General features: G+C 38.8%; 1 protein-coding gene across 1 annotated transcript; it reads right to left on the reverse strand.

Annotated features, from left to right (window-relative positions):
* Nucleotides 1-31,988: 31,988 nt before the first annotated feature.
* LOC105929560 (transforming growth factor beta-3 proprotein) lies at nucleotides 31,989-52,652 on the reverse strand. The gene is made up of 7 exons (XM_012867402.3): nucleotides 52,307-52,652; nucleotides 37,556-37,719; nucleotides 35,915-36,044; nucleotides 35,709-35,816; nucleotides 35,341-35,506; nucleotides 35,094-35,247; nucleotides 31,989-33,503 (listed from the first exon to the last, which is right to left on the reverse strand). Exons 1-7 carry the CDS (start codon nucleotides 52,650-52,652, stop codon nucleotides 33,345-33,347), a joined length of 1,227 nt encoding a protein of 408 aa, XP_012722856.2. The 3' UTR covers nucleotides 31,989-33,344.
* Between the last annotated feature and the right edge of the window lie 8,296 nt (nucleotides 52,653-60,948).

Consider the following 60,948-nt stretch of genomic DNA (forward strand, 5'->3'; position numbering starts at 1 on the left):
AGGAGAAAACCGCATCTCTCCGCAAAGAATTTTGGAAGCACAACTCCGGGTTGAAAAGTTGTATCTAAGAGAACCACAAGACTTCTGGAGCAATGTCCGCTGAACAAATGAAACAGAAATAGAGATGTTTGGTCATAATGCCTAAACGATCCAGAGGTCTGCAGATTGACTCTTATTATTGTCCTTCTGGATGAAACAAGTGTGAGTCATTGCACAGATCATCAGATTGCTGCCTCAGCTGCTGCTCTCTCTTGCTATCCCCTCTGGCTGAAAATCATTTAAATTAGTGATGTAGAAAAAACTTCCTCTGGAAAACATGCATTTGGAAATCAAAAGGTCAACTATTAATATAAATGGTGAGAGTTATTAAGAAATGTAATTGCTGCAATATGTCGACTTTGAGAATTATGATAAAGTGTTGTTGAAGTCCAGTGAATGTGTTGCAACAGCACAGCAGCTTGACTTTGAACTCGGATAAAGCAGCTGCCAGAAAGCTGTGTGGGTCATAAACGGTGCTGGAAACAAAAATGCAACTTTTTTTTTTTGGAGTCACATAATCCTTTACCACTGTTATAAATTCCCACACAGCTATCTCTTATCGTATCAAAAAGTTGGTCATCACCCTAACATCTGTGTTGATGTAACATATATGTTTTTTAGAGCAATCCAGGCTGATGATGCACTGCCTAAGCTTGGGTTTGTTCTTGGGGTTTTCCCACAGTTTGCTGAGTTTGCTGCAAGTGAAACTAAACAGAAGCTAATATGAAGCTTTAATGGTCCATGAGGGGAACTTTGGTTGCTCCATCAGCAAATAGCAAAAGGATATGGGGAGTGGAAGATGTGGACTTTTACTCGTGTAGCACTTTTTATAAAGTTAAACCCTTTCAAGGTGCCCCTAATGCAACCACTCACTTTGCAGTAGGAGTACAGCTACAGTGGCAAATGTAATTTGGAGTTCTTGCTTAGAAAGACTGTGGCTAAAAGTTATAGGGATCAAACGTGAAATTGATTAATTAACAAATGACCTGCTTTACATCTGGAGCTCATGCCACACAACCCATAATACATTTCACAGAACCAGATACAGTATTTAAAATAGAAGAGGGATGAAGCAAATACAGCTCATTTAGTGTAGGACGTTTTGAAAGTAGGACCTGAGCTTGACTTAACCTGACCAGCCACTTTGATAATGTGTAGCACTCTCCGTTCTGCACATTATCAATCTGGGACTCCTCCCATTGAATCTGTTTGGGGAAAGGCAGGAATTTCTGCAGAACTCTCTGAGCTGATTGGGCAAAGTGCCTACCACAGGTAGGATTTAACCAATCATGGTATCAAACAAAAATGTAAGCAGCAGCTGCTATGAGAAACCACAACAAGATAAGCTAGTCGAGGCACTTCTTGCTGTTCTTTTTTCAAACAGAAAATGGAACGAAACAGATGTGATAGCTGTAGCTACGCGCAGGCTCTCCTGTGCTGCTGCCATATTTCTGTTGGATAAAGCGGGTCAGAAAATGGATGGATGAATGGATGGCTGTGGGCTCAGCCGCTCATGCTTGCGTCCCGCCTTAATCCCTAATACTGCAACGTGATTGGCCCAGACCGTTTTTGGTTTTGGACACAGCGGTTGAAGCTAGAGCGGTACAAGATGGATTCTCGTGTGCTTGTGAATGCGCAAATCCCGCGAGAATTCATCTTGCAGACAAGGTTAGGTTGGACTCCGGGATCTTTGGTTGAGTAAAATTAGTGACTTCCTCAGTTTTCCTTTACACAGATGTAGGTTCTTGAAACTTCTCATTAATGTAAATCAAGAATTCTTCTATTAATGATGTTAAAATCTAAATGGGGAAACTATACATTGACACGTCAGTTGGTTTTAAGCCGATAAATACTGCATTTGATCAAGTTGGATCAAACATTTAATGAAATAAAATGCTTTTTTTGCTCTTTTAACATCTTGGATGTCATAGTGAATTGAAAAAGGTCAACTGTTTACAATGAACTATCTTTTTTTGAGTGGTTCTGGTATTTCCTGGCAATCAGGTTAAATGTATTTGATTGATGCTGTGCTTTGGACCTTACCTTGTATGTGTGTCTTATTCTATCATGTATTTGGTTAGTTCATGTTCACCTCTAATAAAATACAGTCATGGTTAAAGATAATAACCCCTTTCACTAAATTCTTTAAATTGCACTTTCCTGACACAAACCGAGCCTTTGGTGTTATCCCCCTTGTAAAAGAGAATCACTTACTATAAATACACTGCTCAAAAGAATTAGAGGAACCCAAGACCCACTGGACAAGTGAAGGGTCTAAACATGGATCTAAGGAGTTATTCCTGATACGTAATGATGTTCACAGCCTAATTCAGAACCTTTCACGTCTGTCACATTAGCTCAGAGTGACCCTGCTCTCATCTGTGAAAAGAACAGGAAACCATTGTCAAACCTGCCAAATACCAGTCCAGCTCCATGGTGCCGGCCAGTGAGCACAGGGCCTACTGGAAGACATCAGGCTCTCAGGCCACCCTAATGAAGTCTGTTTCTAATGGCTTGGTCAGAGACATTTCCACATATGACCCCCTGGAGATCACTTTGTAAATAAATAAATTGAACATGTTGATCTCACAATGGAGAAATTCACTTCTGCATCTTAATCCATCACCCTTGGGAAGCAGTGGGCTGCCACTGTGCCACACCTGGGGAGCAATCTGGGGTTAAGGGTCTTGCTCAGGGACCCAGAGTGCAGATCAAACCGGGTAGTTGCAACCTTCTCAGATCACAAGCGCGCTGCTCTAACCACTAAGCCACCACTCCCAGGTAGGGATCTGGCTACCAATCCTGTTGGTTGGTTAAGGACCTCTGCTCTCCTAGAGCTGCTATTCGCCTTTTTGTGTGTGATCTGACCCGTTTTTCCCATTTTTAGATTCCCAGTTTGCCTTGCAAATGTTGCACACCTTATCGGCTTTCTGACTCTGGACATGACCTTGGACTGTTTTATTTACCAGGATTTCTGCCCTGCCTTCTGGAGCAGTCGGCTAGCTTGCCTCCTGCTTTTTTGTTCATGACCAAATTTGTTTCTCAGACCTGCTCCCTGTTTCCAGGCCAGTCTGTTCCCTGCTTTCTCTGGACATTATTTCTGTCTGCATCTAGTTCTGTTCATTATTTCTTCTTTTATAAGTAAACCTTTAAAGCGTAACACATTAACTGGCTGAATGATCGGGTTCTTTAATTTACCGGGCATTACAATGACATTTATCTGTCGTGTTTTGAGGAGATGGACCCACATACAGAGGACAGTTGTCTGAAATTGAAAATTAAGATTAATAAATGACAGACAGTACAGTATGTAAGAGATATGAAGGGAACAGAAAACCAAATGGCAAGATGGGTGAGACAACAGGGGGAGAGGCAAAACATAAATAGTAGGTAGGAGACAGCAGAAGGATCCAACAAGCCGGTACTAAAACTTTCTGGATTTCAACGGCTGGGGAGGTGATTGAGTGACACAAGAACATGGTGAAACTAATCAGTGGAGTGCAGTGGGGCTGAGTGAGGAACTGAGATGAAGAAGCTGAAAATGATTGATTGGCAGATAATTGAACACATAAGAAGCCAAACAGGACACAGAAGTATTTGACTTAACCAAAACAACGGACTATAACACTAAAGTAAAACCAATGTACAAAGAACAGAAAGACTAAACCAGGCTTGGAGGCTGAACATAACCCAAAAATTATCAAGACCCCAAAATGATCTAATTAGCTAAAACAATTATACTATCTATTAAAAAAGAATTACAAGTTAACTTCTAAGGTGCTGGGATTGTAGAGAACCACTGTGAGAGCATTCTCTACAAATGGACAAAACATAGCTGGACTACAAAGATTACCCCAGAGGCACATTACCAACTCTTCCACAAGATTACAAAAACAAAGAACATCTGAAGCATACAGCATACCTTACTTGACTCAGGTAAGGTCAACATATAAGATTTAACAATAGGAAAGAAACAGTGCAAAAACTTCATCCAGGGGAGAGCTTCAAGGTGACAACAACTGCTCACCAACAAAACAAAATAAAAATAAAAAATCACAAAGGCCATTTTCACATTTGCCCAAAAATTCTTGATTATCCCCAATGCTTTTTGGAATATATTCTGTGGACTGATGAGACTAAAGTTGAACTTTTCAGACCTTGTACATCCCGCTGTATCTTGTGGCATACTAAGAAAGCTTTTGGGACAAAAAAGAAAATTATACCTTCTGCTCTCTGCCAAAGGAATCCTGAAGGAGATTGTCCATCCACTAGTTACTAACAATTAAACTCAAATGCACTTAGGTTGTGCAGAACTGCAGAGATCCAAAACTCACCAGCAAGCCCACATCTGAATGGGTCAATCATTAAGTTTTTTTCTCTAGTGCCTTATTCAAAATCTGGACTCAAATGCATTTGAGATGCTTTAAAACAACCTTAAACAAGGCTCATTGTAAGTTATCACAGTAACTTGGTTGTTATTGATTCAGTTGTTGGCATCAAAATTATCAAGAACAGCTATCAGGTCAAGAAAGCAAATTTTTACACAAGGGCCACATTGCTTTGGATAGAATTTTTCCTTTATTGAATTAAATGACTGTATGTCTACCACTACATGAATATTAGACCAAGGAAAACCTTAAATAAAATCATACAACAATGAAAAACAGCACTTCTCCAAATATAAAGTCTCCATTCTTTTTCTTTTATGCTTGAAGTTATAACAGTAAACTCCAGTTCAGAGCTGTGTGTCATATTATATTCTTGAAAAGTTTCTCAGCACAAAAAAATCCCCCAGAAAAAAACAGAAAAGGTTTTTTAGTGCAGTGAGTTCATACAAGTTTCAGTCAAAAAAAATTGAATTCGCTCCGGGACTTAATTCACTCTGGTTATATCATACTATCAGTCTCCTGAGATGATGTAAAATGCTTTCCTAGTTTAAAACTAATATTGACATTTGGGATTTGCAAGGAAATTAGAGTTTTGTTGAAGCCTCCAGGGCACTTTGGCACACTGTTCCCAATGAAAGACAATCTAATGAGGTCCGACCATTTTTAATTCGGCTGTAATTAGCTCGTCACCATAGTGAGGAGATTCCTTGGTTTAAAAAAAAAAAAGACCATTCCTGCAGAGTGAGGTATTAGAGCACCAGTTAAAACGACATTTCTTCAAAACGTAATGATAACTTGAATAACACTGTAAAGATTGCTGCTTCTTCTTAACATTGATACATGGTGACTCCGTTCAGAGTCGCTTGTGGTTATAGTTCTTGCTCGCTTCCAAAACCACACATTACAGAGTGGCAGCTACTTGTGCACGAGCGATTATGTCTGCTTTTGCAGCAGAGCTAGAAAAAACATTGCGCTGCCACGATCTCTCACTTGGCCCTCCCTCATCAATCCCTGGTGTGGGCTGCTGGAGTACTTTTCTCACCATATGACTTTTATTAGCTTGATATGAAAACCCAGAATCGTCTTTTGAGTCATGGTTGAGAGTCTTTCTCGCTGAGATTTTCTACCTCAAATCAACCCTGAATGAACACACTACAAAAAAAAAAAAAAAAAAAACGGTGTTAGGTTTGCGAAACACTAACCGCGGGGTAACACAGTTGATTAAAGCTGTTGATTGCCTAGGGAGAGACCTGCGTTTTATTTTTGGGCCTGAATTGAACCACTGCCTTTTACCTCTGCAGGTCAGAATTACGATCCCATTATCCCCGAGATCAGTGGAGGAATTACATCATGTGCCTCCGCCGAAATGAATGACTGGTGTTTTTGCATCGCACTGCTGCTCAGGGAGCCGCTGGGACGGAGGGTTCTGGATAAGGTGTCCTTGCGCTGTCAACACTATAAGAAATCAAAGCGTTCCTTTCCCTTCCTGTGTGAAAACGCCCTCATGTTTTCAATTTTCTGAACGTGGTGGACTTTTGACTCTGTCACCCAATGGTTTTCGCACTAAGAAATAATCTAATGTGAGAACCTTAGGCAGTATGATGAAATATTTGCAGCTGCTGACAATGGTGAACTTTAGCTCCTAGAACTGACATGGTTATGATTAAAAGTGACGTTACATATATCTTATAGAGGGAACATGTTTTAAAGAAAGTTTGACTGAATCAGTACTCCTCCCCTTTAGACTACATACTACTGTATCTTTAATACTGTTTTGTTGCTCTGTTTCTTCCTTGTCCTGTCTTCTGTTTTCTACCTTATCTCTCCAAGGCTACTCATCCTGTTTCTCTCACATCTTTCCCTCTTAATTTCTGTAAGACTCACAGTAACTTTTCAAATAATTTCTTGTAGTGATATCATAACCTACTCACAATGCATTAAAGAATGCTGAGTGCATAAATATGTGGTTTCCTATTTATGGTCTCTTTTCACCAGCAGCCAACAGCAGCTTGCGCTTCATTCATTTCTCATAGTCAAATCGCCTCTTGAGGATAATCTCCACAGTGAGTTGAGGGTCTTCCCTCCCACTGGGATGTTTACTAAATCCCTCATGGGATCTTCTAATCAGATCCTAAAAGCAGTTTATCTGGCATGGACATTTTTCTATGTCTTACTGGTTCATTTATTTAAATGTCATAGCTACAGCATTTTCATCAAAACGATACATTTTTCAAAAATAATACATCCACAGAACGTCTAGACTGGTGAAGAACAAGCATATTAATTTTACTGAAAAAGAAATATATAGTGTATAAATAAGTCTTTTATCAATTTACACAGGTCCAAAATATATAAATTTTTACTTCTGGTTATGATGCCAACGTCAACAAGAAAGGATTTTGCACCTACAGGAATAGTATGTTGAAGCCAGGCGTTGCCAGATAGTAGCTCTATGAGTAATGGCTTCTTCTCAGTGTTACATTTCTCAGATTCAAGCGGACCAAAAAAGAAGTAAAACGAGGGTGAACACCGGTCAAGCCTTTAAGTGTTGATGCCGACTTAAGGAAGCAAAGGGGCTCAGAAGCCACGCAGAGGTTGCTCCTTTCCTTCTGGACAGGTAAGTTGAATGTTTGCTAATGCTAATAAAAGGACCTGGCAACCGCCTGGCAAACAATACAACTGAAGGTTGGCAAGGAGGAGTTCAACTTTTAGCTATTTCCTGTAAAGATTTAGTTTTTAATCTCTTTTCCAACTCTCTACACTGGAATCACTCTGGTTGTTGGCCAATGCCAGATGGACAGCGACTGCTCATAAAAGCTCCACCCAACCTCACTCAAAAAAAGCTAAAACAACAGTAAACTATTTACCAATGGTTTTTTAGGAGACAAGTCTTCCATTAGAATTTATTGAACACATAAACTTGAGTATCCTTAGTTGTCAGTGGTCAGTTTATGGGCTGAATGCTGTTTCAACAACTGTCTTAAACTTATGTGAAAAGTTTTGAAATATACTCCCAGCCTGCAATCTCATTAAAGCAATTATTATTTTGGCCTTTGTTATTTTGTTTTTAAAATCTTCTAGTTATTTCTATGTTTAGCAGTATAAACTGGGCTCTGATTAGTTTGGATGATCCAGTGTTATTTGTGATTCATAGATGTCAAGCTTTCTGTCAGTAAATAGATTGATAACCACTGATTAGTATTGTCTTAAAAAAAACTCCCAAAAAGGTCATGTCGGTATACATGAATTGGTTCCCTCCAATTAATTTAAATTAATTAACCCTTATTTAAATTAACACATGCTGGACCGCTCACTGATGAGAACGGCCGTCACTCTTGGATTGTGACTGGATAGAAACAGAAAACATTGTTGGTTATGTCAGTTACATGATGTAGCTTAATTGCATCCTTTACTACAGTACAAAAATATCCATAGACTGATTTAAGATTGTATGCAGAATTACTTTAGTCATTTACACTCTTAACTTTGTTTTGGCATATCTTCATTCTGGCATAAAAATCAACAAAGGCCAGCATCTAAGTATGTATTATCGTAAAGGCAGTTGAGCCAAATCAGAACTAAAGCCCACAGACCATGACAGCTTCAAAGTTTCTATATCATTCAACAATTCCCTTTTTCTCCCAGACTGCAGCCTCATTTGTGGTTTTTAAAATAACAGGGGACAGAGCTTTTAGTTACAAAGCTCCTCTGGGTTTTGTGTACTTTCAGTATCTGGCTTAAAATCATCTTTTTGATAAAACCTCTGTTAAAAACAGCTTGAACTATGTATTCCATACTTTTGTCTTTCATGAAGAAATCCCATGATCGCTTCTTCCTAATCTCTTGTTTTTGTTATCTAATCTGCAGTGTGAACACAGATTCAATGCATGTACTTTAACAGGTTCTAATTTAATTGAACTGAAAAGTAGTTATTTTGTAGAACTTAGATATCATTTTATTTTGATGTGATAGTGGAGTTAAATTAATTTACACCAAAGCTTCTTTCTTGAGCCCACTCAAACACAGAAAAACTAATAAAACATCATCTTCTTGCGGCTTCTTGCGACTCATCCAAAACCTCAAATTATTAGCAGCAGGTTCCTGTCTATTTGCCTGATCCTCTGTCCGAAGTGGACTTCTTTCTTTTTTGCACCCTTTGGAGTCTGCAAACATCTACCATACACTGTAATATCCTACTTCACGAGGTCCATGTGGCTGCAGGAATGAAGCTGACCATCTGAAATTGTCTGAATATGAATACCAGATGGGGATGAGACAGGCAGTCCATACATCATGGCTGTCAAATTTACGGACATGCAATTTGCAAGTAAGACCTTTCAGAATGAAAATGATGGATGAGTTTTTCTTGCTGATGATTTACAAGCGAGAACTCCTCTCAACCGAAGCTCAATAAAGCCACGGTGTCGAGCAGAAGTGTGATCACTTTTGGATTTGTGTGAGAATAATCTCAGTGTAAATCTAGCTGTTCTGTGATGTATTCAGAGGTTTGCTTAAAATCAGTAGTGAACAAGCAGCATCATGGACACCAAGGAAGTTGTGGAGAAATTAAAGAAACTATATCCCAAGCTTTTAACATCACACAGAGCAACGTACACTTAAACTTACAGGTCGAGTAAGGAAAGGATTTATCATAGAAGCACCCAAGAGGCTGATGGTAGCTCTGGAGGAGCCAATTGATCGGCAGCTCAAGTGGGACAAAGTATTGTCAGGAAAACTAACACTCCAGAAATCTGGTCTTCATGGACAAGTTGCAAAAAGGTTGTTGTTGATAGAAAGCTATGAGAAATCCTGTTAAAAGTGTCCCACATGCTATATGGGGGACATAGCAAACATGTGGGAAAATGCTCTTTTCAGATTAAACCAAAATTCCCCTTTATGGCCCACATACAAATCTCAACTGATGCTGCACATCCCCCTGAATTCACCTTTCCCGTTGTGAACCCAGGTGGTGGCAGCGTCATGCTGTAGCGGTATTATTCTTCAGCGAGTGCAAGTCAAAAGCTAGCTGATTCTACATACAGGACCATCCTGGAAAAAAAAAAAACTGCTAGAAGTGCAAAAGACTTGAAAAATTGTCCTCAAACATTCAGCCAGGATTGTGATGGCAAAAAAACAACAACCATATTTCAGACATAAATCCAATTGAAAACCTGTTGCAGCCATTGAAAATATGATGTTCACAGATGTCCCCCATGCAATTTTACTGCACTTGATTTAATTAGCAAAAAATGGACAAAGGTTTCCAGAGCAGACAGAGACATACCTATCAGCTTTTCAGACCTGCAAGATAACTGCAGCAAAGGTTGTTTCTGCAAAGTCTTGACTTATAGTGCTGCAATCACACACTTTTAAATTTTTCATTTGTAAAAAACAAAAAAATCCTTTAAAAAAAATTCTGACAGTTTCCTACCAATTCACCATTATGTGTTGCTTTGTGTTGGTCTATCACAAAACATCCCAATAAAATGCACTGAGTTTTTTTTTTTTCATTGTAACCTGATAAAATTAGAAAGAAACTGTATCCTTGATGCTTTCGCAAGACCCTCTGGGACAGATAGAGAGAAAACATCTGTCCTTTGTTTGCAAACCTGTATTGTTACCTCGTCACTATATTAGGGACAGAGAAGGATGTATAGAGAAAATGGAAAGTCAGAGGGAGTAAGTTAAGTGTTGCTAAAAGGTGACCCCATGTGTGTGGTCCCACTGTATCAGATGCACAGAAGAGAGACATGCGCGGAGCATGTTGATGTTCCGAAGACTTGCATGTTTGTTTAAAGAGAGTAATTGACACTTGCCACTGGAAGAACCCCCCACCACCACCAGTTTGGCTCAGAGTGTGAGAAAAAACGGAAAGAGCAGTTTGCCATGTCTTCTTGCTGCTGGCATGTGTCATGCTATGATGGGAAATACGCTGGCCCAGCTTCTTGCGCTTCTTTGGTGTTCTAGGCAAAAGCAACATTAGACCACACATACTGCTACTTTTATGGTCTTTCAGCTGAGAATCACTTCTGTTGTTGCCAAGTTTCTTATTACTGACGCTCTCAATAAACAACTAAAGAAAGGTAAGGCTGCCTTTATGGTAGTTCGTTAAAGAATAAACTGTTGGACTAGGTCTTCTGCATCTTAAATTAAAACCTACAGTCTGGAAAAAGTTCAAGAAGATGAGTCACACTCCGATAAAACTATGAAAAACAAGAACGTGTTTCCCCCTGTTCTCGGTCGTGTCTTTGTTTAAAGACGTGCTTTGATCAACATCTGTTTAACACCTTAAAACATGACAAAAAGAAACATACTAAGAAGGCTTAGTCAGAGCAGGACTCAGCTGCAGATGTTATCTTTGCCAGCATGTTGCTATCTCGGAAGCAAGGAGGATCTCTACACTTTGTTTTAATTGCCAGTATTTACACCCCCCAGCATCTCCGCTCATGTGCAAAACGGTGCTTGAATATGATTTTGATCACCTCATTCCTCGCCTTTCACCCAGCCCTCATTCATGTGTCAGTACAAAGTGTGGGCCCTAATCCCCAGATGAATGCCTGTTTTTGAGCTTCACGTGGCAGCACATTCCTGCCCCTGGGACGGTGAACAGCTGGCTGGCTGCAGCGCAGGTTGTTTTATGTAATCCTGCATTGTTCAGATCTCAAGTTTGAAAAGCACACATCAGGAATGTACTTGAACTGGAAGGAATGGAGGCTCATTTTTTTTTTTTTTTACCAGATTTGGCTCAAAGTTCAGTGCATGCTCAGAAATATATATTTTTAAATGTTCATGTCAAATACACAAGATACATTTGGGTACTTTTTTCATAGACCAATCTGAAAGAAAGGTTCTTTTTTTTCAGATGCAATAAAATTTAAGTCCAACCTTTAACTAGGCAGCTCCAAATACTAATTTTTCTTCTTTTTTTTGCCAATCCGAGGTGGACATGCTGGTGTGCTTTTAATGCAATCCAAAGTGATTCACAAAATGCTTTATAGATGGGATGTTGACCAACCTTCACGCTGAACTGCCACTTAATGCTGCTCAGAAAGTGCTAAAGATTTAGTTATTTCACAACATTAACACAAAGAATGTTTGGGTGGGTATAGTGAAGGTCTCAAACCACCGAATACTGTCCAAGTACGTATTCAGCCAATGATGCTGGTGCTATCATGTTGAGTGTTTGTTTCATTAACATTGTGCATTGCACAATAGCTGTGTTATCATGAACAAGAAGGAGTACTCACAAATGCTTCAATTCACCTCAAATCAACTGCTAGTTGGCTTGAAGTTTGCCACAACTTAGAGTTTTTCCACATGGCAATGACTTCATAGTGTACATACAGTGAACATACACATAAACTGGTTATAGAATGGATAAAACAGGCTAATAAAACAAGATTTGTAAATGGACCCAACCTCATTATTGAATATTTCTGGTTTCTATTTAAGGTGGGACTATTGCCTGGAAAGAAGATATAAGAAAAGTTGGTCCAATGTCTGGCCAAAATCATACCTGCAGCTTGTTGAATGACAACAAGAAGTGTGTGGTCAAAATACAACTTGCTAAGGGACATTTAACAAATTTCACTCATGTGGCTATATCTGCAATTCAGATGTTTAAAAATCATACAAGTTCTAGTCTCAGTCCCCGCTCAACAAAGAAAGGCAAGGCCCTATGATATCAGTGATGCAGAAAACAAAAACTAAATCATGGATCTTGACTGATTACATGAAATGTAAGATTAAAAGTAAAAATCAAAGCGAAGTGTAAATTCAATACAAAGCGTCACCTTTTGGAACAAGGGGAAGAATATTTTCCATATGGCTTTTCCTCACACAAATGACAGGAATGTCTGCTGAAAACACAACAGTAATCGGCCTCAACCGGGTGGGTGATGCCAGTTATTTATCCATAATTCTCTATTTCAGAGTTGTTAATTTTTACTCACACTTTGTTCATGTATATTTTTATGTGTATGTGCACCTCCAGCTTGTGCACCTTCAACATGTACACCTCCTTTGCACTCTCCTCATTGCACCATTGCATTATCGTCTCGACTTGTCCACTTGTTTTCATACGCATTTTCTACACTGCAGACTGTGTTTGATTTCTGTTTATGCATTATTGTGTTAATGTATTATTTTATAAGTAAGCCCACTGTGAGCGTTGTACAACCCAGAGTCAAATCCCTTTTATGTGAACACATGCCTGGCAAATACAGCAGATTCTGATATTCTGAGTTTCCATTAGTGATTTTTGTTGCTGAAATAAATCCGGTTTTGAATCATATTCTAATTTACTGAATGGGTCTGTGCAAGAAAATATGACTTGAAAAAAATATCAACTTGTAATATCAAAACAGACAGGAAGCAAGCTAGCATTAGCCTTCCAGGTCAGCAAACTACTCCAAATAAAAACACCAACAGCCGAAGTCACAGGTTCCTACTGAGATGTCCTATAAGGAATAAGACATAAAGCTATCAGCACAGACCCAACTTTAATCAGGAAAGTCCCTGTATTTGGGCTTTATTTCAACTTATTAGTGAATAAATGTGTAAGTCTCGTTAAGGTCTTATTTATAAAAAAAAAAAAACATTTTTAATGTAATTTTTTAGCCTTTGTTTTAGAATATGGTACACACAAATGCTTAACCTGCTACAAAATGAATGGACACTCAAACCTGTCAGTCAGCATGTCTGAACTCTTTAAAACCTTTTATTTTTTTCCTCCTACACATAAACAGTGTGTGTTTTTCATGAAATGATAATGGGGAGAACAGAAGTGCAAGCTTTGTCTCTTCCATTGTCAGTCTTTCATGCACCTCTCATTGCCCTCCAGTAAAACCAAGCCTTTACAAGTCAGCAATGTACTCATTCTTTCCTCTTGTGAATTATTGCCTTACATTCACTATGTGCTTCTGAGAGAGAGTGAGGCACTGATGTCTCGTGGAAAACTGTTGCAGGAGCCAACTCAGAAAATGAAAGAGACAGAGAGACGATTTTTACAGGTTGTCAGAGTGGATGACCTGTTTTGAGAAATTTCAAGAACCATGTTTTCTGATTTTATAACGCCACTTCGTAATATACATCGCTTTCCCACAATACAACATATGTTCTTTAGATTATTATATGGGGTATAAAGTTTTCTCCACAGAATATCTATGAAATACAAACTTTTGGTTGCAAATGTTATTACGATGCCTAAATATAAAATCGCTTTCTCTGTCTGTACTAAATATACTGGACCACTGTTTAACATGGCGTGCGCTGAGGCTGAAATGTACTCAAACAGGCACATTGCAATTGCTGATGTAATGTTACTGAAAATATATCTTCTCTCCTTTCTCAGCCTGTCCTGAAACTTCACTTGTGCCAATGTTTTTTTTTTTTCTTGCCTCTCCGGCACACAGCCAGTATATTGTAGCTTGATGCATGTCGTTTTGTAGGCAATCATCTGGAGCTTTCTCTGTAATAATAATAATTCTAAAAAAAATGAGCTTCAGAAATACATTATCCTCTTATGTTTTCTCCATGTGGGGTAAAGTTCAACATTTTTTGTTGTGTTGTGTTGGTGGTTATATAGTTATAACCCTCTTTTCCCTGGAGTGAAACCATATCTTGAAAAACCAAGGCTCAATGGCCTCTCCTGATGAGTTTTTCTTGAGATCTCAATACTCCCATAGAGATTCCAAAATTTTACTGGAAAATGAACAATGCACAGATCTGCTTTCATTACGATTTATTTAAATGGCATTTTCATGTGCTCTCACTTTTAGTTGCAGTTTGTACAACCTAAAAGTGAATGTAATAGTCTCTGAGGGGTCTTTAGCAGAAAACCAATATGATCTATAGACCTAAAATGTTTTGTTATGCATATTCCTGCAGAACAACATTTCTAAATCTTGGCGGTGCCTACTATATCTACATTTTAAATTTAATTTGTGTGAAAAAACGTAGAATCTTACATTCAATGGTTATTGCTATAGTCATATGGCATTTTATCAAAACTAGCAGCATCTATGCCAGACAGAAATCAAAGTTTTTTGTTCAAGGACTGTGGACCTAAGACATTTTCCTTTTCTAACCTTCACATTGTTTTGCGCTCTATCTACTTTACTTCTTTTTCAGGTTAGGTTTATTCTTTCAAATCAGGCAATGAAATCTAATAGAGGATCGTACACAAATTGCTTTACAAAAAATTTAAATACATGGGCAGGCTTAAAACCATTCTAGAAATTGCAAACTAGGTAGATAAAGAACAATCAAATTAAACAGCTATAGAGCACAAGAAACAAAGGTGTGAGGGAAGATTTGGAGAGCCAGTCAGTGAGGAGTCAGCAAAAGAGCTGTCTTTGTGTGTTTTGTCATCTTATAGATGATTACAAGTTCCAACGATGTCTAACCTCTGTTGAAGTTGTAACAATGGCAGTTTCCACCAGACATTTCATACAACTGAAGCATTTACCAGCTTGTATTACCACATTAAGCCAACCACAGTGGATCGATTTCTAAGCCGTGCACGTGTCAAACACAAGTGTCAGACTACAGGGTGATACTATGCTCATGAAATATCACATATTTAATCTCATAAAGCATGGGTGTCCAAAGTGTGGCCCATGAATAACAAACCTAAACATAAATAAATAAATATCAAAATGTCATTAGTTATGAGGCTATAACGGGACCAAAGTGCAGGCAGGAACTCTGAAGCAGGATGGTGATTGAAGGCATGAGGAAAAGAGGAAAAGGAGCACAAACAGTGAAAGGGCAAATAAACAGCAATGAGCAATGAAAACCAAGAAGCTTATATTTTGAGGGAGCAGTGGGCAATGACACTGGGTGCAGGTGAGTAAATCAGGGGATAATGTGGATAACATTGTTATGCTGATGACATTCAGCTATATTTACCCATAAATCCTGATGAATCCAGTCTATAACTTAAACTACAGATATGTATTGATGACATCAAAACCTGGATAACTATAAACTTTTAGCCTTTAAATTCTGACAAGACAGACGTTGTCATCTTTCGACCAGAGTCTTTAAAAATAAACTCCCCAATCAATCACTTAATCTGGATTGCATTGTTTTGGCCTCTGGCAATAAAAAAAAAAACGTTCTTATTTATGAACAGGCCATGCTATTTAAATTCCATATTAAATTTTATTTTTAGGATTTCCTTTTTTTCAAGTCCAGAATTACTCTAAAATTAGAAATATTCTGTTCAGGAATTATGCTGAAAAACTAGTCCATCCATTTGTTACTTCAAGGCTGGACTATTGTAATTCTTTCCATCAGGAAGTCCACAAAATACAGTTCAAAGTCTTCAGCTGATCCAAAATGCTGCAGCAAGAGTGCTGATGTAAATTAAAAAGAGAAGATCTTATTTGTGCCATTTTAGCTTCCCTTCACTGACTTCTTGTTAAATTTCCTTAGGAACATTTTTGATCAACCTTTCTGAATGATTTGATTGAATTTGATGTTGTAAAGTGCCTTGAGATGACGTGTTGTGAATTGATGCCAATTAAATAAAATTTAATGAAATTGATTTGAATTGAAAAGCTGAGGGAGAAGGAAAGCAAGGAGATTGAGAAAGGGATCTAATGAACATGAATGGATCTGAACTTAGACAAAAAGAAACTACTACACAAAGAACAGAAAGCAGGAATTAACTAAGAAACTAAACACAAAATAATTAACTAATATGTCATAACCTGAGTGACAAAAGCACAAAAATAACAGGTTGTGGCAACACTTTTAGAACATATTAAAATGGGGGAAATGAATGAAATACAAACACAACAGAAAACCTAAACATATGCGGAATTTACCAGGATGCCCCCAAAAAGGGCAGATCCAAGGTGCCCTGCTACTAGGGCTGTTTCATATATCCCCTGATTGACACAAAGTATTGTATGTTGTTACCCACACCTCCCTCAATATATAGGCTCGTTGATTTTCTTAGTTCTTCCCTGGTTTCTTTCCTTAACTTCATAGTCCTCATTGCTCTGTTCCTCTGTTTTCTTCATACTGACATTGCAAGTTCAGTTTTTTTCTCTTATTGCAAGTGCATCACTTCACTGCTCTACCTCTGGTTCTGCCTGCAGTCGGGCCCTTCCTAAAACCGAATCATGACAATATTGGCACATCATAATGATTGTCAACCATGGTGGTGCAGAGGTGATAATTTGAGTTTGTTTTCACAGAGTAGACCAAAAATATTTTGGCAGAAACCTTCGTACAATCTGTTTGAAAGATAAAACTTGGCCTTTTCTGGGTCATGCATAAGCAGAATGATACCAAACATTGCAGCAAATCTACAAGCAAAATGGCTGCAAAATCAAATATTCAAGGTGCATTGGCAGAGTGAAATTCCAGAGCTGACTGAAATGCTTTGCATTATCAAACATCTGCAAACCTCAACAAACTGAAGGCTTGTCGTTAAGAATCTGATAAAGTAGGCGATTACCCCACATAGTTGCTGTAAAGGGTGTTTCAATCAGCCATTGAATCATGCAGTGCGCTTATCTTGTCCCAACCCTGTGAGTTGGGATGTCTGATTTTTTTGTTTTTTTAACTTTACTTCTTGCTAGATGGGAACAATATACCCAGTCGATTTGAGAACACAGCCCCGTCATACCAAGCAGTGATTAATCCCATCATCCACAATCACTGTAAAGTGGGGTCACAGTTGCTCTCTACGCATGCATTTTATCCTTTCGCTCTGACACAGGCAGCTGTAATTCAGTCTTATTTGGTTTAACGTTGCAAATCTTCATGTGGACTAAACTGCTACTTATTTGAATAGCTGTGACTGATTAAAAGCGTATAGGCTTTGATTATGTAAGGCTGTTTTGATTTCTTTGATATTTGTACTAGTTTTGCACGATGACACATTTTTGACTCTGGTACATCAGTAAAACCACAGAACAGTTTCTGTTTTTTTTTTAACATGCTCCAAACACAGCAGAGTTTGTGTGAGGCCTGATTCCAGGGTGGATTAATACATAAAACAAAACTGATAAATGTGGTCCGACAGTAAACTATTGGTAAACCAGTAGACGCCTGACTGTCAGAGTTATTTAAGTGATGGAAGATTTACTACAGATAACTTCTGATTACACTTGTAAGAAAAAGCCTGGATGGCTATTGATCTTACAAAACACATTCTAAAGTAAGATACCACTCTCATTTACTCTGGCGCTCATAATTTTCTTGCCTTTTGATGGTTGACCTGCTGGCTAAATTGTTCACTTAAAATATTGGTGAATTTTCTCAGAGTGCATTAGTTCCTCTTGAACGGGCCGCTCTTGAACCCCACGTTGCAACATTATGTCATTAAAGGACAAAAATGATAGCAGATGTTCTCGTAACCTCCATGCCCACCCACCCCAACCCATGTAACTCAGGGTGGTTGAATGGTTTAAACACATAACTTTAATTGATTTGAAGCTATTTTTTAAACATAGAAGTATACTATAGGACAAGTTAAAGTGGAGATTCCAGATATTATGTACCAGAAACTCATTTTTCACTGTATCTGGAACAGAGAAATGCTATGTGACTCCCATATGCTTGTTGAGAAGCCACTAACTCTCATCAGATAGAAGCTAAAGCTAAATCTAAGCATAAACTAGATATTTTAGCTGTTGCTGTTTTTTCAAACAACCAACTGAAGCGTGAAAGATGGTCAGCTATGAAGGAGCAAGTGTGTCAAATGCCAAAGAACAAAAAAATAAAAAAACAACAGCTGAACTGTTATGGAATGATAAGAAGAGGTATCTTATAAAAGAGTACATGAAACTGTTTCCTTGTGGCGGTCTTAAGAATTCAAACAATCCAGAGACAATATAAAAGAGGGAGCCTTGGGTGACCTTAATTGCAGGTGTATGCTGGCATGAAACAAACCAGTAAAAAAGCCCCAAGAAAGGTTTGTTGGGTAATGGAAGGTTAGGCGTTGTTACGGAGTCTCATCCAGAACTACAACAGGCTTTTTGTCTTGGTGAATAAACTCACAACCTGGAGATTTGGAAATCTTTTTAAACATCCTTTGGTTATTACGAAAAAAAAAACAACAACAATAATGACATGAAGTTTATTATTGTAACCTTAAAGGGACAGTGTGTAACTAATTTGGCTTTAAATTACCAAAAATCAAGAATTGCTTTTATAAATACGTATTCTGGCAAAGTCTAATAAAATCACATCAAAAATGAAAGCATTCTCATAGCTTAGAATTAGTTGTTTATTAACACATAGGTGGCGGTACACCTGCTGAGAGACGCCATGTTGCGTGGCCATTTCTGTTTTCAGTTGCAAGAGTACAGCCTTACCCATGTTCCCTATCTGTTTTCTATAAGAAGACGTGCTGTTGGTGGAGGAGGAGTATAAAACAAGCTGAGGGCCATAGCTCATTATATTTGACGTTTTCTGTTGAAATGGAGGACCATACTTACTCTTTGCCCAGCGACAGGGAAGAGAAAGTAACCAAGAAAAGAAAAAAGAAGTAATAACCTGAAAATGGAGAAAATTCATGAAGGAGTGGGGATTCAAAATGGATGCGGAGGTTTCAGGCTTTCTGCTGGACAGTTAGGTTAATTTGATATACCAGGGAAGTTATTTTGGTGTTTTGTTAGAAACAGGACATTGTAGTCCAGCAGCTGCTCTGTCTTCACAGCAGAGATGGCTAGTTTGTCCGTCTTGGTCAACCCTCTCCCTCTCTGGGAGTATGTGTGTACGTGGAGGGGCAGAGTGATGTTTCAAGCGGTTGACGCTGTCTGTAGCACGGCAGCACGAGCAGCTCTCTTTATAACTCCTGTTTATAGTCGCTTATTTTAGAGCCCAAACAAACAACTACATTTTCAGAAACGAGCCCAAAAAAATGTGACTCAGAAACAAGCCCAAAGTCGCTTATAATAATTCTTTGTGGTCTGACTATGGTATCAAGACATTAAGGGAATTGTATATTGCTGGAACGTTTGCATACTTCCAGCAACTCTCCGAGAAATTCCTTTGGCCTAGACACCTTTTTTTTTTTTTATATATCTTCAAGGTCGCAGTTTCATCAACAATCTCAGCCCCAATTTCCCATGTCACTCAGTGGCGCCAACAGAAATGTTTCATAGGGGTGGCCAGTTGGGGCCACTTAAACTCTTGGGGTGACATACTGAAACTAAAAGCCATAATTTCAGGATTTTATTCTGCAGTTGTAGAAAACTGTAGAAAACTATCTTAAAGACTTAAGTAAATGCCTACTAATATCTTTTGGTTGTTTGTTCAATTTTTAATGTTACTAATGATTTAATTGTGCATAGACCAATAACAGTACAGTTAACATTATGAGTTGAACAACAATTCCTGTTTATTGTGTAATTATATTAGGAATAAGGTGTACATTTAATATTTTATTGAAAAACAATGTAAAATGTTCCATAGAACCGTCCAAGATTATTGGCACCCATGGTAGAGAAATGCGCAAAAGTCTTAAACAAAATGACCTGGTATTTTTAAAAGTTAATGTTGCCATGCACTGGGTTCCATTATTAGGACTTTTTATTAGATGCTGCTTTATTAGTTTATTTATTTAGTACATAGTCCATCCATCCATTTTCTAACCATTCTCTGTGGGGTCACGAGGGGTGTTGGTGCCTATCTCCAGCTGTCAATGGGCAAGAGGCGGGGTACACCCTGAACAGGTCGCCAGTCTATCGCAGGGCAACACAGAGACAAACAGGACAAGCACACACTCACACCTAAGGACAATTTAGAGAGGCCGATTAACCTAACAGTCATGTTTTTGGACTGTGGGATGAAGCTGGAGTACCCAGAGGGAACCCACGCATGCACAGGGAGAACATGCAAACTCCAAGCAGAAAGATCCAGGACTTGAACCCAGGACCTTCTTGCTGGATGACAACAGCGCCACATAGTCTTCTAGTTTATTCTTTTGGTTGTGCTCTAATTATTCTTGTTTATCTCTTCTCTTTGTTTTGCCCTATTTCCATGTTCGTTGCTCTGGTGCTTGTTCCTGTGCCTGGTTTCTACTATGTAAATTTAATTGAATTGAAAAAAAAACAAAAAAAACACAACACCGAAACACTACAGGTCGGTAACTAAAGAATTTTTTTCAGTTTAAGATTATGTAACTGCATGCAAAAAAAAATATTTACTGTACATTATCTGTCTTACATAACAAGTGCTCTGCTCACACGACACAGAGCTCAGTTCTCTCACAGATATTCTGTCAAATGCAAAAAAACTACTACCGAACAATTTGAGCTTACCTGATGTTAATGTTTGTCAACCACAAGCTGCTGATATGAAGAACACATCCAAAAATAAAGTTTGAGATTTGCCAAGAAAACGGAAAATGGCACAAATGAATTTAGCTACTTAACAACAAGGTCTTTAAAAAGTTCTTAAAAACTTTGTATCCCACTTGAACTTAATTTATGTTTATTACAAAATTGGATTGGATCTGGAGTAATGAATTACTAAACGGGCCACAGCTTAAACTACAAGGTTGTGTATTTGCATATGGCAAGCCTAACAAAACCCAACTTGGTTTAGTTCTGTTTACAACCATTTGGAACGGACTATAAACAGCTCAAATCAGATCAACATCTCTAGATAGAGAGGTTAAGAATGGAAACAAAAGAAGATCGTGACCTGTTTTGTATGTTTATAGATACAAATGGGCAAATAAATGGTCAAACCCTCAAAGGGAAACGAAACCTAAGCACCAACTACTTGTTTAGAAGCATTTGACGTAAATGTAACATGTGGTTTGCCTCTTTGTGTGGCCGTTTTCATCAGGAGATGAGCGATTTTATTTTACTTTTTAAAGAGGAATACTTATTGAGGCCAAACCATTAATTGGTGTGCTCAAGAATATTCAGGTAATCTCACCAATCATTCTCTTCACCATCAAGTTAACAATTACAAACATGCGAGTCTTTTCAGGGGTCGCCACGGCAAATCATTCCAACGAGCTCACAGACTTGGCAGAGTTTTCACACCGCTTGCCCTTACTGACTCCACTGGGATTCAACCCAGGTCCCCGGGTATCAAAGATGCAGATGAAGCCAGACCACAGAGGATCTTCAATTACAAACACGAGTACGGGACCTAAAACAAAGAGACTTTCAGGTTTACAGCCTTTTTTAAACCAATATTTTTCATGTAACCAATTATTGAGTTCTGAGTAGGTCCTTTTTCTAATCCTTTCCAAAACAACTACCAACTTCAAAAGTATGAGATACTTTAATATATTGTTTGCATATATTGTGTATATATATTGTATATATTGTTTAAAGCATTTGTACAGTACTGTAGCACTTAACCAGCAGCCCTGTTATTCAGCGGTCAACTTCTCTAACAATAAACAGAGAGCCACAAGTATATCCCTAAATAACAGAACTAGATCAACGTTGACTGACAGAAAAGAAAGACTCATGAATTGGGTGTCGGCTCAAAAAGCATAACAGACCACAAAAGAGAAGCAATTTGCCAACATTGAGCCACTGTGTCTCCAGCGCTCAGTGATGTCAGCTCATCATCACGCATCTGGACCAAAATTTAGTTTATTGGTATAACCAGTGGAGACTCAGAGGCATAGTCTGCACAGCAGCACAAGAACTGAATTATAACAAACAGTTCTTCTATATTTTTATGACCAATTTCTTCAAAATGCATATTCAGCAGGCATGTATGTAATATTTGTCTGTTCAAAGACTAAAAAGCAGTGAGTGCTTGATTGCCTTGCAGTTTAGATCTACACGATGTCAGATGATACAATTCTGTTTAGAAAGTTGTTAATGCGGTGTAAGGACCCACCTTACTTCAGGACATGAGCTCTCTAAATGAAACTGATCCTATAAGTATGAAAGCCTGGTTCTTAATACATTTCACACACGCGCGGGTACAAACCTCCTGGAGAGATTTAAGGCTCTTTGTGCTGTACATCAACATTACACACCCCCACACTCGTACATCGTGTGAGACGCGGAGAAGTCAGTCGGCTGTGGAACCCCGCCAGCTTAAGGAGTCATGAGGTCTCGGGCAGATTAATGAGGAGGCACAAAGCAAACATGTTTCTCATTGACTTTGCGGATGAACAGCAGGTTTTTGCTTCTGCTAGTTACTTGGCAACGCAGCGTCTGAAATATTTTGTTACTAATAGAAGAGTAATTGCAGAGCCATTAGAGGATCTACTGTTTTTTTTTTTTTTTTCCTTTCCGTCTTTGTTGAATAATTTTGGCCTCGTGTTCTGAAACTTAATGGTCCCGCAGTGCAGTTTCCTGTATCTACGAGTAACTGATGATGATGTCAAATTTTTAAAAGCTCAACAGCTAAGTTACTGTTCAACCAAAATACTTTATTTCACTTGGCAACGCCTTTTTTTCAAAGCCACCATTAAAGACACATCCGGAGATAAACCGGACTAAAGGCAGGGTGGGAAAATAACCCGACATTGTTCTTTGGTCTGTGTTTCAAAGTCACAGTTCTGTGTGCCACCTTCAGGAGATGGTTCCCCTTTTGTTCAGTTACAGCAAACAATGCTAAATGTTCCTCGTGTAAACCTTGCAAAGATACATGAGCTGGAAGGAATACTTTACACCAAACACATCTACTGTATAGAAATGTATAGCAATGTTAAGGCAGGGCACACTGTGAAAGTACAGATATAGAAAGCCTTCATCTTTCAGATACTGTATTTTCCAAGGTGATCTGCAGTTTTCAAGTATCATCCTGCGATTTGCCAATTTAGAACCTCTTATCCTTGAGATTGCAACTTTAAATGTTCCTCTTTGAAGAATGCAATATATCAAACTTGGTGAGATCAGATTAGGATGTCTCTGAAGAGCAGTTTTCAAATCTTCAGTTATATTCAGATCTGAAAAATGACAAGGTCATTCTGTCAGAATGACTAACATGAATGAATAACATGACAGAATAACAGACTGTAAATTATTACATCGTAGCTCTGGCTGGTTCTTGTTTTGCAGTAATGTGTGTGATACTCAGTTTGTCGTAGTGAAGAAAGAGTTGAGCCAAAGGGCAAAGTTTATGATTTACCAGACCATCCATGTTCCGAACATCACCTATTATCCTAACTTGTGGACCATGATCGAAAGAACAACATCCCGGATACAAGTGGTCGAAATGGGCTTCCTCCAAAACGTGGCTGGACTCAGCCTTAGAAATAACTTAAAGAGCTCTGCAATGCACTGTGGGAGCTCAAATTAGAGTGTTTGCTTATCTGCATCAAAATGAGATGTTAAGAGGGTTTTGGTATTTACTTTTATATATCGCCTCTCTTTGGAGGTTTTCCAGGCATGTCACACTGGTAGGAGACCCAGAGGAAGACCAAGAAAATACTGGAAGAACTATATGTCCCATCTGGCCTGGAAACGTCTTGGGATCCACTTAAATGAGCTGGAGAATGTTGCTGTGGAGAGGGATGTCAGGGTTTCCTCCCTGGACCTGTTATCCTTGTGACCTGATCTCGAAAAAGTGGATGGGTTGTTTGGATGGATAGATGAATATCAAGAAGACAATCGTGGAATCCCACAGTTCTGGTTCATCCTTTGACACATTTGCAAGATACCTGAAGGTGCCAAATCATCTGTTTTAAAGAATTATTTGGAAGTATGAGCACTGTGAGGATGTCTAGTTACTTTAACTAACCTTCTCAGATGCCAGGAGGTTGCACTGGCTCTGGAAATTGATTCCAGTGGCTCCGTTTGGATGATTAGAATCCCTGACGGACTGATCCGATTGTTGATGTGGCTGGACAGAAAAAAGGCTTGTGGGAAAGTTGTTGTCAGTTCGGGGCTCATGCACAGGGAGACAATCCACATGGCAGAGGTTTCCAGAAGAGCTAGGTGAGAGGGATCGGTAACAGGAGGCACCCCCACTGGGCAGGGGTTTCCAAGCAGGTCCAGGCTTGGGTCATTGATGATAGGCAGGAGAATCCTGGAGAATCCAGACAGGGGCAGAGGCAGACAGGCTTGGTCAAGAGGTAAGGCAGGAGGTTGATGTCCAGAGAACAGAAACCAACAATGGTATCTGACAGGGGCAAGGCAGGCAGAGGAAAACAGGAATGAGACAGGTCGAAAACAGGAGGTCAATACAAGGAATGATGGATGGTCTACTCACATTGATGGCTTTCAAGAATCTAGTGGTTACCCACTAGTAATATATAGTAATCCTCCCAGGTGCAGAAACTCTTAACATCACGAGACTGCACACGGCAGCTTTTCAGGCAGGAACAGAAAGGGATTATTACAGGAAGATTACAAAACGTAGGAACACCATCCGAACTGAGAAGTGTGTGTGTGTGTGTGTGTGTGTGTGTGCGTGTGTGGGGGGCGACAACATCATGTTGTGTTTTTCAGTACGAAGGACTGGCACACTTGACAAAATGGATTGCATTTGAGAAAATAATATTATGTGGTAATAATGAAGCAACATCTCATAAAATGAGCCCAGAAGGTAAAGCATATTGCAAAACTTGCTAGAGTCAATTTTCAGGAGTGGCCATCACAAAGCCCTGATCTCAGTGTTTGTAGACAGAGCTGAAAAGGTGTATTTTAACCAACAAAGATGACTAAATTTAACAAGGAATATCAGGAGGAAAGGCCTAAAACTCCTAGCCTGGCCAGCCATATTCACTTACAGCAGTGGTCCAGAATCCTGGTCCTCGAGGGCCGGTGTCCTGCAACTTTTATTTGTTACTCTGCTTCAACACACCTGAGTAAAATAATGAGGTCATTAGGAGGACTCTGGAGAATTTGACAGCACACTGGGGAAGTAAGTCAGGTGTGTTGAATCAAGGACACACATGTAAAACCTGCAGGGACACAGGCCCTCGAGGACCAGGATTGGGGACCACTGACTTACACCGTATACACATACACACAGCATATGAGTCTGGAAAGGAGCTGGTAGAGACTGATTTCGAAAGTGGGCCTGCCAGGGTCAGCGTCAACAGGTTAGAACCAATCAGATAAGTACAGATGTGATGTAAAATAACTTCAAGCGGCGCGCTCTGTTTTTGTAATTTGTTGTCCGTAAAACAAATCGTGCTATAGAGCAATACCTCCAGTGAACGATTTTTGCTGCTTTTGTCAGATAATACATGGTGTACTTACATGTACTTTCTGAAAGCACCCAGGAACAAAAATCTCCACATTTATTTTGATTGTTACGGTTATAGAAAAGCGCTGCTGCATTATGGGTAATTCTGACGCTGAGATTGATGCATGGCAAAGTCCCACCTCCTGCGCTGTGATTGGTCCGGTCTGTTTCAGACCAGAGAGCATGGACCTTTACTAGGCTGACTTACTCCCTGTGTAAGTCAGTCTGGCTGGTCAGGCTAGGAGTTTTAGGCCTTTCCTCCTTATAAACCTAGCTGTTGTGGGAAGCATGTGGAAGGAGACCCAAAACATTTGAGCCTTGTTAAACAGTTTAAAAAGCCTTTTGCCCACAATTTTAAAAAAAGCCTTACTACCAATCTTGGTAGTGGTGGCCTAGTGGTTAGCTGGGTGTTAGTGTCTTGGAGAAGCCCCAAAGGTCAACGGTTCGAACCTCTTGTCACTCTGGGTCTGAGCAAGACCCTTCACCACAGATTGCTCCCCGCACGGCACTTGGTGTTGGTGACACACTGCTTCTTCAAGGTTGCTTTATACTTGATGTGAATATGTTCTGCATGGAAATGAGACCTGCAAACACAACATCTGCAGCATTTATGCTCTGTGCGGCTCTTCCGCTGAAGTCGTGCTTTTCTCCTTGACTCTACAGGGGCAGTGTTGTGGTCCTACGCCAAGCGTACTACACCCCACTACACATAGAAGTAGAAAGCACAGTTGTTTCCAGGATATTTTCCTGGGTGCACGGAGCATAGCCAAAATTGCGTAATATGGCCTTGCGGACCTCACGGATAAGTCAAACATAAACTAGGCTTAAGGGTTAAACGCAGAGACAAATTCCCTTTATAGTCCCCTTCGTGGGACTATAAAGGGAAATATATTTATGTATCATTTATTTAAATACTAAGGAAATGTGTGTATTCTGAAGTTAGAGAATGTGAAAAGCATTTCTCCAAAACAATTCTCCCTATCATTATTGTAACATTTAGCAATTACAAATATTTTTTAAACCTAAGTGACATGAAAGGTTTAGTCTGATTTAATTGAGACATTGAGAAAAAATGGTTACGTGTATTTTTGTACAGGGTATATACATTTCTGGTTTCAGCTAAGCCAAAAAAAGCATTTTTCACCCTTGCATATTATCCCCTTTTTGTTACTTCATAGCAACAAACGTCAATGTACGTTGTTCATTTAGATTTACGTAATAGACCAAGACAAAATAGTCGACATTTTGTGAACTGAAACAAAATGATACATGGTTACAACTAAAAAAAATACTATGAAAACTGGATAAGGGTGGCAGGATGAATAAGAATTTTAACTACATAAAATTCAGCTTTGCAAATTTTATTTAATATGAATGAAAACATGTAACATAATCCAGGAAGTCGAAGCGGAGTAGCAGAATCAAGCTTATCAGACACCAGGAGACTTTCTGGAGTTATTTGCACTGAGGGGATTCAGCATATCTGTTTTCTCACTAAATGTAATCTATGATCGCTATGATGTTGAAGCGTGCCGCTGCATGAAGGATTAGATCATTGGGGGAATCTTTACAGAAAGCTTCTCTCCTACACTTTGAATTGGGCATGCACAACTTTTCTCTTTCACAAATTTGTTGTACATCAAAACTGGCAGTTCTTTAAGTGTAATTCAAACTTCTTCCATTTTTTTTTTTTTACAGAGTAATAAATCCTTTCTAATGTTGTGTTTTGGCTTTAAAGGTTGAGCAGATTATAATCGCACAGCATCTGCCTCAGTTTCTCACACGGAATCCACTTTCCCTCCTCTTGCTTCTGCGCACACAGTCCCTGTATTATTACAGTCACGGATACACACACACACACACACACACACACACACACACACACACACATTGGGCTGTACATAACGCTGTGGTTTGACCCAGGCCTCCCATTCATTTGTTTAGCTCTGAAGGTCTATGAAGTTGATATGTGTTTACATATTTGTTCACCCTTTCGTTTTTTTCCAGTAACTACGGGTGCTGGTCTGACTAGTGTGTGCAAGTGTGTGTGTGTGTGTGTGTGTGTCCACTCTTCCCACTGCTGAATTACACAACTCTTTCCAACTCAGGGCCTGAGAACTGCTCTGATGTGACCTGATGATTTTATTGCAGCTACAGGCCTTTAGAGGACTCTCTCTCTCTCTCTGTCTCTCTCTCTCTCATACACACACACACACACACACACACACAGACACACAGACACACACACACACACACACACACACACACACACACAGACACACACACACACACACACACACACACACACACACACACACACATATGTTGAGGGAAACTGTTTAAACATGGGGGAACTGATATTATATATATATATATATATATATATATATATATATATATATATATATATATATATATATATATATATATATATATATATATATATATACACACACACACAAAATCTCAGTTTCCCTCTTTGTCTCAGTCGCTCACTTCCACCTCTCTTTTTTTCCTTTTCTCCACATCTGTTAATCTGCTCAGGGAATAGCAGAAGACAGACTTTTCCAAGCCCTCTGTGCATTTACGTGTCATGCAATTCATCACTGGTTGGGTCTTAAGTTCTGAGAAAGTCAGACTTCGACTGAGAACCTGGTCTTGAACTTAAATCAGATTATGGGTTGCTTGACAGTAGCCAAGAGGTGGAAGTTGGTTTATTGGAATTTTGGGATTAAGGTGGTCAGTTTGGATTTATACCCCTCTATTAAACAGGGGCCAGAGAAGATAGGAAAGACCTCAATGGGTGCTTTTGGACCAAATTCATCTGTAAATCCCGTCGAATATTTGATGGAAACCCAGATTTACAATAACACTGACCATCCTATCTCACAGTTTATGAAAATGAAGACGTTGCCACTGAAGATTTGATTTAATAATCTTGCCTGTCTCTACACGTCCCAGAAAAACTATTTTGGCTAACAAAAAAAACACAGTATAGGATCGTAACCCTGTGCCTTTTAGGGAGGACATTGATAAGAGACCAAAATTGGCAAGAAACAAGAGTAAACTAAAACACAAAGTAACATCACATAAGCAGAAAACTGGCTGTTCATTGGGATTAGATTCAAACCCAGGACTTTCTGGCTGTACGGCAGTAGAACAAACAGATACTCCACTGTGTGGCAATGACCAACTTAATAAGTGTTTCTATGCATTTCTTTTATTGTACCTTTGTTAAATATTAGAATTAGCTGAAAATCATTTGACTTTTGTCTGTGGAAGGTTTTGTGATTCATTGCAGCAACACACTCAAAAATCTTTAGTTGAACTTTTACCAAATCTTTTCATTTAATCGCCACATAAAGCCCAATAGCCACTGATTAAGAGCAGTACACATTAATACAGGCACAGACAGATGCAAGGACTGACATTAGTAAGGAAAACAGGATGATTATTTTTTATAGTATATTTTTTCAAAATGCAAGAAAGTCTTGATAAATGCAAAATGAGGGTATTAAAACTTTTGCACAGTGCTGCATGTGGCCTTTGGTGGACACCTAAAAGTCAGTCATGCATGGGGCCCAGCTCCTCTGTACCACAGATATGCGTGTTGTTAGTACATGGCTGTCTGCAAAGCCATTAAAGCCCCAGCTCCTGTTTAGACCTGAGGTTGCCCTCTGGTCTTTGTGTTCCCATCATGGTCCATCTCTGATTGATTCTGACAGGGAACAATAATGGGTACTCAGAGAGAGGGAATTCTCTCTGGCTATTTGTCAGTCCACATTAGCTCAACCCATTAGCCCCAAGTCTCTCTGAGTGATTGCAGACCGTCAGCGACATGCGGGCATGAAATAGCACCAGTAGTTCAAATGCAGCCATACCAAAAAGTATGCAATCTTTAAACAGTGTATTCTTCCTATTTCACCAGTTTCCAATTTTACATTTAAGAGAGTTGACATAAAAAGACTATATACCACTGCTGAAAGTTCTTGTCATAAAAAATATATGTAAATTATGTTTCAAATTTAATACGATCTATAACCTACACAACTTTGCTTAAAAAACAAACTGGAATGTTTGGGGGAGAGGTGTAAAATACAAAAACTTCAAGCTTTGTTTGAATAACTGTGTACGCCCTCTTCTAGCTGGGCATGTGGCTGTTTTCAAAATAAATTACAACATTCAAACCCATTTTTATAAAGGAGCCAGAACACACCCACCATCATTTAAAGGGCCTCTGATCAACCCCCAAATAAACTTCAGCTGCAAAGGAGGGGGGGGGGGGTGCTTTTGTCTAAAGACATCAGTCAAGAGAAGTACAGGTGCAGTACATGAAGACAGTCATCATCAAGTGAAGAAAATGTGATACAAAAGCGTTATTACTGAGAACACTGGCCATCCGTCCAAAACTGATCAAAGGACAAGATGAAAAGTGGTCAAGGAGGCTTCAAAGATGCCTTTGGTAACATTTTAAAACCTGCAGGAATATTGTTGTTTGCAACAACTATATTCTTCAAACGTCTGGGCAACGGGCTAGGGAAGCATTTTGGTCCAAAATTAAAGAATTTTACCAACTCTGGTTACTTTTTGTAAAAACAAAATTGAAGTTTTCTAAAAGCAGATGAAAAAATGTGTTGTGGTCTGATGAAGTCTTTATACTTTATGACCATAATTCATAAAGGAAGGCTTGGTTTAAAAACGCGACTGCAGAACACCATATCGACCATATTGTCGTTGTAGACAAAACATGCAGGCCATCGGATAAACCTGCAAATTTAACAGGGTGGTGTGGATGTCCTGATGCATCTCAATAATCCATGGAATAGGAAAAATTGAAACTGAATAACTAACTAAATAAATAAAAAGGTTCTCTGGACAGGTTCTTCTTTGTTGAAACTTTCCAGCTCTTCTGCAAGAGACTTCTTCAGTCTGGGGAGTATCAGGGTGAAAGGGTGGTGTAGAGTTGGAGTTTTTATAGCTCTGTAGCCTATGAGTCTTTTCCCATTCCAACTTTTGCTTTTTTAACATAAAAAAATATGCCAGCAAAGCAACATAAATCCATTTAAGAGGTAAGTAACAAGGCTGTGATTGAATACATTTCTTTACATATTCACTGTTGTTCAAGCTATTTATGCTGAACAGTTTCTAGCTGCATAGAAAGTTAAAGAAAAAAAATTGTTTTGAAATTAAACAAAAAATTGCAGAAACAAAACATTTATTTTTGGGCCTTTGGGACATAAATACGAAATTGCTTTGATGAAGTAAAATCTAAGAACACTAAAGATGTGCCTTAATATGTGATATTAATTGGGAAATACGGGGTTCCTGTGTGATTTATATAGACTGTTATGGTGAAAAATTAGAAAATAATGACATGTCTGTGTGTTAATATGCCCTGGAAATAAGAGTAACAGCGTGTCGCCTGGGAAAGCTGTTAAGCATAAATCTCTGACAAAGAGCTCGTGAATTTATTACTCCAGCATGAAGCAGAAAAAAAAAAGGAGCATGTGTTTGCAGGAAACAGGTGAGGCTGGTGAGATTCAAGTAAAATTCATGTTTTTCTTGCTTATGAGAAAATGGCATTTTAAATGGCATTTCAATGTGGCAGACTGGACCAGCGGATAAATTCATCTTTTCCTCATCTGGAGTTAATTGTTTTCACAGGTCTGCCGCAGAAAAAGGCAAAGCGCTTAGTGCACAGTTTAAGCTGCAGCTGAAAGAGGGCTTGCATGGTTTAGCATGTTGTATTTTTTAATAACAGACTTCATCAAACAATATTACTGTCGAAAACATTGTCTCAAAGGATAGATGACCCTGACAGGGAACATGTCAAACAGTACAGGTATTCAGACACCATCTCCTGACTCGGAGAACAATATGAGGTCTAAATTTACACTTTGCTGCGATCAGATTATGGCTTTTTCCCTTCCCGTGCCATATTCTTCCATTTAGGCTTCACACTGCACTAAAACAAACAGAGACTGCAGTGTTTTGGTAACAGTCGTCACCGAGAGTGGCGTGACATGTGACAGGTGAATTTTTTTGAAGAATCAGTAGAAAAAGAAAAACTAAAAGCAGCAGGGTTTAAGATTACACACTACGGAGCTCAGCAAGTGCCAGCTGCAGAAACAAAAATAGAAATTTGCTTTCTTAGTCGATTTGAAATCAGCTTCTTTTCTTTAGGAACGGAGATCTAGTTAAAGACTAGAAGGTTGGAGAAGCTGTTGATCCTAGGATCTTGAAGTTTTAAACAAACCATTGTTACATCCAAAACTTCACTCCCACTTTGAAGGCAGAAAAGTAAACAATATCCAAAAATCTAATAATCTCAGTTGGAATTGAAATTGCTATTTATGTGGGGTTCACTTTAAGACAAGTGCTTAGAGACCATTTTACAAAGTAATTAGAAAACAATTCTGCAAAAACGATCAGCTTTAATAAAGCACAGAGAAATTGGCTGCCGATGACATTGGCAGATTTATTTTTCTTATCGGTGAACACACCATACCTAAGCAGGTCTCACTAAAAACGGCACAAGTGAAAGACAGCCATTTTCAGACTTAGTGCATAGTTCAAAAGGACATTTTATTGTTGTTTTAACGGTAGAGCAAACTCAAATTCAAACTGAGGACAGATTTATGTGGCCTATGTTTTTATTTCTACACCTTGCACTTTCTGAGCTGCAAGCTTACATTTTCTCGAATTACTGCAGCAAAGGTGCTGGATTTTAACCCGGGTTACAAACCGACAGACTAAGCTTTTCTAATACAGATAAAAAGGTTGCACAATATCTTTAAATTACAATGTAACAGTACCTTAGGTAAAATATAGTATAAAATGGCTTTTGTTGTGGATAATGACCATAGGGGTCATTTATCTCCTGTTAGTGAAACAATCACTATATGACACGTTACATAACAGAAAAAAAATCTGCTATTAATGTAAAAGAAATCTCATAAAAACTCGTTGCGTAACACTTGCTCTCTTCCAGTAAATTCTTTGATGTTCGAGGAGAAAAAAAAAAATTTGAACCTGTGAGGAATGAAAACATCCAGTGAATGGCAGCGCACACGTGGCTAGTTTCCAACACAATCCTTCCCTCCAATTCAGGTCCCCTTTTCTTCTTTCCTGTCCATCCGCTCTAATAGATGCACCAAAAATAAAAGGGCCACCGCTGCTGGCTGGCCAAAAGAGAAAAGCTTGGCTCAATTTCTTTGTTCATTGCCTTTCCATTGCAAATCCAACAGGCATTCTCACTCAGCTCTCCTTTCCCCAGACCACAGCTATGGCTTTGGATACAGCAGTGAGTCTGTCCTTTCTCCTTTTGTGTTTGAAGATAATGCCCACCGTCTACAGAGAAGGGAACTTAAGGAAAGTTTAAACAAAATGACCAGCCAATAAGAAATCTGACCGTTCGGGGGAGCAGATTTAATATTTAGGGCAGAAATTTAAAAAAGCTGCACTACTGACATTGAAAAAGACTCTAACTTTGTGCACCGCCTGATTAAGTTTGGAGGCCGAAAAATAAACCATAAAATTAATTTTATTCCGCTGTGGTTAAAATCAGATTAGTGTGTAAAACTATAGCTCGCCACTCAGCAGTGACTCTGTAACAGCAAAAGTAATGAAAAAAAAAAGATGACGTTTTAGTTTAAACCAAAGCTAAGCCACGGGCCACAGGGTCAGTTTAAGTATTCATCACAGCTCTGAGTCTACAAGGTTTTGTTCTGTACCGAGTGAAATCTTTCATCTCAATCAGTCTTTCATGTCCCCTCAGCTACATTTGCAAGACTTGACGATCATGTTGGGCAGCTGCTCCACCTTAGGGGTCCGTCCAGAGTAGTAGAGTATAGTGAGGGGCTCCAGGTCCTGAGGAACGCAGCAGGGGGCGGCGGAGGCCTGAGGATTCAGAGTGTTGTAGAGGCTCAGCAGCTGTGAAGAAGCAAAGCACGGAGGTGAAAACTCCTATTTTTTTTTTTTGTCTTTTGTTTGGTCTGTTATGCTTGTGTGTGACTGAAGAAATCTGGGATAGATTTGGATTAGAAACCAGAGAATCGCTCGTACAGTGTGACAGGAATATCTGCAAATATTGTAGCGGCCAAAACATTTGCATGTTAATATTTGTACTACAGCGCCAAATACAGTAGAAGTTGCTGAACCTTAGCAGCAGGTGAAAGTGAGTGCAGCGTCAGCAGATAAGGTGACTTTCAGACAAGAAGGGCCAGAAATACATCACATTTTGGGCATAAAAAGCTTCAATGACAGGCTGGAGTTCTGCTGGAAGTACAGCAACAAACAGCAAAAGACTGTTCTGTTGAACAAACAATTGACTTTCCTGATATAATCCATCCATGGGCTTGTTTCTCATCCAATGGAGTGAATTTACTATCAGTTCTTCCCAAGAACACTGGCATGAATAAAGTGAGATCAAAAGAGATCCTAAAAGTGAAACTTCTTCCAAAAATTCAGGCAAAATTTAGTGAGCTGTGTTTTTTTTTTCCTGTAACATTAACCAGCCTGTCAGAAAGCAGAAGGATTCAACTGCTTCAAAGATCATACCCTTGAATTTGAGCCCTAATGGCAATGAAATAACTCACGTCTGAACTCAACAATCAACCTGTGGTAAATCTGAAAAAAAAAAAAAGGATAAAGAGGGAAGCTCTTTTTGACCCTCTCAGCGGAGATAACCGCACATTTTTTTCTTTGAAATAAGTGCATGAAGTATTCAGCTCATGAGTTTAAATAGATTCTGCATTTTATTAAAGACTGCGTTCATAAACACTTTTGATGAAAAAAATCCATATTTTCCCAGACTTTGTTTGCAGAGTTTGTAGTGCTTTACATCCATTTTGAACGTAGGATAGAAGACATAAGGAAGCACGTACAAATAGGAGTCAGAACAGAAATCAGGGATAAAGAAAGTACGAAAATTATATATATGAGAATATTTCCATAACGACATGTTCTTTTTCCATACTTATTTAGACACGGAAAATGAAAAAAATATGCTTTCATATTGCTTTAAAAAGCGATGTATTTTCCAGACAGCTTAGGAACCCTTTAGATGCTTTAAGGGGGGCTGCGACTAAATATGCATTCTTAATGGACACATTTTGCATCAATATCTTCCACTAATTCTACTTTTTGACCACTAAAACGTGAAAATATGTGAGCAGTTTTTTTACAGAGTTCATCATCATCAAAACAGAGTCAGTGAGAGAATTAAACAGATCATAAAATGGCAAAAGCCGGGGTGAAAATGCTGTCCCAGGGGATGGCCTCATCTGATGGAAGATATCAGGATCTGCATTATTAAAGACTTTATCTGATAAGAAAAAGATTAAGTAAATAGGAACTAGTTCATAAGAGGACAATGAACTTAGCTCAAAATGTTTATCTGCTTTAACTATGAAGATGAATTTATTTTGTTTTAAACGTGTGAACTAAACTTAGAAGTGTTTCTAGATAGGGTAGAAAACACCTGTTTAAAGTTTATGATTTTAACTTTACAGGCCTTCTCACCGAGCTATGCGTTGTGTCTGAGCTCCTCAGGTAAGGGCACGGCCCGGAGCAGTAGTTGGCATCGTAGCCACTGGGCTCATGGATCCACTTCCAGTCCAGGTCACGGCGAAAATCTATGTGGAGCCGGCGAACGCAGCAGCTTTCCTCCATGTTTCTGTGGAGCACAAGAGCAGACATTCAGAGCGGGCGCGTCCAGTTTAAACTCTTGGGCAAATCCCCCCCCCCCCGTTACTTAACGGACGCTTACGAGAAGCAGTAGTTTGTGTCCAGCGCTCTTTTGCGTCGGCGACTGGAGTGAGTGTCCAGGCGGTCGGGTGGGATCATCATGAGGATGAGGTGAGGAAGGTGTTGTTCCTTATTTTTCTTCAGGTTATCCAGATCTAAGCGACTCTGCTCCTCATCTCCATCAACACCTAAATGACAGAACAGGATCCAGCTGCTCTATAACCTCTAACGGCATCTTCTTTCATGATTGTCATCAGTCATAGCATACAGTTTCAAAAGGCCTATGAAAGTTGTGCCTGTTGCTCTTTCGCATAATGGAGATTCACGAATGAATGATCAAAAACGGGCTGGATTACTTAAATAAGTGCCAGCTTCACTGAGGAAACCCACCTCTAAACTTCACCTCCAGAACTTCGCTCTCGTTGTCAATGATGTCACCGTTTGAAGTGAAGGTATGGCAGGGGCAATGCACACTGATTTCCAAACCCATATTGGATCCTAATGCCAAAGAATCATGTAAGTAAAATCATTTTCAGATCAGTAGGACTGAATGATGATATCTTATTTCAAATTGGTCCTGATAATGATTACCTCACCTTTGTTTATAAGCCACTCCCGCACAGTTTCAGTCACATCGAAGGTGACCCACTCAGGAGAGCCTTTGGTCTGGACTTTTTTAGCTCCAATGAAACGCTGCTTCCTAATGTGCTCGTTTAGTCTAATAATCTGCAAAACAGCAAAAAAAAAAAAAAGTTACAATTATGCGTTTTCTTGCTTCAAAGATATTGGAAAAGCAAAATACAGGCACTATTTCTTAACATGGATTTAAGATTAGATTAGATTATTTTGAACATATATATAAAAACATATATAATACACATATTTCCATATGTATAACAAAAGAAAGTCAGGGTGTTGCAATAAAAAATACAATCTATCATCAAATCAATTAGATGCATGTCTGAAAAAGGAGTGAAAAGAAGTTTACATGTTTTTTTTAACTCTAATCCCTTTATACCCTTAGTTAATTTTACATATCACTTATACTGCATTCATTTGATATACATAAGGCAGTATAGATAACCAATCCACATCCACAACTACAGACATTTTGTCAATCATGGTAAATTTCAGACTGTTTTCAATATATATGTATCCACTCCACCTTAATTTTTGTTCTTTCTGTTGATATAATTAAATTAAATGTAGATGTTTTTAGTCAATCTGCTTTTTCAGTGTGAAGTTTTGCTACTGAAATAAAATATGGGTTTTCATCGGCTATAATAGCTGGATAATTTTTTTTTTTTTTTAAGAAAGAATTTCAATTAGTTTCCCACACATGGAGATAAGAGACAGATAAAGATGCTATAAAACATGATGGTGGCAGCATCATGCTGTGGGGAGGCTTTTCTTCAGCACGGACAGAGGTTCTTGTTGCAACAGGCTGCAACAGATGGAATTTGGAGCAGGGGTTGATCCTGGAGCAAGATAACAACCCAGTTAAGCACCAAAGAATGGTAAAAATCAATGCATACTCATGTGTTACAATAACACAGTCAAAGTCCAGACACTGCTTTTCATCTAATCTGATAGAGCTTGGGCTATTTTGCAAAGAATAATTATAAAAATTGTCATTCTGAAGATGTAAAAAAAAGCTTTAAAACATAACCCAAAAGACCTGCAGCTGTAATCGCAAAGAAAGCTGGTACGACAAAGTATTGACCCTGTTAGGCAAGACTACAAGTGAATGCCACAATTTTCAGATATCTATTTGTAAATGTTGAAGACAATTTTCTTTTCGCTCCACAAATAAGCACTACTCTGTGTTTATATGTTGCATCAAATCCAACCAAAGTGAATTGAAGTTTGTGGTTATAATGTGACAAAACAGCTCAGAGTTCAAGAGGTTTGAATAGTGTTGCCAAGGCCGTGTAAAGATTTGAGGTTTGTTTTTTGAATTTATTCCAGCCTTGGTCATGGGACAGAGAGATTTATATCATTTCCAACTCCCCTGTGTAGCAATTGAAAATACAGCAGAAGGTTGTTAATTTTGGCCTTTCTGTTATGGAGCAGAACTTGGGGATGTTATTCCAGCTGACGAAAGAAATATGTTAGGGATTAAATGTTCATGATAGACCGAAAATGTGAAAGCACCATTTTTTTGTAAAAATGAAAAGAAAATATAAAAAAGTTTTTTGACGTTTGTAGAAGGACATAGAAATGCTACCTCTACTCACCTGGTAAAGCTCAATCCGCTGTTCGTTCCTCTTGGCGCTGGGGTTTGGTACCCTCAGGGCTCGAAACTCTGCTCTGAAGAGGTTGGTCGCGTTCCTCTCCATGGCAGAGACGTTGAAGCGGAAAATTTTAGAAGTCATGCCTTTAGAGCAGGAGGGCAGATCATCTGTTGGGAAAAGAGATAAAACAAGGCTTTAAAGGGAAAATACATGCTGAAACTCAGTATTTGCAGAAAACATTAAGATTTGTTTCAATAAACGTTTTCAAATAAATCGGGACTGGATCTCAAAGTTTGAAATGTTAATATCTGGACTATAACAAATAATTTTTTGAACTTCAACCTCTGTGTATAAAAAAAAAGAAAGCCAGAAACAATTTTAAAAGGCCAAAAGTTCCACTCTTTTAATATCAAAATATCTTATTTGCAATGTCCAAAATTACTGTTGTTTTAATTTGAATTAGTTTTTCTTTAATAAAAAACAAACAAACATAAGTACCGCTTGAGTAGGAGTTGTTATACCAATAAAATATATACTTTCTTGAGTCAGATTTTTTATTTGGTCAAATTCAGCTTTATTTAAAACTAGAGAGGTCTATTCTAATTAGTCACTGCTCTGGTCTACAAGAAATCGCTGGGCAGTTTGATGATAATAAAATGTATTTCAAGCAAATATTACAGCACCAATAGGATATGTTTCATGGATTTATTAAGTATTTCTCTTCAACAACCTTATCCAAATCATACTATAGTGCTATAGTATCTTATAATAAATTGAAAAATATATTGAAGATATTTTGTAAGAGTATTGATGGTCCAACATATTTTTGAGATAGCTAATAGATCCTTTTCCATTAGACCTATCAAAGCCCACCTCGTGTTTCCATATGGGGGATTTCACTTTCCCCAGGAAAAAAGGTCCTGGTCTGAGGGTAGGACTTTTCAACAGGCCTGGGACTTTGTTCAGTGGGCAGGGTGGTGTACAGCAAGCAGAACTGTCCACCACAACAGGGAGTAAAGACGAGTAAGGACATGACGAGTTTAAAAAATCTATCGATTTCATACCTTTAATTTAATCTCAAAAAGTAGTTTTAAAATGTTTCTAGGCGAGAAAGTACAACTCCAAACTTCATCCGTGCTGTCACTTGATCAAGGTCTTAAGCCAATTTTGAATCTGTTTTCAGAGCGCCAGAGCTCCACTGACAGGTTGGTCTCTCCGGGGGAGGCTGCAGTGGGTAAACCCGGTGTTGCTGCGTTTAGTCGGCCAACCGTCTGTGATTGTGATTTCCCACAGACTGGATCTGTTCGTTGCAGCTGAAATGTGAAAATATAGCATTGACTAAGTTTGTGGGAAAATCTGCAAGTACCACATATCAAAAGTGAAAATATTCTGCGAATGTTTTCGTTATTTTAAGTTAATTATGAAGTTTTTTGCCCCAGCTCTTAATTAGACTGATATTTTGGCACCAATGATTAAACAGAAAACACACATTTCTCTAACACTGACTTTTAATGTAAACCTAACCTTGTGGACTGTGAGCTCTTTTATTATTTTTAAACCATGAACCACGCCTGAGGGAGGAAAAAAGATAAAGGATATGCCAGCTTTCTAGACACAGATGGGTATCCTGCATTAAATTTAGATACATGGATTTAGCAACACTTTCTCAAATTTTACACGCACTGAATGTTTTGTCTCTAAAAAGAGCACCGGTTGCTGATTGTACAACTGTGTCTGTGTGTGTTCTTGCAGATGAACAAGAACATCTTTTGCTAATTTTACTATTAAAGTGAGGACTTTGATGTACAGAATCTTTTTATCCTGGGCTAGAGGTTAGGTTTAGGACTAAGGTTTAGGGTGGGGTTAGGTATAAACCGATAAACGTAAGGTTAGGGTCAGGGTTAGGCCTTAGAAAGGCTTGAAGATGAATGGAAGTCTTTTTACATTTCTCGCTATGTACATTAAACAAGGATGGATGTGTGTGTGTGGAAGCTGGCTCTCTGATTTCTTCTCAGGAAGAGCCTAATCTGCGCAGCACATATATCCTATGAAAATAATTTCACTGCGATCAAAAATCCACGGCATTGTACTGAAAAATTCCCCTCTTTGTTCAGGCCATGGCTGAGGCAAAAACATCCTCATAAAGCTCTACATTTTGACTGCGAAGCAAACTTTGGAGCCTGCTGGAGGAGAGTGATACTGCAGTTTTACTCACAACTTACCCAAATGTCATTAGGCTGTTTTACATAAACAACCATCTTGGGATCAAGGTTCTAATAATATGTTACACAGAGTATAACAGTGCCCCTGGTGGTCAAATATATCATACTTGAATTAAATAGAAAATGAGTCAAAACCAAACATACATTGATTGAATCTTCATCAGTGCAGACAAACCATCTGCATTCCACAGCCTGTGATAAAGTAACAATATTGTCAGGTCACTGTTGTCACATTTGACATTTATGTATGACAATCATCTCAAATAATCATTTTTGTCAAAACCCCGTGTCAAAATTATTGGTACCATTACAGTTCCGATAAAACTAACGTAACGTTTAAGGTAAGATTTATCTTAACTTATTAATGTTTCGGGGTTTCCACCAGAAAACTGTCTAGGCCTGCTGGTTGTTTAGTTTTCAAGGAATTTGCCTGTAATTCCTTCAAATGTAATATAAGCTAACAGTGTTAGCTTATGTTATCCGGGAGGTTTACAACTTCACTGTGGAAGGTACAGGAGCTTTACTGACCTTTTTATGTTACTCTCAAACGCCCATGCTGTTAGCTTAGCATGTAGCACCGTTCAACATTTTGTTTTTCTTGTCTGTCTGGCTGGTAAAATGTTTGTTTTTGTGTTTATCTGTTCTTCTGGCTGCTTTCAACTTGTTGGCAGACTTTAATACTTTCAGCAGCAGCTCATTATTTGGGTAAGGTGCAGGTGGGAGATGGGATTGTCTGTGCGGTAATGCCAGAAGAAATGCGACAATTTGGGCAAATGTGAATGCATCTGTTTATGTCGATTTTGAGGCAAATCTGTATATTTGAAAAATTCATCTCTTAGCGTCTATTACATACAGGCATCAATTATTTTTGAAAACCACTATATATACAATCTTTGGTATCACATTTACTGCTTTATTAAAAAAACATATTAAAAAAAACAAAAACAAATAACACTTAGAGCTTCGGTCTCAGAGGTTCTGAGTTCAACTCCAACAAGCTGCCATTCTGGGTCCCTGAGCAAGACACTTAACCCCCAATTGCTCCCCAGGCGCCGCACAGTGGCAGCCCACTGCTCCCCAAGGGGATGGGTTAAGATGCAGAAGTGAATTTCTCCATTGTGAGATCAATAAAGTTCAATTATTATTTTTTATTATATTTTTAGCTCGGGGGTGGGGTGGAGCCTTAGTAAAGCCTAGTCGGATGCCAAGTCTGTTTTAAAGAGAGGAAACCCTGATGTTTCAGTGAGCTTCTAATTAGTGATGCATGACTTTCTGTTGCACTATTAATATAATATAATAATTTGGCTGGACCCCTTGGCTGGAAGAGAACCACATTTATCTTGCCACTGTGTCTTATAAAGAGGATGGTAAGAGAGGTAAAAAAAAAAAAAAGTCTCCATAACAACCATGATATGCTATCTACATGAAAGATTGTTGTGTGGGAGTGAATTCCAGAAAGACCCTTTTCTGTCCTACCATCACAAATGTAAATATGTAGAGTTTACAAAACTCCTCTGGAGCTTGAACCTGAACCATGGTCAGATATGACTGTGCTTTTCAGCAAAAAAAAAACTCCAGGTGGGTTTAAAACAACACCAGGGCTGGGCTGCCGGGGCTTCAGCCCAGCATGTTTTCTGAACAACTACTGATTTTGCAAAAGAAGATATTTAGAAGTATATGTTTGTTAAGAAAGATGCATTAAGCCCCAAAATGACATTATACCTAATATTTTATTGAAAAACAATCTTATTTGTTCCTATTGTATCCCTTAAAATCAGTACCCACTTCACCATAATCTGACAATGAGCCAAAATAAAAAGAAGACTGTACAAATGGTCATTTGAGTACACACAACACAGCAGACAGGGATGGACTGGCAGCACAGGGCTGTTGTCCTGGCTCGTTCATTACTCAAACAGGTTTAAAACAGGAATCACGGCTCATTTCAGAGCAGTAGCAGAGCCAAGCACGGACTTGGAATCTGGTGCTTGTGGCACAGAGAGAACAGGTGGAAGCAGAGTGGGGTAAGTTAACCCAGGCTGAAGTTGCCGCTTGACGGTAAAACCTGAATGACTCAGAAAGGGCTCATTATAAGCTACAACTAATCACTTATTCACCCAGCAAGGCATGAGGTGGAGGTTTACTGTAATAAGTGTCATCAAGCTCTTTATAAGGAACAGATAGCAGAGTGACTTTCACCTGAGAAACAGTTCAAATGCCTTGTTTATGATAGAAAATAGATGGAAACCTCTCTTTGAGCTTCCAGCTGGATTCGTATCATGATATGAAAAATCTATGGTCCGTAGCTCAGTTAAAATCAAAGCATTTATTCCTAAAGTAGCAAAACACATTTAAAGGTCCTTCAGATCACCACTTTGCTTCTCATTGCTCAATAAACTAGCATAATATAACACCTCAGCTGGTACCAGTAGGACATGGTAGTATGTATAAAATAATGTTTTGAAAGTCTTCATCATAATTCAAATAAACAAATGTCTTTTTTTATAATCCTAACAGTTGACTAAGATTTAAGAAAATTAACTTTATACTAGTTTCTTTTTTTAAATGTAAGAAATTACAACCATGGAGCTTTAGGAGGGGAACCCGTATGAGCCTATACAATTTGAATTTACGTTTGAATTTACATTTACGTTGTGGAGAACACAAAGCACATTTATGTGATACATAGTGAATGTAGTTGACCTTACTTCAAGAACAACATTGGTCAGAGGGAAAGAGCATGAATAAAGATTAGGTTTTCTCTAACATACCAATAGGTGTTGTGTCTTTCAGCGGAATGTTTTTTTTTTTTCATCATTTGTGAAGTCTGTCTCTTAAGTCTTCACATAAATTAATAACAAAAAAAATAAAATAAAATACAATTATTATAAATCTTTTTTGTTTCATTCACAATAATGTATATTCAAAACCCCAGCTAAGGCAGAGAACTGGTAGAACATCTCCTGTATCATTTTAATTTTAAATTACTTATAAATGAGGCCACTGTCCAATGGAAATTAAACAGTTTGGGGTCTGGGTTAAAACCCCCAATGTTTCAAGACCCTAAAAACACCCTGAAAGAAATGAAGGATGAGGAAAAGGGTTGGACGATAATTCAATATCAATATATATCGACTGATAGACATATATCGATGATAGAAAAAAAAGGGTAAATAAAAAGTTCAATAGGATAACAGTTTTCCTTTCTTTTGGATTACAGCCATGTAGATTAACATTACAGTTGCTACATTCTCCCAACCAATTACAAATGCAGACCCAGGGACACTCTGTTTCTATTTTATCGATATGCTTTTTTTCTATATCGTAGCGCCCTAGCCCACATTTAAGGATAGTGGAGAATCTGTAATGCTGTGGGTATGTTCTCTTGCATGACATTATGAACTTTTGAAATACCAAGACACTTTGAAGAAAGTTCTGGTGGCATCCACTATAAAACTGAACATGGGCTGTGTCTGGATCTTTTACCAGGATAATTGTTTTAAAAAAATGTCTCACCAGGGGCAGAATCAATCTTCTTTGATAGCTATCTAGTGCGTTCCATTTGTCCTCGGTAGTTGGGATTCTTGACCAGCGGGTCGGAAAATGTAACTGGAATGGCCCCTAATATCAGTATTACGATTCGGAAAGTCGGTGCAACAGGATGCTACCCGACATCAGCATTCATGGTGGCTGCTACTCACAGCCACACTGAGTAAAACCTCATACTTTGACTGTTTGTAGCAGCTCCTTATTATTTATGTAACATGTAGTCAGTCGTACAGGTACTACCTCTCAGTGTTCATCAGACGGGATGTTTCAGCTCTATTTATTTGCTCAAAATATCGCCTAGAACAGCATCATTGTCGTTGCTGGTTTAACAACATTACGAGCGTCCAAGTTTTTTCCTAATGGAGGGCAACTGGAACGTAAAAAGGCAGAGATGACGTAATTTGCGACTTGTGAGTTCCAACCTCCGGGGCAAAAGGAATGCACCATGAGTCCCCATACCTAAGCCTGTGTGTACGTTATGGCTCGGTGTGGTGACCACTGAATAAGTGAGCAGCCTAAAGGATTCACATCACAGTGAAGCATTGGCTGCCCCTCTTATCAAAATGCCTTGCTGGTTCTGCAACAGATTCGGTCTGATAGGAGAAAGTGATAACATTGTAACTGAAACACCAACATTTTTTAACTGTCCTATGACTTCATCCCAGCGGTATTTGTGAATCGAAGGGCATGCTTTACTTTACTTTTCTTATCGTGATGACTTCTCTAAAGTCAGGAACTGACTTATGACAGCTCTCTCTTGTAATTAAACCCCCAAGATTTCCATCTTGGGGGTTTAATTAATTACCACAAACTTAATTGCCACAAACTGGTTTGCTGACCAGTTTGTGGTATGATAAATTAGAATAAAAATAAATATCCTTTGTTTCAGCTTGCTCAGTATGAGGGATTGCTGCAAAGCCATGGACCATGCAGACAACTCTCCCTGTGGCTCTACGCTTCTTCAGGAGTGAATGCTGCTTGTCAAGACTTTGATGTCAAGATGAAATCAAATGGTTCCCTTATATAGGAATTTTTTTAACCAATCTGTATAATCTGACCCAATCTATAAAGGATCTATTAGTATAAAACATGTTATCTTGAGATAACATGTCTTATGAATTGGCGCTATATAAATAAAATTGAATTGAACTGAATTGTTGTAGCAACCATACTTGAAAACAAGCATGCAGAAACATAAATAATAAAAAAATGCATAACAAAAAAATCTAAAAAGTCAAAAATTAGAATAAAAAACCCAACAGTATGAGCAAATTTACACTATACAGTTTTATATATATATATATATATATATATATATATATATATATATATATATATATATATATATATATATATATATATATATATATATATATATATATATATATATATACAGGTATATATATATGTGGATTCACATGGTATGCGTTCACACACCCACGAGAATCCATCTTGTACCACTCCGGCTTCAAACGTTTGGGCCAATCACGTTGCAGTACCGGGTGGCAAAAGCAATAGCGGCTGAGCCCACAGCTGAACCAACATAAACATGGCAGCGCTGGAGAGCGCGCGCGTAGCTGCTACTATTTTCTAAGAATCCACGATTTATTCTTTGATAGAAGAACAGCAAGAAGTGTCTTGACAAGCTTACCTTCTTGTGGTTTCTTATGACGTCTGCTACTTACATTTTAATTTGATACCATGATTGGCTAAAACCAACCTTTGGTAGATGGGACTAGGTGTCACTTCACCCAATCAGCTCAGAGAGTTCTGCTGAAATTCCCTCCTTTCCCTAAGATTGATAATGTGCAGAACCAGAGTGCTACACATCTGGCTGGCCAGGTTAGTAAACAGCTGGCTGAGGTTCAACTGTTTTTCCAACATGATAACAGCCCTAAACACATCTCCAAAACGACCACAGCCTCGCTAAAGAGACAGAGGATAAAGGTGCTTGACTGGCCAAGCATGTCTACAGACTTAAACCCTATCAACCATATGTGTAGCATCCTGAAATAGAAGGTGGGGCAGTGCAGGGTGTCTAACATCCAGCAGCTCCCGCCAAGATGTCATGAAGTGGTAGAAGAGGAACTCCAAGAGGAGCCCTAGTGAACTCCATGCCCAAGGGAGTTAAGGCAGTGCTGGAAAATAATGGTGGGCGCACAAAATATTGACACATTGGGTACAATTTGGACATTTTCACTTAGTTCTGTTTCCAATTTTGTTTCCAGCGGTTTAGACATTATTGACTGTGTGCTGAGTTATTTGAGGAGACAGCATATTTTCACTGTAATACAAGCAATACATTGTTTACTTTACATTGTTCAAAAGTGTCATATTTTCAGTGTTGTTCCATGAAAAGATATGGTAAAGAGAGAGAGTGTCTCACAAATGTAAGTACACCCTCACATTTTCATAATATATTTTATTATTATTATGTGTATTATATTATATATTATATTATGTATATTCCACCAAAACAGTTTAAAAAATTCACCCTAACCCTAACCCTAAGACCCATGTTATACTGCAATGAAGATTAATACAGTTTTTTTTTTTTTTTGTACCATGACTTTTTGTTTAAAGTACTCTAGTACTTGTATCATGATTGCAGTATACATCAAAATTATGTTTTATAACAAAATATGAATGATTTAATCATAATGTAAACACATTTTCTAGTGTTAGCAATAATAAAGTGAAAAGCTAAGGATTATTGTGGGATCTGGTGGGTTAAATGTACTCACGCACAGTTATTTGAATTTACTGTGGTTTTATTTCACCACTAGGATTGTTAAATGTTAAATACACCTCTGTAGTCAATTAATATTTTATTGATTTCTTAAAGAAAATGTAGACGCAATTTTTATTTAAAAAACAAACTCCAATTCCCTCAAAATTGCAACAGGGAAGCTCCAAATTACATAGCCACATTATTTAACCTATTTTTATTTATATTTCAGTAACTCACTCTGGTTGCATACAAAGTTTTTATGAAATATTAGCAAGTCTTGCTAGTGTATTAGTTATTATTTAAGTGTTTTATGCTTTGTTTTTGCTCAGTTTGTTTGTAAATAAAGCATTTCGTGTTTATTTATGATTTTAACTAAGTACGTACTGCGCATGCACAGCAGGGGATAAAACAAGGAAGCTAACAGCTATTAGCATCTGCCAGCGAAACAATCAAGAATGTTCCAAGATTCAGTGAAAAGAAACTATATTCCAAAATATATTCCAAGAAGGAAAAGACTGGAATGTCGCTGGGAATACAGTATTAATGTAGGCGTTCACTGAAGCAGACGCTAAACCTGTAGAGGCTCAGATGTGTCCGCAGAGTTGACTGACTTAAGTAAATTTTCTGATATTAGATTCTTAAAGTTGCTGTAGATCTGTGTATTTAATTAACGGTTGGTCTTTTGACTACTCCGAGCTGCCTCTCTACTGTGAGGCATTTCAGAGGGTCATTATTTACAAGTGATTTATTAATTAAGCAAACTGGCGTTATGATAGTTCTGCGATACTGCTGGTAGATGCCGCCACGTCTGTTTATATCTGCTCATCGCACATGGTCCGGGGTTCTATTTAGCCCAAAAAAGGACCATCAACACACTATGAGGATGGATGCTTGGTGTACATAACCTTATTTTATCATGATTGAATGGTTTTTGGACTTTTTTAAAGCATATAACATGGCTATATACCTTTAAGTTACCAGTTTACAAAATCTGATATTTTCAAAATGAATGCGTTTTTAGGGGAAGCATCAACATATTTCAAGACTATTTGATTTAGAACAAATACTGCAAGTGGTGGTTCTTGTGGAAATAGCACCCTGAGCAAGAACCTTACTCGATGCACTCACCACTACCCTTACAGGTCTGTACATGCCGTTCTTCTCTATTAGAACTATATCATATCCTCTTTATGCCTGCTTTCATCGTACAAACTTCACAGAAACTCTTCCAATTTTTGAAAATGGTATTTCAGATTTCTCAGTTTGGCATAGTTAAAGGTAGCGCTCAGTCAATCAAACTCAAAGAAGAGAAGACATCATCGCCAGACTAACTTGTGCCTGATCCCCATGTGTGATTGACAGCAAGCAGCCATTTCTATCTATTCACTGCAGCAAGCACAGAGCGCTTATACAACACAAGGGAGTGCTAACAGGGCACAACTGAAAAAAATAGTTTTTTACATGGTTCTTGCGCACTCCACCTTCTAACGCCCGGGCCAACTACCCACATAGACCATGTAAAAACCGCCATCTCGTGCTAATCTTACATCTCAAATCTTATACTAAAATCAACTCTTTAATCTGAATACATTTATTCAGAGGATAAAATATCACACATTAAGAACAAAGCAGTGGTTTCACAGTTATCGTTATCTTTAACAATTTTAATAAAACAAGAGAAAATAAGACTTTAGGAAAAGCTGTTGATTTCAAAGGCGCTGTGATGCAATAAGCTTAGCTTTGCTCTGGACCGTGAGTCTCTCTTGAGCCTTTATTACCCCTCTCTACTCTCTCAGTCAGACCACAGACATGTGTCCCTCTCTCCACAAGTTTTCCATTTCCATGGCTTTTATTCTACGAAGAGAAACAAGATGGCAACTATGTACGCTTGGCATAAAATACGTGAAGCAAGAAGAATATGAGCCTAAACAGCCTATTCTAATTATTTTTAACAAATTGGTCCCATCCAAAGTAAAGCTCATTATAAACAGAGCACCAAAAACATACTTAGTGGTATATTGGCAACAAATTGAAGGCATAATGAAAACATTCACGTTGAAGGTTCGGTTTCACTCTCAGTATAGCTAAGCTTAAACCTTAACAGTGAGGTGATCTCACCCTCGCAGGCCACCTGTGTGTGTAATTATCAGGCCAAGACACACAGAGGACTCATTCTGAACACCACCTCAAGAGCAATGTGCCTATGAATATATGAGGACCTCACTGAAAGCGAGATCTCTCTGTCAATGCAAACGAGGAGGGTCCCCTCTGTTCTACAACCCTTACTGTCCACCTCTGTTAACTTTCCCCTAAAGGCATCCCCCAGCCGCCGAGGGAAATGTCCCTCTCATTCGGGTCTGACTGGAAAGGAAATGGTAACATCTGGGAGGTGGAACATGATCCATCGAGGAGGGAAAAACAAGAGGGAGAGGAGGGGAGTGGAGCGTGAAGGAGGGGGCTGACCTTCCTGGTTCAGAGTTAAAACAGGTGGGAGAACACAGGAGTAAAGCTTGTTTCCTTTCGTATGCAGGCTCCCGCTTCAGTTTTTAGAAGCTACTACCCAGTGGTGTATTTTTCCCCACAAACAAATTAGCGCTGACAATAAAAACACAGCTGGGTAAAGAAGTAAGGATTTCCACTGCAGCATTTCAACATGTTTTTAAAAGCACGCTGAAGAGAATAGCTGCCAGTTCTACTCTGTGTGCATTTGGGCTGATGACATCACAGAAGCTACTGGAAACCCGGGGACTGAAGAGGCTTACAACGTACTAGAAAATGGTTTTATGTTCAAGCTCACTGGATGAACAAGCAAAAGTTGTGTATTAAAGAAATAATTCTCAGGATAATTCATCATCATCATCATTATCATCATCATCATCATCATCATACATTTTTATCGGATCCCTTTTTAAATTTCATAAAGAATAATCTATAATTTGAACAAATCACCTAAAATAGGACTTCACAATATGTAATATAAGTGGGACAGAGGTTAACGGTAGTAGATGCACACCCTGGGCACAAATGGCATTGTCCAAAATGCTAATGGACGCAGAGGGATGGGAGCATAGATGAGAAAAAGAAGGAAGAAGAAGATAGGCAGTTATTGCCATTGAGATCGTCATCGCAATATTTCTCAATGTTATTGGTGTCAGGAGAATTTCTAATATTATGCAGCCCTAATTCAAAAGTTTTTCATTACTACAGTTTGAAAACGGAACCTCAGATCATGTAGATTTAGACAACAAGCGGACATATATTAAGCGTGTATCTGTTCGTTTTGAGGATTATTGCTTAATAAAAACCCAAAATAAATTTTCTCTGATAATAAGGATACTAAATATAACAAAAACAATTAATTAATTTTGAATTTTTAACACAGAAATGTTAGCCTACTTAAAATCATGTCTTTACTACTCAGTAGATGAATACTTGGTCTTTCTGCATCAGTTACTGCATCCATTCAGCATGGAATAGAGCCAGCCAGATTGTAGCTCCGAGGTGTTAAGGGAGCCCAGGGTGGTGGACAGCGGCCTTCAGCTCATCCGCCTTACTGCGGTGTCTCTCAACTTTTCGTTGACAATTCCCCAAACAGAACATATCAGGTCAGTTCCGCTTGCTGGCTTATCAGCCTCTGTGACGTAAAGCTCGGCAAATTAGGTACTGCTCCTTTGGCCAGAATGTGCTGGCGTCAGGTCTTGCTAGAAAATTAAATCATCTTCACAAAGTTTGTCAGCGGAGCGAAGCATTAAGTCATCTAAACTTATGTGACTGGTTTGACTTTGGACTCGCTAAAACACAGCAGACCAACAACAACAGATGACTTGGCACACTGTTGTGCCATCAAGCCATTAGGGAAAATCTGATTGAATTGGAAACAAATGAAACAGGACTTTTACAGGCACCAGGAACCCCAGCAGGGTGCCGTTGCTATAAAGCCAAGCTTCCCACAGACAATCGTCCTCATTTCCTGTTGCTTCATTGCAACGACATAGGGGGGAACTCTCTTTGTCCACTGACTGGGCTCAGAGAACTGCCAGCTAGATCGAAGCTAAGTCTGCGGTCTAACTTCTGCATAACCAGACGCCGAAGTAAAAGGATCCATCTATGCTGAAACCAGCTTTGTTTATTTTTCTAAGCTATTGCAGGAAAACTAACCTCACCAGGCCAAGCTGAGAATAGGGGCTGATTTGAAGACCTGACTATGACCTGGAGCCGCCTGCTCCCACCGCCACGTTTCGGCTAGCCCAAAGCCACAGAGCCACATGCTAGCTGCTGCCCATTGCTGAAGCAATCAGCTGTTACCCTACTTTAACTCCTTCCAACTGGATTCCCAAAGTGAACCGAACTGACACAGAGGCACCGACAGGTTTGGCAGAGAAGTAAACAGGGAAAGTTAAATGGTTTATTTAGAATGTCCGCTAGCCTAATGCTATTTGCTTCCGGATAACATTCGCTTTACGGATCGTTTCAAACATAAGGTTTGTTTCGTTTCACTCCACCATCGTTCAACAGTGCTATGAGCATTATTACCGCATTAATATGGAACATTAATGTCGATTTAATGGTGTTTTTATAGAACTTTAGGATTAACCGATTTTAGCGACCGATCGCTACAGCGATAGCTTCCTGGAGGTATAATCGCATTAATAAAATTGAGCATTCTAAAGTTTACTGCTGTTTTTTTACTGAGAAAATCCATCCATCCATTTTCTGACCCGCTTAATCCCTCATGGGGTCACGGAGGTTGCTGGTGCCTATCTCCAGCAACACAGAGACAAACAACCATTCACGCACACCTAAGGACAATTTAAAGAGACCAATTAATCTAACAGTCATGTTTTTGGACTGTGGGAGGAAGCCGGAGTACCCAGAGGTTGGATTTGAACCCAGAACCTTCTTGCTGCAAGGCAACAGTGCTAACCACTGCCCCACTGTGCAGCCCACTGAGAAAATCATTCTTTAAAATGTTATCAAATAATGTTTTGTTTAACTCAGGATTTGCATTGTGAATGGGTTGAAACACATACCAAATGTTGTTCTGAATTATTTAAGCTAATTTAACCTCATTCCATGTTCTTTAAAATTAACTTTGGCTCCTTAACTTAGAGCTGCAGTGGACCAGGATTTACTGAATTATTCTGATGATGATGATCAACCATTTTATTTTGTCTTTCGTGTCTTTAGATCCTTAGCTTCTTTTTATCTTAATTTTGCTTAGTAGTTTAGTTAAGCTTCACTAGCCTAGTAGGGAGGATTTGTGTGAGTGAACCATAGTGTTAATTCAGATAAACAGCATTCTATAGCGATGTTTATTTCTGTTAATAAATTCTTGAACTTGAAGAGAAGTTGTCAATCATTTATTCTATATTTGTGCAGAGTTTGCTGTTAAGAGAACGCCAGTGCTTGAATCATTCCTTTCAACTATTGTCCAATATCAGCCTCAGGGCCAGATAATACCTAACAGACAGAGAGTTATTTATCAAACATTAAATAACTTTAAATAGTGTGTAATAGCACAGCAACACTAACATCTTAATACTAAACCCCCCAGCAACTTGGGTTGTGTGCCTTTCCACTCTTTATCCAGTCTCTGGGACCTTGATTGACATTTATAATGTAAAATGTACTTGCATCTAAAAAGATGACTATTGTTTATCTCTTTATCCCCACCAAGGCACTGCTGATGTCTCTTGATCAGGAACAGCTTAACAAAAAGAATCCAGGGCATTTAGCCCAAGTCCTGGACATGTCTGTAATGAGTGGCTTTTGAATGACTGATTCTAGCCATCAAAATCTTGAATGGATTTTACTTTATCTTTTATTCTTGTGGCTTGTTAACCTTTTCTACCACACTTTCCTTCTACTCCACTTGTTTTTGCTCGGACACTACAGTCTGTGAACAGCAGGCTTCTTTAGCAATGATCTTTAGAATACTTGTCAAGTCAGCAGTATTACTTTGCATTTTATTATGCACTATTATAATTTCCTAAAAACCTGCATATGGGGTTTTTCGTTTGCTGTGATCTATCGATTTTAACATAAGCAAAGGCTTTAAATATATCTCTGTACGTATACATTTTTTTAATAGGATTACTACAATGTAAAGTACCAGGTAAAACGAATACAAATGACTCGTTTAGCTTTTTAGGTGCCTTTTCAGAATTCGTCTGTATTTGAATGGTCTATATTTGATGCGTAATTACGCACTGCGGAGACGATCAGAAAGTTTTGAAAGTGGAATAAACCTACTGTTGTCATGCGTCCCGTACACCATGGTGATTTTGTGTATCTCTTTGGCGATGTACTCCGTCTCTGTGTTGTCCTGGCCGCAGCTCTGCTTCCGATCCCTGCCCAGCTGCTCCAGAAGCTCCTTCGTGCTGTTATATAACGCCTGGATCTGATAGGGAACCTTGCTCGGTCCAAGGGAGTGCGGGGGGCTCGTCAGCCGGAGTTTGCTCAGGATCTGACCCCGTATCGCCTCGACCCTCTTCCTCTTCACATGGTCGATGTCCACGGTGGCGCAAGTGGACAGCGGCGAGCTCAGAGTCGCGCAGTTGAGGAGGAGGACGAACAGTAGCGCCTTGCCCAGATGCATCTTTCTCTCCGCATTTGTTTCGCTCTGGGAGCTGAAGGTTCACAGCGAGGACTACCTCTACCTTTTAATCAACCCTGTCGGCGCTTCTTTTGTTTTCCAACTAATAACAAACTTCGAGATGAACTCCTCCGAAGTTCTGTTCGCCCATTATTTATCCCGCTTCAAATATCTGTTGGGACTTTCTTTCTGTATTCTCCTGTTCAGTCCATCACATCGTAGTCCTCATAGAGCTTGGGTTGTTCCCCTTCTCATGCGTCGTTTAATTTCGGAGCATCAAGTTTTATTCTCTGTGCAGGCTCACCGCAGGCTGTCACGTTAATGAGGTATATGAGACTTTGGGCTGCTGATATGGCTTCATATGAGCTTTATAGGCTGCCGCTGCTTTCTGACGTTTTATGGAGGAGGGACCGCAGGCACCCGGGAGCGCACAAATCACAACAGGGGCCCACTACACTCATCGAGCCTGAAATACAAATTATATTTTGAAGAGAGAGAGAGAGAGAGGGAGAGAAAGAAAAGTAGCGATAGAATAAAGCAGCTGTTTTGTTCTTTGGTGATGTAAAACAGACGGAACATCTTGAAGGTTTATTAACATGGCGCAGACTTGAATCCAGATCTGGTCTTGGAATGACTTTGGTGCGTTTTATATGTCATTACGCGACACAATACAGAAGGTTTTTTTTTAATACGTCTGAGTCTTTTATTGTAATGTTGTGTTTTAATCTCCCTGGTAGTGTGCCCTCTAGTGAACAAAACTGCTACTTACTGTATTCAAGTTGGCAAATATAAAGAAATGTACTTGTTAATTTGATGCAAACATTTTTTTTAAACGTCACCCGTATTTCTCACGTTCTTCTTTTATTTCATTCTGTTTTCAAAAGCTTTTGATTTGATACCTAAATATAGAAAATTTTACATTTCTACAAAATTTATTTAAATTTAAATTAGGTATTAAATGTGTTGCAGTTTATATTTGGTGATTCAGAGGCTCTCCTGGGTGTCACACCTGTTAAAGGGCCAGGTTTTCATTATTAAAAAAAATATTTTACAATGAGCAGCCATTGAAATATATTTCCCACCTTTAAGGTGACATACACAATGTACAAATCAACAAACAAAATATGTTAGTGAGAAAAACATCAAATAAACTGCAATATTCTAATTATGTAAAGGTGTACACCCCTTAAAATAGTACTTTGTTGAAGTGCTTTCAGTTTCATCATTCAATTATATAAACTCTGATATATCAAGAATGGTCTGGAGAAGGAAATACTTAGTGTACAGTAGCTGTGTGGATGGATGCTCCTTGTTGACGTCAGAGGCGAATAGGCAGACGCGTGGAGATGATAAGAATGCAACACAATCAGTGTCTTGTAGCAGACAAGGGATCAAGAACACCTTGTCTTAATGCACAACACATGGGACATCTAAGAAGAACACTACACTGAGTATCACTCTTGTTGGGTAGGAACTGGGAGTTTAGAGGCTAAAATTCAGCACAAGAAGAAATTGGACAAAATGTTGCACGGTCTGTTCAGATTTAGGTTGCAGCATTCAGATAGCAGGATCAGAACTTGGCGTAAACAACTTGAAAGACAGGATATATCCTTCTTTGAATCATCAGTTCAGGCTGATTGTGGTTGAAAATTGTTCTGGTTGAAAATGCTGTTTTTTTGTGTATATATTACATAATAAAAACAAAGAATCACATAAAAAATAATGCACTGACCTCCAAATGTCCCAATTCACACATGTGGTTTGACAGTTTACTCATACAATTTCATTACTTGAATAAAAGTGGCCCTTTGCCACCTATGGTACATCTACCAGTGGGCAGAAGATAAGGATAAGATTCAAAACAGAAGATTTTCAGAAAAGTACAAATGTTTAACCAGAAATTTGCATATAATAAATGACATATTAAATATATATTATCAATCAAGCTTTGGAGCCTGTTTTTGTTGTCCAAATGGGTCATGACGTTTAGAAAAACTTCATGTTTGCTGCATCCCCCGCCAAGCCAAGCTCTAAGTACTAAACAAAACCTAGTAGTTCGATGCAGTTCTCATATTATAGACACTCTGACAACACATTTGTGCTTTCAGTCAAAAGAATCAATGATTCCTCGCTGCTAGCACAGATTTTTCCCATGCCCTCTGCCGCCACTGTCCACACAAATGTCATTTTTTTCTGTCCCAACGTCTGATGGTTTGTTTGGAGCCCTCTGAGTTATATTTTTCCCCCCTCCTTCATCAGCTTTATCTCTATTCTTAAGGCATATCCACATTTTTCAAACCTATTTAAGGTCAGACTGGCTCAGCCTCTGGAGGCCCCGTACCCAAACATGGGATCTAACATTTCACTATGTTGCTTTTGCCTGGCAGTTTGCATACCAGGAATGATTTCATATCACATCCAATCTTTATATGGTAAACATTTGGTTTTAACATATGGTTCATATATGTATGGCATACAAAGTTTTGGGATTTATTGGGTTGCTTTGACAAAGTTATAAATGTCTGTTTAATGTATTTTTAGAAACAAAGATATGATTTACTTGTTTGAGTTGATAAGGAATAATAAAATATGTTTCACACTTGCTTATACGTGCAGTGTCTTGCAAAAGTATTCACATCTCCTTTTTCACATTACAATCCCACACTGTTGGATGTTTTAGTGATACACCAACACTAATTGGTAAACACTTTTATAGTGGAAGGAAGATGTAAGTCGCTTTCAAAATTCTCAAAAGTGTGGCATAAATCTGCATTCGCCCCCTTTACTTCAGTACCCATAAATAAAATCGGGCTGTCTTCAGGAGTCACCTAATTTTTAATAAAGTCTACACGTGTGTGACTTAATGTCAGCAGGTACACAGCAATTCTGGGAAGGCCTAGAACGTTCAAAGCAGAGTTAGTTTATAAAACAACATCCCAGATGATGAAAGAATTCACAGATTAATGTTCAGTCCATCAATCCCAACTACAAAGACTATCCCCCAACTTAAAACCCATCGACGAACATCCACCTAAATTAACAGGCGGGGCAAAAGGAGCATTAACCAAAGATGCAGCCATAATGCCCGTGGTAACTTCGAAGGAGCTGCTGACATTTGGAGCTCTTATTGGACCAATTTGTTGACAGGACAGCTATTAGTTATGCCCTCAACAAATATGGCCTTAATAGAAGGGTGGTGAGATGAAGTCCCATAAAAAGTGGTTTCATGTTGCTTCAAACCATGACTGAGATGCCTTCACGGCCATTGTGAAGTTATTTTAGGAGCTACACCAAGGCCTCTGGTTTCTGTTAGCAACTCTCCCACAGTCCTCTGCGCACACAGCGACACAAACATTACATTTTTTCCTGGGAATTTGGGATGTTTCTGATACAGATTCTATTATAATTGGTTCTTTCATAAACTTACAATGTTTATGTTTTGAGGTTATTGGTCTTAAGGATGCTTTCCTTTAGGTTCATCAAGGAGAATCATTAATGTTTTTAATCTGTGATTTAATTGGAAACAACTTCTAAACATCTGGACAGAGGAAAGATGGCAAGGACACGAGGGTAGCAGGGGCAAAAAAGAGGTGCATAAATTTGATGTGAGCAAGAGGCATGTGCAGCAAACTCAGAAAGGACCAAGGCAAAGGAAATGTTTTTTATCGAGTATGTGTGGCTAAACACCAAAGATGGTGAGATGCAGGTGGGAAGACCATCTGGAGTGGAAAGGCGTTTCAGTCCTGGTGACCCACTGCTGAAGATGTAGAGATGTGAAGGTAACTTTTCAGCTGATTATTCAAGAATACGAATCACACAGAGATACAATAAGTGATCACTACGGTAAGGACGGAATTAATAAGAAATGTCAGTAAGAAAATGGGAGAGTTGTTGAGGTTAGATTATGAGGAGAAGTGACAATCTGGGAGCAATAGTGGGGAAGTATAGAAGTTAGAAGGACTTGATCTGTGTTTGTAGATCTGGAAAAAGCATGTGATGTGAGCCAGAAGAGGAACTTTGGCCCTGCCTGAGGAAGCCGGTAGCAGAAAATAGGCATTTTACAGCCTCGAACAGGTTTCTTTCAGGATTGCCATGAATTTATGCCAATTCAGCTTCTGATCAACTAATTAATATCCCTATACTGAAGAAAAACACTCCCACACCACAATGCTGCTACCACTACGTTCCACTGTGTGTTGAGAGTGACCAAACAGACCACTGTGCAGTTTGGTGAAAAAGTTCACTTTTGGTCTCATCTGATTTCTTTTTCTTTTCTTTTTTTTCCCAGATGATTGTGTCAAACTGCAGGCCACTGATTTGTTTCAAAGGTGAAGTGATGGAGGCTGTGCTGAGGGTCTGCGTGACAGAGTTGGATGTAAGAGCTGGAGGAAGCTCAGGGAAGATGCTCCTGTATGGTCAACCCCTAAAAGGTGAAGCAGAACCAAGAGTCGGTACATTATATGACAGCATCAAAGGGTCTCTGGGTTTGCCAAACTTCAGATCATGGCTCTTTTGTTTTGGCAGTTCTCCATAAAGCCACCAGGTGATGCTGCATACCAGTTCATTGCAACTGCATTGAAGAAAGTCTCCTTCATGAAGAGCCCCAAGATTTACATTAAATATATTAAAACCAGGATATATTGGCATCATTGTTAACTAAACTGAGAAATGGATGTAATGTGTGAAATTTACAAAAAGTATGACTGAGTTAACAAGAAAATTTTTAATACTGATCAGAATAAATGTCATTCTAAATGTTTCCTCAGCATTGTTCTCATCTGCGCTTATAGGTTGAAATAAATCCGGCTGGACGTACTCATCTGGAGAGATCCTGTGGTGTGACTGAGCCGGGAGGCCGCGTGCACAGGATTACAACCAAATGAATGGAGGAGGAAAGGAAAACCTCTCCGTTCAGCAGGCGCCAAGCTTCCAAGCAACATCTTCCATCGGCCCAACATTCCCGTCCCTTTGGGGATTCCTAGACGCGATCCCAGACATCACCAGCTAAATTTGCTTTTTACTCCAAGCGTCTACCAGTGATTACCTCACTGCTGGGTCAGGTTTTAGTGAGTCACTCTCCGGCAATCTCTCTCTCTGGCACTACACACGGAAAAGGAATGCCGCTGCAGACCGAGGGCTGAAAACAAAAACACATGCTGGTAGCCGCACAGAGGGACATGTAGGTCAGCTTTTTTTTTTTTTTTTGATGATTGTATTTGTCAGGGATGTTAACGGCAGATGTAGTATTTGACCTTAAAAAAAAAACAAGTCAGCCAAATGTTTCTGATCTTGACCGTTGAAAGTACATGTCTTGCCTTACCCAGTTCCTTAATTTGCCTGAAATCCTTTACAGCTCACCTTTCAAAAAGCAGAAAGCAGAATACAACATAGGTAAAGGAGGACTTCAAATTTTCATGAACAGTCGAGCTTTAAGAAGTAGAAACAAAGATACACTCTCACACGACAGAGGATTCGCCAGGCAGAGTCAGACAAAAGCCCAAACGCCAAGCAGCTATTTCCTTTTCCGCAAAACCCTGACGGGCCGGCACAGTCAGCCCGCCTTGTCTGGGGGAAAACAAATCAATGAGTCATATGTGGGGAGGTATCTGAGTGAGAATGCTAACAAGAGACCCCTAAACCCACACCAGAGGAGGCAATAATGTGTAGATGTCATAGCTGCATAACTACAACGAAACGTTTCGATTGGTCCAACATCTGTATTTGTCATCAGTTGTCCTGATACACGAAAATTAGGATAGGAATACCACACCGGCTAGACGATGACTTCAAGTGAGATCATTTCAACTCAGCTCAGGTTTGTCACTCTTTCTTGTTGTGGACGTAGTTTATTTTTGAACCTTAACTCATACTGTCGTCCAAGGCACTCTGACAGTTTATGTGCCGACCTCATGGTTCATGTCATACCCCAAATTATTTGTCCTATGAGTACAGTATTTGGTCTATATATAGTTTAATATAAAAAATACCCAATTTATATATTTAAAGATCAATACGCTTTTTTTTAAGCTTTTAATTTTTAATTATTAGCCGATGCTTTTTATGTTTTTGGGGTATTGTTTTTAAGAGAAATATAATAAATTAGTATTAGAATAGAGTTTCTAAGTTAAAGGTTATTTAATGAACTAAAGTAAAGACATCAATGACCCTAATTGCAAGTATTGCATACATTACATGTACAGTATAGTACAATGATAATTACAATTGTAAAAGCTTTTTGAAAGCCATATTTAAGCCCCAAGTTATTTATACCGCTGGCAAATTTCAGTTTAATTTTACCGACATATTTCTGCTGACTGGAAGTAATGTTAACATGATGTGACCCAGCTAGAGTGCCAACTTCACAAATAATCTGTTGGGGGAGCCAAAGATGAAGAAGACTTGGAAATAATTAGTGAAGGTGAATCATCAAAAAACCAGTGAAAACATACAAAAAGTTGGTCAGCAATTATAAAGAGGATTTGAATGCTGTAACATCAACCAAGAACTTTATATCTCTTCTTGAGAAAAGTATTTCAAAAATTTGGCACGCAAATGTCCATTAAACCGTAAATAGTTAAATGTTTTTTTTTTATTGATACCACTTTTACTTTTTTTTTTTAGTCTGAGGAAAAAAATCATCATAGTTTAATTAAAGCAGTTTTTATCAAAATTTGGCAAGGTACAAATAATCATGGGTTTAACTATATCTTTTCAAATTGAGCCAAATTACAGTTTTTATTGGTTGCTTTGACCTGTTTGAAGAAACTGGCAACCTCTCAGTTTTCAGCACCACCATCTCTGCAGAGCAAAAGACACCTCTTGCAAATGAGTTAACCCATTTTCATTGGTTTGACACATTTTCCCCGCCCTTTTGCAAAACAGTTAACGCAGATGTCATTCAAGCAGTCCAAACTCCATTGCTTTAGCTGTGGTAGCAAAACAGAAACCATATGTTCCAAGCTCTTAGAAACTTCTTGATCAGAATGAAATCACTGAAGCACCTGATTGACACTTCTTTACACAATTTTTCAATTTGCAATCAGTCTGCAGGTTTTACATAAAAGGTGCCATGTTGTGTGTTGTTCTTTGCAACTTGGATGGTCTAAGGCAGATGAGAGTCAGAATAAGAGGTAGATGGATCAGGGGAAGAAGATTATGAGGAAGAGGAATCTGTGTACGAGGTGGCGGTGTAGCTGGAGGGGCTGAAGTTACAGATGAAATTTTAGCAAATATGATTGATCATGTGGTAAATCATGGCCTTTCACTTAGATGTTCAGGACAAAGAGTCCAAACTTTTCTCAATAGAAACAAGGTTGCATCCTTGGTAAGAGTTTTTCAACAGGAGAGCAGGTAATGTTGCTATACAGTATATACATCTCTATCTATTCCTATAGAGGAATTATTCAGTGCATGGAGATGGAAAGTATATGATCACCGCACCTATGAGCAGATGCCCTTGCTCAATGCAATGACTGCTGCCCAAGATGTAGATGCAGAGGCATGTCAAGGATGGATCAGGCATGCAAGAAGATTTTTCCCTAGGTGCAAGGGAAAATATTGAATGTGACGTAGATGAGGCCATGCGGCCTATTTGTCAGGACAGAATGGACTAGAAGGAACAAACAGCTCTAGTATTTGCTGTTGGAATCATTTTTTGGAATATTTCATTTGTTTATCTGGAAAAAAAGAATGAAGAATCAATAAAATTTGCATCACAACATATTTGCTTCTGGATCCATTTTTTTGCAAAAAGGCAAATTTGATTACAAATGACACTGACATGTAAGGTGCGTACAGTCTTTGGCTACAATGAACCAGCAATGCTGCAATGATTCACATTGAGTGTGGTGTTTTGTATTTTGTTGCCCCTTGTGTAACGAATGATTGGAAGGGCTCAAACAATTGTGTACAAGTTGTGTTGTTTGAGGGCAAAATGTGCTTTTGGATCAAATGTTAAATGTTTTGGCAGAGTTGGAGCCTTTTGCAAACAAAATGTTTAATTTTGACCATTGGTGCCACTGTTAAGGCCTCTGCGTTAACTGTTTTGAAAAATGTGGGTTTTGAGTTGACTGCTGTGTCAAAGCAACCAATAAAAACTGTAATTATGCTTTCTTCTTTAACATTATTTTTAAATTTATTTGTAATTTCAGTTTTGCCCCCTAGGGGGCAGACCCCTCTAAGCGTATCCGTGAGAAGGAGCACTGACCGAGCTGCACAAACACATTGACATCCAAGAACACACTGCCCAATGAATGAGTCCAACAATCAGCTAAAATATATACATGTTATTTTAGCATTA

The sequence above is a fragment of the Fundulus heteroclitus genome, chromosome 15 (genome assembly GCF_011125445.2).
Source record: "Fundulus heteroclitus isolate FHET01 chromosome 15, MU-UCD_Fhet_4.1, whole genome shotgun sequence".
Lineage (NCBI taxonomy): Eukaryota > Metazoa > Chordata > Actinopteri > Cyprinodontiformes > Fundulidae > Fundulus > Fundulus heteroclitus.

Bases quoted from the DNA above. Each gene is read 5' to 3' on its own strand.
- LOC105929560 (XM_012867402.3), bottom strand. From the start codon at position 52,652: ATGCATCTGGGCAAGGCGCTACTGTTCGTCCTCCTCCTCAACTGCGCG. The intron at 37,720-52,306 runs GTAGGTTTATTC...TTTTCCCAACAG, and splicing joins GTACGGGACGCATGACAACA to ATGATCTGCCCTCCTGCTCT. The intron at 33,504-35,093 runs GTGAGAAGGCCT...GCTTCTTCACAG, and splicing joins CAGACACAACGCATAGCTCG to CTGCTGAGCCTCTACAACAC.